Source organism: Hemibagrus wyckioides, linkage group LG01 (assembly GCF_019097595.1).
Source record: "Hemibagrus wyckioides isolate EC202008001 linkage group LG01, SWU_Hwy_1.0, whole genome shotgun sequence".
Lineage (NCBI taxonomy): Eukaryota > Metazoa > Chordata > Actinopteri > Siluriformes > Bagridae > Hemibagrus > Hemibagrus wyckioides.
The window spans coordinates 7930771-8002330 of NC_080710.1; the positions used below are offsets into that span (position 1 = coordinate 7930771).

The following is a 71560-nucleotide window of genomic DNA, read 5'->3' on the forward strand; positions in this document are numbered from 1 at the left end:
TTCTGTGCAAGGTGTAGACATCCTTCCAACCTTGCCCCTCCATGGTGATTGGCATATCTGACTGCCACAACATGCCTGAATGGGCTAGCATGTGATGTGACAAGCTGGTTTATGAGATCTGATCTCACATGTACAGGCACACATTCCCCTGAGGCATGTACCCTGGTGGTCCTGTGCAGATCCATTTTTTTCTGTGGACACCATGACGCCGAGCCCTATATTGTGCTTGAAGAGGACTGACATGTTCTGTATGGCTTGGTCCATAGTGAGGGTGCACAGGATCCAGTCATCCAAATGTCAGTATCCTGATGATTCTGGGTCTGTCGCATGGGATTAATGAGATAACTCTTCCTGTTAAATGCTTGTACAAGGTCAAATGCTAGCATCTGTATTTAGTGATAAGGGCTATGAACAGCATCATCTGGTGAGACCACCAGTAATGCAATTTATCAGTGGTACACATGTGGTTCAAAGTGACCTGGTTGCTGACCAGGAGCAGGTTGGTGACCTGCTCCTGCCCCTACTTGTGGCATAGTCAGTTCCATCATCGCCTGTGTTGTGCATAAAGAGTGTGCTCAGTGCTGTGCCCATCATTTACTGCAACAATTCAGGTTAATGTTAAAGTAAACAGGTTAGTGTAGCTAGCTCAGTAGTGTAGGTGCAGTGAGGGCTAGTAGCACTGAAGCACAGCTAGTTGCATGTTGGGAGCATGGAGGAAAATGTGAAAAATGCAGAGGGAAGGCATTTCCTGGCAGATTAAAGAAGGTACAAATGGTAGGAAATTCTCTGTTAGTGTGTCCATCTAATTTATCAGGCTCAACAGCAAACATCAAACGGTACAGCAAGGGAATGCCATTTTACCACTTTGGCAGGGTTTGTTAGACAGTGCAGATATGTGGAAAGAGCTCTGATACAATTACTTCACACCTGACCTGGGAGAGAGACGAGGGGAAATAGAATCCAACTTACTTAGCGGGCTCAGGGGCAGTGTTTGATATGGTGAGGGAGACCCACTCAACCATGCTAGAAGCACGAACATATGAATGCTTGGAAGAGATAGGGCTGAAGGAATCAGCACCGGTGGACGAAAGAGAAGTTGCTGCTTCTGAGCAAAGCAGATTTGGACTAGAATACCAAGAGTGAGTGAAGCTAACAAGACTAGAAATCTTTTTAAAGCTAGCAGAAGCAACGGCTTAGTGTTAGAAGCTGCAAGACTTTTATGTAAAGGAAAATTCACTGACAATGTTAGAAGATAATTTAGACGTATATATATGCAGCTTGAGGGATCGGTGAAATCCAGCTTAAACCATAATCACAAGATGTTATGCAGAGAGCTTTGCATGTTGGTCTGATGTGTGCATGAGATAAGAAGAAGGAAATGAACGATGGCTGTATGACTGTTATTGTTTGCAAATACTGCATCGTATGTCACTTTGTGTGTTGGTTTGAAGTTGTTGATAGTGCTATTATTCATCCAGGTATCCATGTCATTCTCTCCTGGTGGTTAGAAGTGATGCATAGTCATACCAACAATGTGTCTATGATGTATCTATGATGTATCACGTTTCAGTGATTGCTATGCTTGATTATGTTTCTTTGTCTGGATCAGAAAAGCAGGCAGCACTTGTTAAACAATTCATGTTGAAATACAACCCTTGGATTTTAAAATAGCTTTTAGGATGGCGGAAACTGCGTGTAACTCCCAGGAATTAGCTTTAATAAACAAATTTCCCCCCCAGTACGCTTGTTGCCCCCTTCTGTGGAATGCGTGGAATTTCAGCTCGAAACTGTAGATACCACGTGGAAATCACTAACGGGCTAAAGGATGAAATATGTTTATTATTATTTTTATTATTTCTATCATCATCAGGTCATTTCTATTGTAGAACATTGCCTCTTTAGAAATGCATGCTATCGACGTTCAGGACAAATATCCATGACATTTCATGATCGAGCAATACGTTTGACTTTGCATGAAATTATTTCAATTAATAAAAACCTAATAAATAGGACAAAATGAAAGAAAAAAATTCATAGCTTTTTTTTTAGGGAGAACAAGAAACAAAAATAACGGGATCAATCAAACGCTGGTATGATTGGTCGCGTCTCAATCCCCAAACGGCTTCTTATTGGACGTAGTGCACTACATAGGCGGTACAAGTCGATTGTTTCGTGCTCTACCTAGGGCACAGTTGTAGTGAATTGGGAGTAATTTGGGATGCAGTGCGGGACACGAGACGGATGTGAGTTAATCCGAAAAGTTGCCGAAGGAGCTGCATTGAGGTGTCGAGGAACGCTGATTTGTCGGGATAATTCATCTGTTTCCTCAGCCTGCGGGTCGCGTTCACAGTTCATATTAAGATTTCAGTTATATTCGCTTTTAATAAGGTGTTTACCTTGCAAACTCACTCAAGTGAAGTTAATTAAACGTCGTGCTTCAAGTCTCGAGCCAAAAAAACTTCAGACCTCACGCGGAGTTGAAGACTGCATTAAGTGGTAAGTTTCCCATCGCAAATAAAAATAAAAAACATTTTAGCCTGACTCTATGCATGCTGCATTAACACCACTTTTCTATATATTTACTTCAGAAAACGTGAAAATCTCCCCAAAGGCTAATAAAGATCAACACTAGATTATGTTCAGTAAATTCTAAATGATTATCAAACATAAAAAACTAAAGTTTTTTTCCACGAGATGAAGTTGCGGGGGGGTCACGTGACCAGGCGGCTCCTATTACGTGTACTGGGCTTGTTTTGCACAGCTCTGTTGCTTGCATTTGATAGAAAGGTAAAAATTAATTGTACTAATGATGATAGTACTGTCTATGTTTTTTTTTTCAGAATGGAAAGAAGTGAAACTAAATGGGAATCAAAATGGGGGAAATGAAAAAAAAAATCCTAAAGTTCCTTTTAAAGATGCATTTTTTTCACTTCTTAAAGTAAATTCATTCATTCCTGAACTCTCTGAGAGACAGTGAGAGAAAAAATATTTGCCATCCCCTCATGGCCTTGTGGCCCTGGAGTCACAGCACAAACATTTCAGTTGCGTCTAAAAGCCATGGAGCATGTATCGGTCAGTGCAACCCTCCACCCCTCAGCACACCATCATTTTCAAGGTGCCAGTCTTGAAATAGAGATCACTTGCTTTTCTTAGCCGCATACTGGTGGTGATGTAAATGATCTCGCTAAAACAGGCTGAGTCCAGCTCATGCACACACAAACACGGCTCTGTGGCTGTCCGGCCAACCATAAAGACACCAGAGTTTTCATTTCATACTGTGATGTGCCTCTATCTGCAAGGGCTTTGCACAGAAGTATGAGCTCATACATTTAATATATATTAAAAAAAAATGTATTCATGATTGACCAATCATATTCTTGACGAGAAATATTCTTGATTCAGCTCCTTAGCGTCTTATATGGGCTTTATTTATTTATTTATTTATTTATTTATTTATTTATTTATTTATTAAGCAAAGAGGAAAAACACTACTACAACCATCCAGTACACAACTTCAATCTTTTCCCATCTTTTTTTATAATCTTTACTTTTGATTTTATGGACCAGGGACATGTCACTGAACTTCTGTGTGTATGACGAGGTCATGTATTGTATATTATTTATTATGCATGTCTATTTTGTAATATGTTTTTTTTTGCTTGGGAAGAAGCTGCACACTAATAAATAATTCAGTTCAAATTTTATTTGTATAGCCCTTTTAACAGTGGACATTGTCACAAAGCAGCGTTACAGAAATATGTACAAGTGCTGCACTTGTCCCATGCTTTGGTTTCCCAGAAACTGACCAGGCTAAAAGGTGGTAGCTAATATAATGTAGTTAATTAGTTTAGTTTATTAATACAGACAAAGGGGAAACAACCAAGTATGTGATAAAGTTTTGCTTAACAAAAAATGTAGCACTTCATGTTTTTGCCCTCAGCAGAAAGCCAGCAAGTCACTGGCAAAGAGCCGTAAAACGTGATGTTCTGTTCTGTTGAACATCCCATTCCAGATTTAGTTCTGCTTTTGCTGTTGCATAAAGCTCCACTCTTCTGGAAGACTTTCCACTAGATTTTGGAGTGTGGCTGTGTGGATTTGTGGTCATTCGGCTATAAGAGCTTTAGTGAAATCAGGTACCAATGTTGGGTGAGGAGGTCTGGGGTGCAGTCAGTGTTCCAGTTCATACTAAAGGTGTTGAAAAAAACACACACAAAAAACTTTATAGACCTTGCTTTTTTTGCACAGGGGCATTGTCATGCTGCAACATGTTTGGGCCTCTTGATGATTTCCAGTGAAGGGAAATCATAATGTATAGCCATTCTAGACAGTGACAATAGTTTGATGGAGAAAGACATATGGGTGTGATGGTTAAGTGTCCTCATACTTCTGGCCATGTAGTGCATTTTGCAACACCTTGAAAAACACTGGAAAAGTATAAACATACTCTTAAAGGAGATGGTGGAAAAATTCCTCTAAGATTCTGGTCCATGATGACATGATGCTTGACAAAATTCCTCAAGAGCACTTTCATGCTGTGACGCTCCTGTTCAGTCACATCCCACTGGTGTTGGATTCAGATCCAGTGACTTGAAAGAACCAGTGAAGAACTCCTGCTGGAAGTAGCCATTATAGGATGGTAAATTGTGGCCATAAAGGGCTGCACATGTTCAGCAACAATACTCAAATAGGCAGTAGCATTCAAGCAGTGATTGTGAGCCAAGAAAACGTTCCCCACGCCAATACACCTCCTCCACCAGCCTGGACCAGTTGGGTCTATTGATTCATGCTATTAGCACCAAGTTCTGACCCTGACATCTGAAATCCTTAGCAGATATTGATGCTTATCAGACAAGGCTACGTTTTTCCAGTCTTCAACTGTCCAGTTCTGGTGAACCGGTGCCCACTGCAGCCTCCACTTGTCCATCAATCTTATTATTGTGCATTCTCAAATCCTTTTCAACTCACCACAGCTGTACAGAGTGGTTATGTGAGCTCCTATAGCCTTTTTGTATCAGCTCGAACCAGTCTGGCCATTCTCTATTGCCCTCTGACAACATCATTTTTTTTTTTCCCTCTGCAGAACCCTCGCTCACTGGATGTTTTTTTTTTTTTGGCTTCATTTTAGGTAAACTCTAGAGACTTGCCTGTGAAAATCCCAGGAGTTCAGCAGTTACAGAAATACTCTAAACAACCCCAAATCACTAAGATTACAATTTCCCCTTTTCTGAGGGTTGAAAACAAAAACAAATCTGTGATTTTACTCAGCCCCCCAATTACGCTATTAGAATTACATAATAGCTTTAACTTCTGCACATAATTAATCCAGCGTACGTCTATTTTACTTACTTTACTGGGTAAAATGTCATGCTCAGAAAAACGAAAGTAATGTTTGCATGAACCTGATTTGCATATGAATGTGATGCAGATGATTCAAATGATTTATTTATTTATTTATTTTTTATGTGTTAAGGATGAGGAGATGTTCATATTTCTTGTTTTGGGTTGGCTTTAAGGATCAAGGCTCTTGTACTAGGAAATATACAGTCTCTTTCTCTGTGTGTGTGTGTGTGTGTGTGTGCGCACATGTGCATGTTTGCATGCAAATCGGTTAAATAAACCAGTTAAGTATTTCAGTTCAGTCTTTGTAAAGGCTGATTTTAGTGCAATTAGCGATTTCAGTACTATTTCTGGTTGGATGCATTTAAAGTGTTTATGTAGTAAGTTATTTACTTTTATAGTGCTTTTCCTCTTGTGTGCAATTTATTGAAAACAAAAGACCCCAAGCTTGTTATACTTGCAGTAGTTAAATTTATTAGGGAAATTTGCATGAGTTAAGTTTACTTACTATTTTATGAAAATAAACCTGGGTGCTCTGTACACCTTATTAAAACATGCTTATTTACATTTACTTCAGTTTTATTTGTGTAAATCATTACCATGTTTGTATAAAGTGTTTTTTTTCCATTGTTGAAGGCAGGTGTGATTTGAGACATATAATTATTAAGCTTTCCGCTGCTTTCCTTTTTTTTTTATTTTGGAAAATCATTCCACCTTTTTCCCGGTTTCCCTCCAGGGCAGAATTTCCCCCAATGTATTGTACATTAAATTGAGCAGCAGTATTTAATCTAGTATAAGACTCCAGGTGGGCGTGTTTGTCTCTGACTCTCTCTCTCTCTCTTTCTCTCTCTCACTCTCTCTCACTCTCTCTCTTGTTTTTCAGACGAGATGGAGCTCTCTTTAGTAGCGCTGTTCTGGTTTTCCCATCTAGCTCCAGTTTTGGGTGAGTCGTCTTTATCATGTTTTCTGCGCTGCTGTTCTTTTTCTTACAACTTTGTGTCGAAGCTGGTGCAATGTGTAACTTTTTGGGGCGTTGAAGTGATATTTTGAGGAATATTCCTATCTCATGCGTTTTCACTGATGGATTCCTGACGGTTCTGAGCAGTTCAAGATCAGATTGAAGCATTTTCAAACTTGTTTTCAGCCCAGCGTAACCTGTTTCTCAGCACATAGCTGGAGGGATAATGCAAAGGAGATGCAAAAGACAACATCTGTCTCTTCATCTCCAGCAGTTAGATATATGTTGCATGGAGAAAGCCTGGGGTGATCAACACCATTAATGGTGATGGCTCAGAGAAGTGTCCCTTTAATTTAAAGACTGGGGCTAATCTGTGTTTAGGAAAGACGCCCTAACGGCATTTTCCTTGTGTGTGCGTGTTTGTAGGCTCAGCTTTTGGCAGGGAGATGCCAGGTAAGTGAGTTGAGGCTTAGATGTGTGTGCAAGGAATGTGTTTCTCCAGCTGTTTTTTGGCAACGCTTTGTTTGGCATCTTTAAGCTTCTTGCTGTTTGAAACATGCTCTGCCTCAGGGTACACCAAAATGGCTGCACAATTCATTACTGTCACGCACAAAAAGGTAAACAAATTGCAGTACTGTGCTTCCCTCAAGTAAAAGAAGGAAACTTTTCACAGCTAACTGTTGGCTGTGGGTGTTCTAGACATTGCAAAAGAGTGTAAAATTTGCCTTTCACATAGACTCAAGTTTTCTAAGTGCTAAAGCTTGAAGTTCTTTTCTGGGAACATTGCGAATGGAAGTTTTGGGATCTCTGGTTTTCTTCCACCTCAAAATAAATAAGGAAATAAATGTGTGCGCTTTGGTGACTGGCTTCCCAATCATGCTGTATTCCTGCCTCATGCCTAGTGTTCCTGGGATTGTCTCCATATCCACAGAGACCCTCACCTGGGCAAAGTGCTTACTGAAGATGAATTAATGAATGGAAAAATTTTCACTGCATCATTCAAGACTTCTGTTTTTCACAGTTGACGAGTGACATTTTTCCGTTTATTACAGTTTGAAGCCATGAGTTGTTTAGGATTAGTATTATATTTTAAATGCAATATTTTCCACAGTATTTTTCCCCTAATCTTAAAAAGTCATATTGTCTATTGACCTTTCTCCTTAATGCACCTTAGATTCTTGACCATAAGACTTTTCAATATTATCCATAGACTTAATTCACTCTAACATTAACATTAAAAAATGTTTAAAGATTAATAGAAGAATAATTTCTCACTCAGCATCTTGTTGGAATATTTTAATGTTTTGTTGTTGTTCTGGTTGATGATGGTGACGTTAATGCGGACACCGGTGTTCTGGGAGATTCCTTGAGAACAAGTTGACCTTTGCACCTTTCTCAGATTCTTTTTCTTTTCTTGAACACAAGCAACTATAATTCCACAAATAACCACAAAGAAGCACACAGATGTCAGACACTGCCGCCTTGTTTGGGTTTGGTTGGGATACGTGATGACGGTATTGGTACACTCTTAGTCCTCTTAAAAATGCACCCTATTCATTAGCCTGGGGATAAACAAAAAATAAGGATTCATATTTCCTCTCTGTGCACTGTAGACAGACTTTACCATGGTGTTTATGCCACAGCGTCTGTGTCCTCTCTTTTATTATCCAAATGTTCCCATGGTGATGAGGGGGGGGGGGAAAGACACGTGATGTTTTGGGGACATTTTCTTGGTCCCCATGAGAAAAACTCTTTTGTTGTGCAAACTAATCTTTGCACATAAAAGATTTCCTTTTGTAGGCATGTGTAGCCTTGAGAGTTATACAGTAATGGATGATAGTATCTTGTGTGTGTGAGAAAGAATTTGAGAGAAAGAGAGTGTGTGTGTTTTGTGCATGAGAACGCATCGTGTTATGTAAGCCGAAACACTTTTCTTTTTACTTTCTCTCTCTCTCCATTTTCTTATTATCGTGACTTTTAATTCAACATGTATTACAATTGCCTCCTTGACTAGTTTAGCATCTTTAGCATAATAAAATTTCCATTCGAAGTTTCCAGTGCATTACATTCTTTGATCCTGCTAATTTGCTCTCTGTTCTCTCTCTCCAGCCTCTACGATGGATGATGGTAAGAATGTTCAACATCCACATACATTTCTATCGCATTAATTCAACAGCAGACACGAGTGAGATGACTGAGAATGCTTCCAGGTCAGAGCTAGCTGTGTTTGATATGAAACAGAATGTTTGAGCCACAGCAGGGGAAGGAAAATGTTTGTGAAGGTCCTCGGCTAGCGAGCTGTTATTACAGCCGCGCATTCCAGTAGCGCAAACACTCAGGCGTGTGAGAGAAACTAATCATCTGGAGGTGTCGAGAGCAACAAACTGTTTTAGCAGAAGTGTAAAAGAAATTGTTTCACAGCATAGTCCGCTTTACACCAGAGTAGTGATTATGTTGCAGGGAGCAAAATCTTTGGTTTTTAATAATAATGCAAAGTCACTGTGTCGAGTCGAAGTCTCATGTCTTTTCATTTCTTTCTCCTTCCAGATTATGACAGCCCCTTTCATTATGGTAAGTGAAGTGACTTTTTTTTTAGCTGTTTAGTAAACGATCTGGCAGAAAAAAAACAGAGGAAATTCCAGTATATGATGGACAGTGTGAACAGACAGACAGAGTGCTAAAGGAGATCTACACTACATCACTTCAGCCTCATCACAGCCTTCTCATTCACGCTTTTCTTTTATCTACCACTTTGACGGCATGAATAATGAATTCGGGTGATGCCGATGAAAAAGTGCCTTCCTAATCAGGAAACATCTGGGAAGGTCAGCGGGTATTTGTGTTTTCGCTCTGTTCGCCGAAGTAGACGGAAAAACTTCACCCCAGCGGCCAGGCTTTTGCACAGCCAGGCGGTCAACCTCCTGAATCTTTGCTCTGTTTAATATCTTAAACTAACCAAGTTCAGATCTCCAAGCCAGATTTTTAAAAACATTTCGTTTTTGTCAGTTCAGATATTTCAGCAATGGAATGTTAAAACACATAAGACTGCTGATGGATGGATGGATGGATAATATTAAAAAAAATGACCGTTGGAGAAATGAATGAAAATGAATGCAATTCATGATATAAGTTACACTAGCATGAATAATGCTGAAAAATTTATTAAGAAAGTCTGTGTTTTACAAAGCATGCATTATGTAGTAATCTCCCTTAAATTTGAATCTATTCACTGCCACTGCCCCTGTCGTTTCTTTTTGTCCTCTCTGAAAATGGGATAGTTTTCACACAGATACTACGCTACAGCGCAATGGGAACAATGCCGTGTTTACTGCAGTTAAATGCATGTTTTTGAGTTTTAGATCAGGAAGCACTTGAGTATTTCCCAAACAGTAGTTTAGCTGTCCAGTAATTTTGCTGAGCCAGAAGAGATAATGATGGGTTGGTTAAGCATGTGCTGCGTTATCATCAAGGCTGTTCTCACACTTTCTAACGTCAATGATGTGATCACATTTCTGGACATCCACCAAGCTGCAGGGTTTACTTCCAAAATGTTTTGCCTTCAGATTGTCCTGAAGGTCTCAGGGTGCAGGACGGGTCAGTTGGATTAGGATGTTAGCAGAGATAACTGGCTGCTTCTTGGTGTGTGAACACTGAAGAAGCCACTGAACCACGAGTCTGTGGTGTGGCTGCATTCTTGCATACTTGATAATGACATGAATCAAAGGTTATGTGAAAGAAAAAGAACACCTAGCGTTTTCATAGACCATGAATACACACATCTTATACATTTCTGCATTTTTGCTTATATTTTCTGTTAAACTTGTTTGTATACAATCTTCTTGTGTCTCCTTTCAGACTACGAGTCAGTGAGGATCGGTGGTTTGGTCTTCGCTGCTGTGCTCTTCTTCTTGGGGATCTTTGTTGTTATCAGTAAGTGTGTGTGTGTGTGTGTGTGTGTGTGGCAAACACGGTAAGCCAAAAACTCACTGCTGTGTATTTATACTTGATTAACAGACACATTTCATCTGAGAAAGAGTCTCATATAGACAATTTTAAACAGTGTAAAATACTTATTAGAACTTTATTACTTCTCTCGATGCTTTTTATTCAAAACCAGATTAGAAGAAGTGACACTTCCAGGCCTCAAGCTGTGTAGTTTAACTTTCACAGACTTTTAAAGAACTAGCACATGTTATCTGGCATGTCTTGGTATAATCAAGGCACGAACTCAAATTCGCTTCTAACTCGGACAAACAAGATTATTAAACAGGGCTTTTTTGTAAGCTAGATGCTTAAAGACGCTTAAAGGTTGCACAACACATGCCATTATAATACTGAATACTGTTGCCCCCTGAACTACTCAACTCCTGTAGCAAACAAGTTACACTCCAGGGAAAGAGGCATAATTTGCAGTGCTGGTCAACATTCTTCCTGACCATATAGTTCATGTCATTAAAATAATATCAAATAATATAATAATTTGGACTGTATTCTGCCTTATAGTTATAAGATATGAAATGGTTCTAGTTATAAAACATCTGTCAGTTAAATTTCACTGCTGCTCACAGAACAAAGCCTTCCTGATGATTTGAAGTTTTATTTGTAAAATCCATCTAAAAATATCTAAAATATTGTAAACAAAATGAAAAAACTAAATGAGTGGGGAAAAGGTTTTTAATAAATACTCCTAAAATTCATATTTATATTCAGTTCAATTTAACACAGCGCTTTTAACAACATTAAAAGAAATATTTAACAAACATGTTAATGTTTGTCTCTCTCTCTCTCTCTCTCTCTCTCTCTCTCTCATTTTTTCTTTCTCTCTTGTTTCCTGTAGGCCGAAAATGCCGTTGCAGAGGAAGCCAGGCCTCTTAAAGTGAGTTGAGGAGTAAAAGCAGGTCACATTTTCTTCCTCCTGAACATGTGATACTAGGCAATGTAAAGTGTTTGGATTTTACGCTCAGTATCTGTCTGTTCTTTTCTGCTTTCGGTTGCCTTTCTGTAGAATGTTTAGTGCGAGTTAAATAAAGTTTAGTTAAAACAATGTTTTTATTTATTTATTTATTTATTTATTTTTGCTTTAAGGCTAGGGGGATTTAATCCAGAAGCATCCTGAGGTAAGAAATCCTCGTGTCATCACTGAGTGTAACCTCGTATCAGTTCACGATCATGCTGATTAAATCATGCCGATTGTGGCAGGAATTTGATGATTACTAAAATACATTACGTCTTTTCACACACCAGTAAGATGGGTTGATTGACATCGTGCACCGTTTCATGGATCCGTTGGCAGTGTATGCAAAGTTCAGATTCTATAATGTGGCTGGAAATTAGAAGCTTCACCATGCAGAAAATGGATTAGTGTGTGAACATTTGAGGGAATAAATTAGACGTAATAAATTCTGCATTTTTTTATTTTTTTTACAGTTTTTAAATAGTAATTACACAGATGAACGCTTAGTTTTTGACGAATTAACCAGAACACAAATTAGCCTTTTGTACCAGAGTGGAACGATTCATTCACGTGTTAATAGTACTGAAGTCTTGAATGCTTGAATGTGGCTATAAAGACACTAGGCTTGAGTCAGGAAACCATAACGCCTGTCTAGCTACTTTATTCAGGTTCAATTGCTGCTCCACATTTAAAATTTAATGCACTTCTGCCCATATTTGTTTTATTTTTGCATATCCAAAAAAAAAAGTCAAGCGCACAAATTACGTAGGCGTGGTAGGCGCAGATATTTTTAACAGATAGCGATCCCCCTACAATTATCCTGTGGAGGGCAGTGACGATTTATCTCTCATCCCCAGGCTATCACTAATCAAAACAGTTTAAAGATGTAACTCCATTATAAAGATAAGCCGTGTGTGCAAATCATTCAACACACATTGAAATAATTTATAACTGCATATTTGTATTTTTTTTTTTTTTTTTAAATGCATGAGCTTTTGGACCTGTAATGGTTGTAAACATGTGATCTGATCATAGCTCTGCATGGTCCTGATGAGGTTGAAGCTTACAGATTTGAAAGACTCCACTAATCCAATCTAGCTAACTCAGTAAAATGTATGAAGCACCCTTGAAAGCCTGGAATAAAAAAAAAAATTCATTTAAATGATATTTTTGTATTTACTTTTAGAGAAGCAGTCTGCCTATTTGTATGCTGTTTTATTCCACCGTGTCTTTTTTTTTTTTTTTTTTTCTTTCTTCCCCCCTACAGAGCATGTATTACCCACCAAGAGGAGACAGCAGTGGGATGGCAAAAAGCTTCAAAAGATCCTGTTTTCATGTGTTCACCTTTACGTTTGACTTAAATCATGGTTTTCATCCAACATTTTTCTCCTTCTCAAATATCTAAACCCTAAGTTCTTATTCGACGAGGTCTTTTATCGTGTGTTAGGGATTTGCAGCTGCATTCTTCTTGCTATTTCATTCACTCACTTTTCACCACAAAACCTGTTTTATAAGAACCCTTGACATTTCCTTAGGCTTCTGTAGCTTGTAGTTCTGAAGTGTTAAGGTCCATTTCCCTTCATAATGTAGCATTTTATACATTTTGTAAATTCTTTTAATTGTTTGCAAGACACTGATTTGCTGTTGAGATTATACATTAGGGTTAAATGATCACATGACTGACAGCTTTTCTATCGAATAAACATGATTAAACACAACATGCAGTGTCGTAATCTTTAACAAAACACTGATGTCTGGTTAGATCGGGTTTAACTAACATGCTACCCCATTTAGAGTTCGTTCCTCTTTACTGTTATAAGAAGCTCCACTTTTCTGGGAAGGCTTTCCGCTAGATTTTCACATACTTCCGCACAAATCACATACTTGTGCACTATTCTGCGCTGTTGTGTGGTATAAATAGTGTGAGTGGTGTGTTCACACTGAAAATTCCAAGAAGAAGAAGTGCATATCAGGAACCTTAGAAAGTGAAGTGCTTAGCATCAACTTTCAGACTATTAAATTACACATCTAGCCATAACAAACTGGGCTTTAGCAGAATTTAATATAGAACCCAAGACCTTTTTTTTCCTGTTTACATTATTGGACACAAAGACTTGGGTCAGTTCTGACACATATTTATACATATATGATACATAAAGACCATGATTTAAAAGTGTCAAAGAAAAACTAGGTTCACTATTGAAATGATCTTAGAAATCATACTTCAATTGTTTAAGAGTAGATTCAGCCAAGGCATGTAACCATAACAGTGTTAGATAATACTGTGAAAGCTGCAAGTGAGTCTCCCAAATGCTTCCAAGAGATTGTATTGGGCCCATGAGCCTGGAGAAAATATATAATATTGGCTATAATCAACAGATTGATCACATTGACCTCACTTGCACTCAGTACACAATAGTCACTTTAAATGTAGGTGCTGTGACAAAAACACAGCTTATTAATGCATCGATTAAATACAATTTATGCATTTGTACTCAACTGCTACATCGGATTTGATACACCGATCAGACATAACATTATGACCACTGATATGACGTGAATAACACTGATGATCTCATCATGGCACCTGTTAGTGGGTGGGATATATTAAGCAGCAAGTGAACATTGTGTCCTCAGAGTTGATGTTAGAAGCAGGAAAAATGGGCATGTGTAAGGATTTGAGCGAGTTTGACAAGGGCCAGATTGTGATGGCTAGACGACTGGATCAGAGCATCTCCAAAACTGCAGCTCTTGTGGGGTGTTCCCGGTCTGCAGTGGTCAGTATCTATCAGAAGTGGTCCAAGAAAGGAACAGGGTCATGGGCGTCCAATGCTCATTGATGCTCGTAGGGAGGGAAGGCTGGCCCGTGTGATCCGATCCAACAGATGAGCTACTGTTGCTCAAACTGCTAAAGAAGTTAATGCTGGTTCTGATAGAAAAATGTCAGAATACACAGTGCATGACAGGTCAGGGCTGTTTTGGCAGCAAAAGGGGGAACCAACACAATATTAGGCAGGTGGTCATAATGTTATGCCTGGTCAGTGTATGCTGAAGCCACGTGATCCAAAAAAATGTATTTTACATATGTTCCTCTATTAAAAAGTTAATTCTTCAGCCAATGCATTATATGGAGCTACCATTGTTTTTTTTTTAAAAAAAATAAAGTTAGTTATAAAACTAATTGTAAAACTATCCCCAAACAGAAAAAAGCACACAAACATAGCTAAGCATTTACTTTAATCATTATGTATTTTTATATGGCTCAGTTTAGTAAGTCGTTAACCCACGGTGAACTGACATGAATGATACTAATTAAACCATACATGTTTAGATAAGTGAAGCTGGCAATCATAATATATATATATATATTTAGATTATTTCGTAGTACATCCCTCAGTACATCCTTTAAAATAGCCAGTTTATTCATAGCACGTTAATTGCATCATTTAGCAACTGGAATCTCCCTCAACTTTTTAAACAAGAACGCCTCACCCAAATCCCCGCCCCCTCTGCTAGCTGTGCGCATGCGCAGAAATGCTGATCCTCACTGCCTGGAAAGGTTAATGGGTTTCCAGCTATTAGCAATGAGATCACCACCCACACACAACTGTTATGAACAGAACTTAATGACCCTAATGACCTCATTATGCCTCAATTAGTCTATCATTGACATGTACATTGACATTGTTTAATGACTTTTAGTGATCACATTTATGTTATAGAAACAATATATATGTTCATCATTTGTATGTAAAAAGATATAGATGAAATCAAATAGTGGCAGGTTGTGGATTTACACTTTGGAATGTAAACAACAATACATTGTGCAGTTTGTTTGTTTGTTTGTTTTATAAGTTAAATGCCGTAAATACTACAAAAAGAACTTGGCTCGTTTTAAAACAAGCGTTTAACATTTTATAAATGAAATCTATATTCAACTACAAAGAAAAAAGCTTGTCATATTTTGAAAGATTTGTGTAAGACTTTTTTTTCAGGCAGCATTAAAGCTGTAAATAATGTGACTTACTCTTTGTATTGAATAAAGTATCCCACTGGCAGATTGCCTTGGCCGCCAGAGGGCGCTGCGAAACTGACGGATGGATTCCAAATGGCTTCCTGCACCCTATATACACACACTGTATCTTTTATGTAATCATGGATTCCACACCCTATGTAGTGCACTTCTATATCAAGTATCGAGGGATTTGGGATCGATCCATGGAGTTAACCGGAATATGATGAATAGCTGCACTCCAGCACAGCTTTACATCCTCTCACAGTCTGAAGAGGGAGAAAGTGAGAAACCCAGCCCAGCTCCAGCACTGCAGACATGGCCACTAGCACAGGTGCGTACAGTACATTTAGCATGTTTTTTTTTTACTGTACAGATGTTTAAAGTACATTTAAACTTAAAATCATATAGACTATAGACTTTAGTCTATTCATTGTTGTTTATATAAAGCATTTTATACATTCTCTGCATCACTAGTGTTTGCTTATTTCGTATGAAACATGCATTGTTCTAGACTTCATTGTAAAAATGAACAGCTTCCAAAACAAATTATACATGTATTAAATAATAATAATAATAATAATAATAATAATAATAATTATTATTATTATTATTATTATTATTATTATTATTATTATATAAGTATTTTGTCCCACAGTGCTTCTCCCACTATAATTTCCAAGTAGTGCTTTATTTTCTAGTTTATTTGTTAACTCGTTGATTCTAAGGAGTCATTGAATATTCTAATTAGCATAATTTATATTTTTAACGAGATTAGGCTATTATTAAAGAGAAAAAATATCTCCAGTTAATTGATTTTAGTTGCAATTTCTTCACTTTGAAAATCTAAACATAAACATGTTGCTAGTGTTACAAATGATTTAATTCCAAATCTATATTTAATGTTTAAATATTGCCCTTTATTTAGGTATGATTTGCGTAAAATGTTGTTTAATCTAGTCACACCCTGCTTGAGCGTCTCTTAATAAATCGACGCTCCCGGGAGACAATCTAGCTCCTCATTCAGACTGAAGGCACAGCAGTGCGCATGCGCGTTACTGCCATGCGGACACTGCACACTTGAGGCATCATTTCGCTGAGCTCGCAAACTCCTCCTCCACTGCAGCCGATCAATACACCAAACTGCTCGGGTGGGTAAAATAAAAAGACTGTGGTGTGAAGATTTCTCTTACAGTTCACTTATTCTATTTATTCCACAGAAATTGCTTTTGAATTTTCCATATATTAAAAGGCAAAACAAATAACTGCACATTACCATATAGGAGCACTTGGAATACAGTTACTGATGCAGGATTTGGCTGGGGTCCACAATGAAGAGGATGCTTTTTGGGTGGTGTTTTATTTGTTGGCCAGCACAGTTGCCGCCTCTCAGCTCCATGGCCCATGGCGTGATCCTGATCTCAGTTTATTGTCTCCACTTGTCCTCCCCATGTCAGCATGGGCTTCCACTTGGTTCTCTAGTTTCATCCAACCTACAAAACGTGCCAAAAAGTGCACTGTCTTTGCTAAATTAACCAACCCTATGTGTGAAGACATGCACCAAGGATCTTCTCTGTCCTGGCACACAGCAGGGTGGATTGTGTTTCCACTGGCTGTGCTCAAACAAAGACCTAAAGCCCTACCTCTTCAAAAAAGCTCTGGAATTTTCATTTAGTTAAAAATGCCTCGATATTTCATGCTGTATTAACATTATTCTAACAGGGTTTTTGCTTGATGGCAGCCATCCAATCCTCAAACCCTGCCCTTGCTAGCAGTGCGCATGTGCAGAAATAGTGAATCTTGCAGTCAAAAGTTTAATAACGGTTAATAATGTTAGCAGCGAGATCACGCAACTTTTAGTGGTTTAATACACAACATAATGACCTAATTATTTTTTGCTTTAAACTTTTATCGTTACATTTTTTTAAGGCAAACATAGTAGAGCTTTAATATTACTAACTGTCTATTAGTCTAGTAGTGATCACATATAAATATGCACATTTCTATATAAAGTAATAGTAATCAAGCCCTTACCACAGGATTGGTGAATATAGGTTATCGATATCAGGACAGTTTACTCTAGCCTGTTAAAGACAAGCTTTGTATATAAAAACTAGGTTAACTTATATTTTGCTTTTATATGTGAATGACCTGGCTTGTAGTATTTTATGTTTACATCTTTTGCATATAAAAAGAGGTATTAGGTCACAGTTTGAGACTTTTCTCTATAGCAATCTGCCTGTCTGTGTCCTTTAGCCCTTTATCTGTGTCCAATTTTGAAAACGGACACAGATAAATAAAAACATGGAAATTTTTTGAATGATGGACTATTTTCAACACTGCATCAACACTGATGTGTCTAAAAATCCCAGGATTGCTGCTGCAATCCATTACACACTCATAAACTCTTAGACTCTTCAGCTGTCCCCATGGTGGTGCCCAGTCTATTAGAAAGAGTTCCAAACCGAAGCAACGAACTCCTAATTAAATCCCTTTTTTATGGGGTAACAGCACCATACACATAATACTTGGTGATCATATAATAGTTCCTTTCCACTGGTGGCTGGAGTAGTCGAATAACAGCTGTCAAATTTTAACAGAAGAATGCTACAGTGAGGAAATGTGACCTACAGTCAGTATAACCTAGTAATGGTTGGTGTATCTGATAGAATTCAGTACACAGGATTGTGAGGAACCTATTTCAGTGGACTAAGGTGGGGGAAACCCTGGATGGGCTGGTAGCTCTGATTGAATTGTAAATTGCTATATTAAGTGTATTGAGTAGCAGCTCAGCATACTGTAGGTTTTAAACAATTTATGGGTGTGCGCACAGGTTTTCATACCAATCAAGCAAAAGCCATACCTGATTTCACCTGTTTTAATCAGTTAATCTAGGCTTTCAGTAGCCTCAGGTGTGGCTCCTGCTTGGTTGGGAAACCTGACCCACACCGGCCCTTTCCTGAGAAGACTGGACACTCCCTTTCCTACATGAAATGTGGAATTATATTTAAGGGCTTCAGCACCATCTAGTGAGGAATACAGTAACACTGTCCAAACCTACATATAATACTAGAGTTAGTTTAGACCATTACAGTTATTAAGGGTTTGCCAGTATGCACTGGTACCAATCTTTTTGACTTAGAAATGTTTGAGTGTTAAGTATTAAGCAAACAACTTTTGCTTCGAATTCAGACAGTAATCTGACCCCAGAATTGAACCAAGAACCCTGGAGCTGTGATTTGATGTCACAAAACCCTAATATGCCATGTTACTGTAATGAGGCAGTGCCACTTGTCAAGCTTCTTTGTATTTCATAACTCTTTTCCCAGAGACAATGGTGAATGACCAGAGTGCCTTTGAGTACGGTAAGTATTGAAGTAAGGAAACACTGATTATGGAAATCACTTTATCCAGTGAACTATCTTTGTTTATATAATTATATCAACACTATAATAATAATTTACAGTATCTATAAGTTAATAAAGCACTGAGTCATATTGCTTAGTGTTACATTTGCCTAGCTTCTGTTCATGATACTTTTCATGTCTCGTAGATTATGAGACTTTGCGAACCACCGGCGTCATTCTTGCTGTGGTAATGTTTGTAACTGGAATCCTCATCGCCCTGAGTAAGTTGATCATAGTTAAGTTCTCGTTCATATTTACATTTATTTATTATTCCTGAGCCTTTAACCAAAATAGTGCCAATAGAAAAAGCAAGCCATTTTATACTTTTCTAATTTGTGAGTTTTCAGGTTTAAATGGGTTAAATGGTTTTAATCAGTTTAAATGGGTTATTTGAAATAACCTGATATTTTATGAAATGGGAGATATTTCAGGAAAAAACGATTTTGCACTCTGTGATTTCTCCGTAATATGACAAGCTTACCTTATTAGCTCCAAAAGAGGGAAGTGGGGGAATTACTGTTTATAGCTGATATAATGAAAGTGCTAAGTAATTGTTTCATGGACATTACACAGTGTAAAATGGAACAATAAAAAAGTCATTTCATTCTTTAATAAAATGTCTGTAATTGTTGGCAAATTACTGTGGGATAAGATGAACAAGATATTTTATGTTAACTGCCATGCGCTGAATACCCAGTTCACTCTACCCTTTCTCCTTTCAGTAATTCATCGTTTTATCTACCGACATTTAATCTCTTTTTGTCTCTTATTAGGTAAAAAATTCAAATGTTCAAAGTCATCGAAGTAAGACTTTGCACACGAGTGGAAAGCCTGCTTTATGCATGCGGAATGACTTGGGGGAAAAAAGATGAGGAGTGATAACGAAACAAAGGACCTTCACCTAGAAGACTCTTCACAGACATGCAGCCCCTGGGTTAAAGCCTTGCTGAGAATTTTACTTTGTCTAGAAACACTGTCTATCCATGAACTGAACTAGATTAAAAGTTGCCTTAGAAGAGTCAGGGATAAACAGCGTACCTGGCAACAGTGGAGTAAAATGAATATACGCAAGCTCTGGTGATGAATTCAAGAAAACTCTTCATAGGAACAGTGCTGCACTTTTTCTATAAAGTATTTTTATGATCACTTATGGTGTTAGAGTCATGTTTATCTGGATAGACAGTGTGTACTGTATGTGTTTGTGTAATGCCGATGCATGTCGTTATCTCAGTGCCTGACAAATACCTCTAGCTGATCCTCAGATGAAGTCATATTGACTGAATTATAACTTATAGCAATACACTGAAAAAAGCTTGTTAAACTGATTTCATTAAAACGCGTAGATCGGTTAAAAGTGATTGAATTGAGTAGCATTAACATTAGCATTTTGTCCCTGAATTAAGGAAAAAAAAATAAAAAATCCGATGGTATCGGAGCTGAGATTCGAACCCACAACACTATGTTCAGAAACAAACACATTACTACTACTTGATTGTAACATAAACAAGTAATTTCCCTAAACTTAATATTATAATTATAGGTTGAATTGTTGCCAAATTTCATACGTAATATTAGTTCTTAAATCTGACTGACCACACATTCCTTTTTTTCAGTGTATACAGCGTTACTAAAAGTGGAAATGCAAATAACAGCCTTTTCTAAGCTAATTTGCACTAATCAACAGGTCCTGTGCTGGATTTTGAACGATTCTTCCCTACCACGCATGCTCGCTGACTGAGGTTTTTGATTAAAGTGAACATGAAGTAAAGTGTGCTGTTTGTCTGTGAGAGCGAGGTAACTTCTGCCTCATTTTTCTTCTGCAGCTCAAGTCCTGTGGAACGGCTTCAGCCCAGCACAACAGAAGGTAAGATCACTGTGCGTCGAAAACATGTTGATAATGCTGATAATTTCCTTATTCTATGTTTTTCTCTCTTTTCAGTGCCTTCTCAGTCGGTATAGAGACTGAGAGACTGAGCATCTGTGTTTGAGGATGCTCCTAAGAATGTGAGGAGAGCTGCATGGGATCAGATAACACCTTTTTTTTTTCCACTGGAGTTTAAGGCTTCTTATTTTCTTTTTTTGTCATAATTTGTTCAGTATTATCTATCTATCTATCTATCTATCTGTCTGTCTGTCTGTCTGTCTATCTATCTATCTATCTATCTATTTATATATTTATTCCCAGAATATTACATACCAATATTCATAATTTAATACATAATGTTCATCACAAATTGTTTACTAATACTCCTGCACTAAGATCAATAATGCGCACAAATATAACTGTTAATTATTGGAAATAACGTATGTTGGGCTATGTTTTTATTACAGTTCTAATGCTATGAAATTCACGGTGACATTTAGAGCATTTCAGCTCCCTTGCTCACTCCCTCCTCCTCTTTCATTCTCATGTGCTTCACCTCCTCCACTTTAGCAGCATGACTCTGTCCTACTTCTGTATATCGTAGCAGCGTTTTAAAAGTTCACAACTTTGTCATACTAACAGCATCATTTAAAGGAACTGACCGTAACGTGATGATGCATAAAAATATTTGACTAGGCAGAAACTTACTCCTGGCAACCTTCTACCACAGTGCTTCCTACTATTGAAATGAAATGCTTGGATTCTTAAATTTATTTATGTTTAGCATGCAAAAAAAAAAAGAAGTAAAGTAAAAGAATTTTATTACCTTGACTACATTTGGCTTGTTAACCTTGTGTCAATGCAAAAAAAAAAAAAAAAAAAAAAAATCACAAAATGTTGAGACACGGCTTAATAAAAGATTCTGAATCATCGACCAGCGTCTCGTCCGTGTCCATTAATCATAAACGTGTACCTTATTCAAATAAACAGCGACACACCCAAAGAAACAAAGCACAAGCAAACTGACCAGCAAATCTTTAATGCTGAAGCCTTGAACAATTAATTTAGTCAGTGTATTACATTCAAACAGGAAGTTTGTTTTGATTGCAGTGTTGATGTCTTGTCATTATTAAATCATTATTAAAAGAAAAAAGTACAGGACAGGTAGACAGTGTTTGGGTTATGATTACATGAAACACTCACACAGTTCTGATAAATTAACAATCATTTCACTTGGTCTTAGAAGGAAGTGACAGTACAATGTTTTTCCCCCTTATTTGAATTACAAGGCATTTAAGTCCCAGAAACCCAGTGATTCACACGAGATAATCCCCTGAGCCATTCCTGCACTCTGTCTTTTATATTAAGCAGTGGAGTCACTTCTAATTCATTCTGATGTCCTTATCAAATTCAACAGATAATACATTATATGTTCAAATGATAAACTAGTGATGTAGTTGATGTAAATGACATCATTACCAGTCTGAACCGGAGCGATAATTGCCATGCTGTGAACAACTTGAAACGGCTGACATTTTCACCCCTACAATGATTCATCACAACACACTCACATTCAACCAATAACTGAGACCTGCTTAACCTTCCTCTCTGTGAACACAAAGGTGACCACAAAGGTTACATAGAGAGCTTGCGCATGTAAATAATTTATCCCTGAGTCAAATACTAGTAAAAAAAAATACACAAGTATCACATTTTTAAAAAAAAAGGAATAAATAGATAGATTTTTAGGAAGAAAACATAGCATAGCACTGATGCAGTGTGAACATTCCCAACCAATATGGTTGATTAAAAAAAAAAACAAAAAAAACAAAACACTGGGAAATTCGACGATGATTTCACAGAAATCACATTACCATGAGCAAGAAAGCCCAGCGAAAAAGAATGTGTCAAAAATCCAAAATCACTCTGTAATAACAGCCAGAGTTGAACCTCATAAGAGGATACGCATACAAATAAACCTTCAAGATAAAAAATCAGAAGGCTGAATTCACTCATGGAATAGAAGACCGAATTTGGAGTCACCTTTTCAACACCTTTTCTTAATTCTGCCTAACCAACGTTTTCTTTTGCTGTGGCTACTTTCATTAAATTACACTACTTACAAAAAGTTAAGGATATTTGGCTTTTGGGTTAAATTTATGGAAAATGTAAAAAGTTCACGCTACAATGATATTATATCATGAAAGTAGGGCATTTAAGTAGAAGCATGCAATGCTTCTGAAGATGCAATGAAGATGAAATTAGGCCTGTGTTGTTCATGCAGGGGCACAATGACTGGATTAATGATGTTATTCAGGAAGTATTGGCTTGTCACTGTACCATTCACAAGATGTAGGGCAGTTCTGTATTGAGTAGACACACCTGCCCAGACTGTAACACCACCACAACAGTGGCTGATGCATAGCGCTCTCCTTGACATCTCTAACATCGTTGGCGGCCATCATTTCTGCTCAACGTGAATCGACTTTTATCAGAGAACAGCACTGAGACCTACTGGTCCCTCGTCCAACACGCTGATGTAAATGGTTTTGAATGGTCTGACGTGACACTTGGGTGCCTCTCACCTCCCTTAAATGTGCCTGGAGTTGAGTGGCATTCATCATCCGGTTCCGCAGGGGACTGTTCACAATGAAGCGGTCATCAATGTGGGATGTGGCCAAAGGACGTCCACTTCTATGCCTTTCTGTGATTCTTCCAGTCTCTCTGTATCTCTGTCGCAACCTGCTGATGACACTCTGTGACACTCTAAGCTCAGTGGCCACTTCCCTCTGAGAACATCCTGTTTGAAGCCTCGCAATGGCAAGGTACTGTTGATCAATTGTTAGGTGTGGTCTTGGTATCATGATGTCAAAATGTGAACAGCATGATGAAGAGGACTGTTTAAATACCAATTCTAATTAAACCAGAAAATTTATTGGTCGATTCATGGATCAAACACCAGTTGTGAATTTTGCCATTAAGCACCTTGTTAGAGAACAGCAAGTTATGCAAAAACTACTGAAACACTGAACAGTTGGACATGTGCATTCAAAAGTGTAGAGAAGGTCAAATTAAGGTCACCTGTAAAGGTTATAGTGCATTTTAAGTGCATCCTGAAATTTCACCTGAAAGCCGAATATCCTTAACTTTTTGTGAGTAGTGTATATGTTTTTTCTGCCCTTATTTTCCTTGAGTGAATTCAGGCCTATTGAGAAGTCCCTATAAGAAGTAAAGGGAGACATGTTGGGACTGGAAAGCAGTCCTGGTCACTCTTGGTCCTGTAAGGATGTGATACGCCGTCTAGAGGCATTTCTCTTCTTCAAGATGAGCTTGAGCTGAGTGTTTAAAAATGAAAGAGCTCTGTCAGTAGGCTGACTAGCAAAATATTTCTCATCACAATTTGAACCATGCTGAATAACAAAAGGACACATTATAGATTAAAAGTTGCACAGACTCAAAATAGCCAGTGACACACACTGTATTAGAAAAATACACAGACATGTGACAAATTAAAGGAAGAACCAACATAAAGATCTTAGTAAGTTGTTGGGCCACTACAAACCAACTTCAAAGTACTACCAAGTTACTGACATCATTTTCAATGTCATTGGAACATGGAAAGAGCTCTCATGGCAGATAGATGGGATCAGATCGCTCCCATCAGGATGGAAAGCAGATCTGAAATCTAAGTTGTCAAGTAGACCCAACCCATGACAACATAATCCATCCATCCATTTTCTGTAGCAAATTCCTACACAGGGTCTCAGGGAATCTATCACAGGGCACTCGGTTGGGGACGCCCTGCATGGGGTGGCGAATCACACGACCAGATGCACTACAGATTATTTAGGGACACCAATCACATGATTTTGGAGGAGGGGGGACCCAGAGTACATGGAGGAAACTCCAAGCACGGGGAGAACGTGTAAACTTCACAGATGCAGGGCAGAGGCAAGAAGCAAACCCCCAACCCCAGAGATGTGAGTAACCACTAAGCCATCACGCCAGTGACAGCATTTTACTTTAATTCGTCACCTGTCTGTAGATGGATAACAATGTCAAAGCCTTTTAAGGTTTCAAATTAGAGTAATGTTATTTTTAAAGCCCCCGTCAACTGCTAAATTTACTGCTTTGAAAATGAAACTACTTTTTTTGAGTGAAGAGAATCCTGTATTTCATATTTTTTCTGCCTGATTCATGTTGGGTAGCTGTGGTGAGTCACATAGACAAAAATAACGAAATTAACGATTGAACCCAACCACAGAAACGGAACTGACTTCTTTCCTGCTTGCACGGTGTGTGCAAAACTGCATCTCATTGAGTTTATTTAAGGAAATGAGAATTAGCAAAAAGATTACACTGCTATTGAAATAATCACAATAGTTACTACTGTGTATCTAATTTACACATTTTTTTTAACACTCATTAACTACACATAGCAGAAGAAGAGAGAGAGAAAGCAAGAGAGAGAGAGAGTGTGTGTGTGTGTGAGAGAGAGAGAGAGAGAGCGAGAGAGAGAGAGAATATGCTTTCTTTCCCACTCAAGGCCAACATTGCTCTCTTGGACTCAGAGCCACAGATAGTTGGGGTTTGAACTCATCGTCTCTGTATGAAAGGGTGGAATGCTTTTCTGTTTGAAATCATGTTGGTGGGGGTTTTAAAGAAAAAATAATACTCAAAATATGGGAGAATTATATTTGTAGATTGTGAACCCTTCTCACTTCAAGATGCAAGATCATATCATCATCATAGCTACAGAAGCAAGCTAGTGGAGTCTGTACTCACCTTCTCTCCTTGATCTCCACTTTGCAGCAGATGCACGGGCTGGTCATTCTCCAGATTGCGGATACTCGGGTCGGCTCCTTTGCTAAGCAGCAGTCTGATCAGCTCCTCCTGATAGGGGCTTCCATGTAACCCTGCGGCCATGTGCAAAGCTGTGTGTCCGTGGGCCTGAGAAACCATGAATAAACATGAGAAATGAAAACGTCACAAGATGCTCTATTCACATATAATTTAACAGTGTACTATTTGCTAATGATCAATAGATATCCCGTACTATAACAAGCCAAACCGACCAAAGACAAAAATTATTTTCACCAATAACATCATGTGAGAGATTGATCAAAGTTGTTACACTGCCCTGTATATAGAGAGATGCATGTGTTACCTTCATGTTGATAAAGGCCTGTATGTCCGGCAGCCGGCATTTCAGGAAAAAATTCACCAGCTGAATATTTCCCTCCTTCACAGCCAAATGGAGGGCAGTCTTATTACTTTTAATTTCCTGAGAAAGAAGATGATTTAACACTGTGAAATTGAAGTGAGTGCATGACCTCACTCATACCGAAACTTCCAGCAGAGGTCTTTCACTTTCAGTCTTACGTCACTAGGAATGTGAAAATGATACGTAGCTAAAGGATTTTCTGCATTTCCTGCGCATGAGCTGAACCATGAATTACATGCACACATTGTTATGTGATCCAATCAAGGCAGCTACAGCAGAAAACGTCTTACTCAGCCAGGATGAGATCATTTTGGATGTGTAACAGTTTCAGATCACACAGTGGTCATTTGTGTTTCCAGGTTGACCAGCAAAGCGAAAGAATATTGTGGTTGATGCAGAATTTTACCTGGCTGATTAGGGAAGCACCTGCTTCCAGTAGAAGCTGCAGGCAAATTAGTTTATTGTCAGCTTGAGATTGCAGATTGACATCATGAAGCCAGGCAGCAGATGAAGAGGAGGTGGAAGAAAGAGCTTTAATTGTGGCATTGTGGGAGATCACTGCACAGTGCAGTGGGGTTAAACCTGAGTGGGGGAAAGACAAGGACAATCGTATTATATCCTTTCAAATATTTAGCTATTTTTGTATCCTTGTTGTTTAACTACAATATACATTATCCATTGAAATATGTTACCTTCAAAATTGCGAGCCTCCAGGTCCACTCTGTGCTCCATATTGAGGATAACCTGTGAAATGTGACATTCAGACATCAATATCAATGCATTTTTGGTGTGTTGTTAAAATGTGGAGCGATTCCATGATGAGCAAAAGCCTGAGTGCTGTGTGAGTTTGAGCAGAGGAGGAATGGAAGAGTAAAAAATCGTAAAGATCTGTAGATGGGATAAATTACCTATTTTGTACGTTTAATTATGGATAACTGTGAACTAATCTATCTATCTATCTATCTATCTATCTATCTATCTATCTATCTATCTATCTATATTATCTGGATGATGGATGTTGGATGTTGAATTTTGGATGCTGCCTATAGTTTCTAATAATCAAAGCTAGACACTACTTCATATACAACATGTCCTGTTATTAGGACTTGAGCTCACCCTCATGACCTGTGGAAAGCCATAAGTGGCTGCCAGATGCAGTGCGGTTTGACCTTTGATGTCACAGATGCTGATATCAGCGCCGATAGAGAGCAGGTCCTGGACGATCTCTGGCTGATTGGCCGTCACGGCTACCATCAAAGCAGTCTGGGATACAACAGCACATTGAATTAATACACTGAGGAATACAAGCAGCAAGAATAATCAACATGCACTAAAGATGTGTGGAGCAAATGGAGTTAAAAAAGATAAAATCTCAAGCTGGACAAATTGTTTGTAAGAGCATTTACATGGGAAATTTGGTATTTGGTCAGAAAAGTTTTCGAGTGTGTTTAAATTTACACAAGAAGATGAAACTGTAAAAAAGATGTTGTTTCATATAAATGTCATTAAAGAAATATTAAATATTAGACTATCAAGACAAGCCAAGACAAGACACATTTTAAGGCAATGTAAGATGTATAAAATGGCTGGTCTAAGCACAGGGCAGCCATAAGCTAGGCTGGTTCAAATGGCAGAAGTGATATCACTGGAACAGTTAGTACATATTTTGGTCTTTTCAGGTGCTGCAGCTCTGCTAGTTATGCTGCTAAATAAAATGATTTTATTCTGGTAGACGTGAGTACAAAAGTACACCCATGCTTATATTTTGTTCTGGCATATAGTAGTAATTCCGCTCTGTTTAAGGAGTTTTGCGGGCAACATTGAATAAGATCAGCTGCGCTGTGCCAGGTCATTTACAGGCAATTGCCATTTAACATCATACACAGGACTGATAAATGAGGGTCGATGTTTGTGACTTACTTTTCCCCGGTGCTCCTTTGCATCCAAAGTGCCAAGCTCCTTCAGTTTCTCCGCTGCAGCAAAGGCATACTCCCTTTGGCCCTTAGCAGTGTATATGTGCAGAATTCTAAATGAGGCACAAAACAATGCTCTTATTGTTTCTGCGGCCAAATAAAGTGTCTCTTTGATTGTGTGAGAGGCAGAACTCATGCTACAAGCCAATAGCACTAAGGCATTGCTTTTGATATTGAAATAAAACAATGACAAATTTTTCTGTGCAAAAAAGATGACTGATGAAGGTATGTTGGCAAAATTTATGCATCAATATATAAAATATTAATAATTAGATTATGCTCCAGAAGAGCTTACAGTGGACAACATATCTAACTGTATGTGTAATCTGGGCTTGGGTCCAGCACTGAGACTCTTCAGTGGCTGGGTTAGCACCCTGCCCGGGAATCGACCCTAGGCCGTGGCAATGAGCGTGCAGGATCCTCAGAATGCTCTACAGCTATTATGTATATGTAAGGTAAAAGAAACGGTAACAGAATCCCTCCGCTCTGTTGCCCTCACTCACGTGTCTCCATCATCGTCCTTCCACATGGTCCTGTTGTAATCCATGGTCTGCAGTAAGATCCGTGCTTCGTCCAGCTTAACCATGTCCATGTCCAGGCAGGGGCCTGTGGATGCCTGAGCTCTGGGCCCAGAAGTCCACAGGAAGCCAGAGCCTATTCCCTGAGTCCTGAGGTCAGTGCTGGCACTGGGCATGCCTGAGGTAACAGGACACTCTGTACTGGGCTGCTGCTGTGAAAACAATACTTTAATTGTAGTATATATTATAATATTTAAGACTTTAAGTACAAGATACTATTTTAGTATACTTTAAGGAATATTAGGAATATTTGTACCACATAACCTATACCACAAGTCAAATGCACTCACTGTCCACTTTATTAGGTACACCTGTTCACCTGCTTTATTTATGCCGTTTTCCAATCAGTCAGTCGTGTAGCAGCAGCACAATGCACAGAATCATGCAGATTCAGGTCAAGAGCTTCAGTTAATGTCCACATTAAACATCAGAATGAAGAAAAAGTGTGGTCTCTGTGACTTTATCCAAGGCATGGTTGTTGGTGCCATAAGGGCTGGTTTGAATATTTTAGAAATACTCAATTTTTCATGCACAAAATGGTACAAAAAACAAAGAGAGAGATCAGAGGGGTATCTCAATATCTCAGTACTCAGTACACCAACAGTCATGCAGCCATGCTACCACATGATTGGCTGATTGGAAAACTGCATAACTGGTCAAGTGTTCCTATTAAAGTGGACAGTGAGTGTAAATACTGTACAAATCTAAGCTATAAACTACTTGAGTGTTGGAGACTCTTACAAAATGCTGTGGCATCTGCACACTCTGACAGTCCTGCATCTGAAGAGTAGTATAGCTGGAAAGCTGAGGCTCTGCTGAGGTTAAGCAGTGGCTATAAACCGAAGCAGCTGGGAAGCTGAGAGCACCTGGTTCTGTTATGTAATTCTGTGACACCATTGGCGAGAAGGAGCCGCACTCTGCAAGAGCAGAGGAGTGTGGCTGATGGGTTAGATCCCACCGTTCATACCTCATCGCTGCCATGTCTGAAAAGCTGCTGTTTGTACCTGTAGGGAAAAGAGACGATTAACAGCCTTGAGCAGCAGGAATCAATTACGCGAGTGTCTGATTACTGATTTTATTGGGAATTTTATTGCAATTCCCTGTTGTGTGCACGAAGAGGGGGTCACTTACTGGCAGAGGGATCTGATGTTGACACCTAATAGGGAAAAGATCACATCATTATTATTGACTTGCATTACTCAGGCATTACTTAGTTGCACTGAAATGAACAAAACCTCATAGTGGAATATTAATGCTTTTTTTCTGAGCAGGTGTACTCACTGGGATTGGCACTGGGACAGCAGCACCAGTGTTATTTGTCGCAGAGGCACAGGACGGAGGAGCTGAAGACGTCTCTCGCTTTCTCTTCTGCTCCAGGAGCTTCTTCACTGTGGGCAGTGTGTAACACGGCTTCTCCTTTGGCGCTGCAGACCGACACAAGTGTATGAGCTTTCTCTACTAGCTCAATAATAACACTAGAATTTTATTAACAAATAAATAAATAAAAATGCGTGTGTTTTTAAACATTACTTAACCTATGGAAGACTAAGTAAGTCATTAATGAATGTTTACATGTAATACAAATCAGATTATCAAGGTTAGCGAAAGCTGTACCATCTAAAAAGAGTCACAGCAACAAGGAAGAAGAACCATGAGGCTTAGATCTCTGTATAAAAGTCAAACTCTACAATCACACTTATTGATACCATCTATAACTAAACCATAGTTGTCACCTCGGATTAGTAATTCAACATATCTAGACATCGAAAGAGTAAAGTCTTCCATGTGACATCTTGTTTTTGTTTTTAAAGAGCAGTATCTCTGAGCTTTGTGCTTCCCCTATTGAAATCTTTTACACTGAAGTTATGTTTGCTTGCTATGAAAAAAAGTCATTTCCCTTGATTACTCACCGACGGAAAAAAAAGCAAAAGAAAAGAAACAAAGGACTAATGCAAATATCTGAGGGTTTCCAGTGGTCATCAGCGACAGACAGGGAGGAACATTTCTTTAAAATTTCAACCCCAAAAACGTGAGATAAGTCTGAAATTTCCATCAGAGGAGTTTCGCTCTCGTCACACAAACCATGAGGAAAGTATTCCATTAGGAAAAGAGGTGGTGAGGTCATGTCGAACATGTTCTCCTCAACAGAAAGCCGTGGCGAATGTCGCAAAGCATTTTTCTGTTTCCTTTGCTCCGTTACGCTTCATGGCCAACCACATCTTCCTGCCTTAGTGACGCAAGGGGGCCTCAATAGGTTTTGTAGCAACACTCACACTTTGTACCATGTTGCCAGCGCTTGACTTGTTACTGCCAACATACACATGGATTTTAAGAAGCAGGTTCTGTACTAAAAAGCTCGTTTTTGGCATCAGATGTATTCACAGAATGAATAAGTGCTCTGTGTCCTTAAACAGAGACTTTCTTTATTTAAAAAAAAAGGATCCTGTCACAACTACTTCAGGAGTTCAAGTTACATAATTGTATTTTTAGTGCATTACTTTCAGTGATGTCACTTCCCTACCTGTCACTGGGACAGAACTATGCAAGTAACGAGCTGGGCTGAGATGAATTGCTTTTCGCTTTCCATATCATAGGGGAAAAACAGAAGTTTCTCTAAAAACCACTGAAGTGAGCAACTTTCATGACAGAGGATTCAAAAGAGGAAGAAGAGGCAAGCTGAAGAAGTGTGGAAACTCCACTGTGCCTGGCTGTGCTTGGAGAATTCCCTTTCCTATCAGCCATTTTTTTTTATTTGTTCTCCTCTCACTTTAGTTTCACTTTACTCCTACAAGCCCAAATCTTCAAACACCTCACCAACACAATCTCACCAAGCACCCTCACACACTCTTAGGTTTACTCTCCTCTGCCCAAACCTAAGAGTATAGGAAAAGAAGAGTAGTATTCTAGTATTCTAAATTTAGAACGTGACACACAGACTTTCCCATGCTTTTAACTGAATTGTCATAATCATATTCATCTATAAGCTGCTGTTTATACCCTGTATGAAACACCCTGGTTGGTAAACAAGTGGGTGCATTAAGGGATTTACCAAAACATTAAGGACATCCCTGTTCAGTAAGCATACAGTCACATGTAAATGAGGCTATTCTTGTTCATGAGGTTGTGCTATGAGAGCCAACCATACATACATTTGTATTCGGTACCAAATGAACTGCGAGCCGATGTTGATTTGAACTGATGCAGGAACATCTGGCTCATGTAACCATCAGACATCAGAGATATCATCCTGCACCTGTCAGCGTTTTCTTCAGAAGAAATCTCTTTAACCTAATCTCTAGTGACTTTAAATGAGATCATCCGCCACGGTGACATTAAACATGATCTTTAATCGTCGCAGCTTGACCCCTGAAGTGTGACATGGTGGGTGTGTGCGGCAGGGATGCCCTAAGTATTCAAACGACGGAAATCCCTGACCAGTGAGTCACGCGCGTGGGTGGGGCGGGGATTCCGCCGCTCGTGTCCCCTCAACACCCGCAAGCGGTAACGCACTGTCTTTCTGTCTCAGACGCGTGTTTCTGTCTAACACCACAATCTGCCGAATTTCCTATCATCTCACACACTAAAACACACCGAGTCAGTCGATTACCAAGTCCGGCAAATTAGAACCAGTTGTAACAAACTATTCTCACTTACTTCACCTTTACCTCCCACGCGCATCTTCCTGAAAGGGTACACACACACACACTCTCTCTCTCTCTCTCTCTCTCTCTCTCTCTCGATAACGGTAGGTTAACCATGTGTAACAAAACAGACAAACTTTACTCATAGCTCCCACACCTATTTTTAACGAGAAGTGAGAACTAAAATCGGAAGGGAGGAGAGGAGTTTCTCTGTTTCTGCTTTAACACAACATTAATCTTTATAGCCAGCTCTACCTGCCTGGGATATTCCTTGCACATGAACTTCTACATCTCTATTACTCATTAATGTCAGGCAATGACACACTCACATGCTGCCCATAACAAGACGGAAGACAGCTCGTCACTTTATAATAATAATAATAATAATAATAATAATAATAATAATAATAATAATAATAATAATAACTCGGTTACTCACATAATAATAATATTAATAATAATAATAATAATAATAAACATTGACTGGGGAATTATTTACCTGAGACACTCTTGAGATGATTGAAAAAAATAATGAATAGTATTAGGACAGAAATAATACTCACATTTCTGTAAGTGCATGTCAAAACTCCTTTTTACAGCAGTCTGTAGTTTTCAGCTCGCCACACCAAGTGAAACGGGTTTATTTAGTCGTTTAATGCAGTTCTCTTCGCGTCTGGACCCGGGTACTACTGCCTCTCGCTCAGGTGTCGGGACTTTTCACTGTGTACACACGAGCAAGCCGCTGTACAACATAGGGGGCGGGGCTTGGGTGAGAAAGGCGGGGTTTTTTCGCCTTCACCAAGCATCTCTTTCCCTTAACATCCAACCTTACATTATTTGTGAATTTAGAAAGCAGCATTTAGGGTTGTTATGTTATGGTGAAAGTAATAAATATACAAAAATAAATATAATAATCATATGAGGCTGTTCTTAACTGCCATAATAGAAATATTTTTTTTTCTGGCTATATCTGTTCCTATGCTTATTGATTAATTCAGCTTTATTTGCTTACTTGTTTGTTTGTTTGTTGATCTGTGTAGCCAGCCAAAATTTAAAAAAAAAATTCATTTTGTTATCAGGCAAATAAACATTATACACTAAAGCATTTAAACAAAGTCCCCCCCATTTTTTTAAACAAAAATATTAGGTAATAATAATAATAATAATATAAAAATTAATTGTAATAATAGTACTAATAAAAGTTAACTGTTTTGTAGGCAGAAATATCTATCTATAAAGCATTGTATTTTACTACTTTTTGCTTATTGATTATTCATTACATTTATAAAAAGATGCTGACAAAAAAAGAAATAAATTATATTCATAGCAAATTAGAAGATTAAAAAAAAACATGGGATATATCAGAGATGCTCAGCTTCATAAATGGTAAATGTGTTTATCTTCTTTTTTTCAGATCAGTGTCTATAAAATTCTCCAAAATCTTTTGCTTAATATGTATAAAGTATATATTATTTTCCCTTCCTTTTCTGTAAGTGAAGTGAAGTGTATCTAGTGTGTATGCAATCATGGCCTTTTGTTGTCTTTCTGTTGCATTTTATGTTGCTAAATGAAATCCTACGATACACAACTTATGATTCTATCTATCTATCTATCTATCTATCTATCTATCTATCTATCTATCTATCTATCTATCTATCTATCTATCTATCTATCTATCTATCTATCTATCTATCTATCTATATTATCTGGATGATGGATGTTGGATCTATCTATCTACAGCTGTAAAACCTGACGTGTTTGGTACCTGATTCAGTTAAGGAAACTGGTTGCCTTAAACCATTTATGTTTAAGAATTAATGCCTTGAGTACACATAACATGTTAAATATACTTTAATACCAGTTTACCACAACGTATTCTATTCTTACACATACTTAAATCCACAAAATGAAGTTTAAAGAAATAATTAAGTCAGTAACTGATTCATCTGGTGTATTGTTTATAGAGTCTATTACGGGTATGATGGGTGTGAAGCATAAATGCAGTTTGTTTGGGACACCACTCCATCACAGAACACCACGAACAGACACATCCACTCACACCAATGGGCAATTTGTCATAAACACATCTGTTAGCATGATTTTGAGAGGTGGGAGGAAATACGGGGGAAACCCAGATAGACAGAACATGCAAAACTCTTCACAAAGGCAGAAGCCCAATACAAGGATTACACATAGGATCCTGGAGTTGCTTGCCTGAAACACTGCCACTAATCATTAAAGTATTAAAAGTTAACTGTTGTCACCATTCAGTAATAAATGTTAACTAACTGAACTAAACTAACGGAACTGTGAGTCAGTGAAAGAACACTTCATGCAAAAAAAAGGATCTTTAGGAGATGTTGAGTAAAAAAGTTTAAACTAATGAATCGTTATGCAAATGCAGGTTGCAATTCTGATGTGTAAATATTCCATTGAAACACATCAGAGAAATGATTACCTGTTTCATTTAGTCATTTACATTTTACAGTGCATCTATCTATTAATTATATAAACTCTGATATGATATAAATAGTAGTAAAAAATTAGTAGTAGTAGTAATAATAATGTTTTAATAATATTAAAATATATGAGGGTAAGGTAGATTATTGTCATTGTATACAATACAACGAAATTTAGTTGGCAACTTTGTGACTGCAACAAGGGCATCTAAACCTAAAAAATTATTATTTTTAAATTAAATTATCACTATCATTCACTGATTATATTATTATAGTATGACTTGTTATGAACAAGTTACTGACTAAGTGCACTAAGATTAACAATTCAAACATTATAACAATACACCAATTTAAATATAATGGTTTATTAAAAAGATCATCACACTCTTTCTAACAGGTCTTAACTATACTTTAGGGAAAATGGAAAAATCTTTCACTAGAAAGACAAAATGCCATACAGAGAAAGAACAATAGTGAGACTATTAGTTGATAGATAATAGATAAATATATAGAGATAATAATAGGATACTTAGTTGGATATGGAAGTACAAGTTCCATTTCTGCTCTCTCCTGCTCCTCCAGGATTCAGGACAGGTTTTATTTTCCCAACCTGCATCTATTCTTCCTATATTTCTTTAATCACCTCTGAACTCAATTCCTCTTCAAAGCTAAACAAACTAGTGGCCGACAGATCAATCAGCCTGGGCAGTTAATTAGCCTTATGTTAACCCTTTTTCCCAGTATGCTGGCTTCCTGTTTTGCCGCCAACTTATCAGACATTTTCAGTCAGTATTAACAAATGATAATTTGTCGCAAGACTGAAATAAATCCAGTCAGAACGCCATTGGCTGACATTGTGAGACTCTGTTTGAATAAACTTATATAGAATTTTAGCGGCACATAAAATATTATTGCAGCTCAGACAGCAGAAATGGGTTTGATATCACCATTTATTTTAAAGATATTACAATGTGTGTGGGAAAAAATGGACTTTGCTATAAATAGGATTGTCTTAAAGCAGTTTTACAGAAATATAAAAAAATAGAATAAAATTTACAAAAATGAAAATTAATTTATATTTATCCCTAATAGGCAAGTCTGAGGCAACAGCGGTGAGGAAAAACTCCCTAAGACTCCCTGATATGAGGAAGAAACCATGAGAGAAACCAGACTCAAAAAGAAAACCCGGTCCTCATCTGAGGGACACCAGAGAGTGTGATTATAAACAATGCTTATAGTCAAGTGATGGAGTCCTGAGAGCAAAACTGACTGCCAGTTCAAAGTCGGTGCCATAGTCTCCAAGTGGTTCTATCCACAGCTGTTCCATGGGTCTCCAGGCTGTCCACACGAAACCATCCCCAACAGCAGTGAGCACCACCAAGCTTCAAGACTCCAACCAGATGTAGGACTTTAGGATGGATCAGGCAGGTCCAGAGAAAAGAGACGGTCACACTGGGGACTCAGAACACTGGGAACTCAGGTGTAGCACGACAAAGAGAGAGGGAGAGAGAGAGAGAGAGAGAGAGAGAGAGAGAGAATTAGGTATGCTTGTGATCATGTAATGGTTAAAGACAATGTACATTATGTGCAAAGTGCAGGCAGAAACTCCAGCAGGACTAGCTATGACGCATTAAAATAAGTGAGAGCCAGAAGAAGTGACACAGACATGAAGACTTCCTGTGAAAGCACATAACATGTGCTTGTGACATAAAGCACCCACTCCACAGTCAGCAAACCTGAGTGACGTGCGGAAAGTGACATTATCCAAACATCCCAGTTCCCTAAACACTCTATGCCCATGAACTTTCCAGATCCACTCCTTTATCTAAGAAAAACTATACATAAAATGATTGACTAAATTAATTTGTTTTCAGCCTGGACTTAAACACTGAGACCGTGTCTGAGTCCTGAACACTAACTGAAAGGCTGTTCCATACCTTCTCACACTATGGACAATATAGAGATGCACACACAGTTGGAAATCGAACCCCCAACCCCGGAGATGTGAGACAAACACACAGTAAAACAATAACACATATTATAGTCTCACTAGAGATTAGGGCTGAACTGTATCAGCTGCCCTACAACATCATCATGAATGTTCTGCCTCTGCAATCCAATAATAATACAGTAATATGCTCTGCTAAAATATATTTTCTGTTTCATAGGAAACCAAATTTATAAGCCATTACAAACTTATCTCAAAGAGAATATAATTAGTCTATGTAATAAAACTACAAAATACAAATTAAACACAGACATTGAACTGAATTTAGTCTAAACTATTGTTACTGGTTTCTTAATAGTCAACCATATTAAATTTATCATTTAAATTGTGCCGATGGCATCTGTTTAAGTCTCGCTGGTGCAGCAGAAATGGTTTCCAGTGCAAAGGAAATGTTCAAAATTTAAGCAAATGTATGGTATTTTCATTTCTAATTATGGTATCTGGTGGGGAAAAGTCAGCATCACGTCCATATTTCGCAAAGGAGGCTGACAAAACTCATAACTACCACCTTGTGTCTTTACCTCCTTGCCTTCATCACATTTGACTTCCATCACCTGTGTTTCTTCTCCAAGCTGCTTAGATGTGACACGTCTACACATACCAGTGTCAGGATGTGTTACTTCCACAGCATTTAAGCGTTAATGAATAAATTTTCACTTTTCAATTTTCAGAATTTCTTTGAAAAAGTGACTTCATACAGTATACTTGTGTTGTATTTATAATCTTATGTTTCCTGAAAACGTTATTTGCACCATCTAGTGGCATTTAATGCTTACACTCTAAACACTGATCAGCTGGTGATATCCAAGAAGGCTGACAAAAATTCAGCATTAAAATTCAAACCAATTTACTTTAATTCCCACGGTGCTTTTAACAGTAGAAACTGTCACCTGTACAGAAATCTGGACTTAGGTTTTAATCATTAATAAGCAAATTCTTCAGATGACATTAGGAAGAAACCTTGAGAGGAAGCGGCTTAAAAAGGAAGTCTTCTGGGTGACTCTGTAGAGTACAATTATAACATCATCAAAAAATACAAATTTTGCTTGGCAATAGTTTGAGCATAATAGTCTTCATGCTATATATAATTTTATTGAGGGCAGAGGCACCGTTATGGGGGATGCAGAGAATGCTGGGCATATGGGCCCAGGACGCTAGGGGGCCCATATAATTTAATTTTATTTATATACAAGAACACGTTAAATAATAATATTGTAGTAAAATAAAAAATAAAAATTAAAATGACAGGAAGTGAGAAGTGAATGTGCGCACGCTCTCGTCAATTCAAAATACAACATGACGTTAACTGCACAAAAAAAAATAACATGATGGATGGAAACACCTGTCAGAAGCACAATTCAGCACCTTCAGAGACACATGCACTGTCTAATGAAATACAGACTATGGAATTTATGACTTGTTATTTGGAACGACATGCTGACTGCACAGCCATGCAATCTGCCGACATGTCGCTGGATAAAGCTGTTTTGTCAACTTGAAGCCCAGTACAGATAGGGCTGCAAAATTCTGGGAATTTTCAAGGCTAGAAACTTTCCATGGGAATTAATGGGAATAAACCGGGAATTTGCAAAATTGCAGGTTATCCTATAACAAGGAACTTAAATGTAGTTAAAAATATATCTGGCAGCATATTCTTGGTTAAAACAACCAGATTTAATGCAATTTTTACCCTGTATATTCCTCAATCACATGCACACAGCAGTGCAGAGGCCACACCTCCACATGCACTGTGCATTCCTCCATAACATGCACTGATCATTTCTTGAATCCTGCACACAAAATCATTTCAAAACATGACCATCTTGGTGAGTAGTCATGCAAATGACACAAATATTACATACATTTATATTTAAAACCTTCTTGTGCTGTGTGTAAGCTATTGTGCAACAACATTTTACCATAGTTAAACAAATACACTGACTGAGCAAACATTTAGGAGAGATAACCATCCCACACACACAATCCTGCTCAGTCACAACATTCCCCCCAATTCTCCAGGCTCTGACCATCACAAGAATATTGAAGCCACAGTTCTTCATTCGAACCCGAAGATTTACAATTTTGAATGGGACTTTGGAAGGGAAAGGGTGGAGGGATGCTTTTGTTTTACAGTAAACATAGGGAAATAGCTTTTGTTTTGTTTTTTACATTCAACATTTATGTTTTTGTGTTGTTCATTGAAAGAATTCATTCAAGTTCTACTATCAGCCAAAGTCAAAAATCTCATTTATGCATTAGTCTGCTTGCATGTCAGCTTATGACCAAACAAAATGTTTACATTTATGTTTGTATATACAGTTTATATAAATTTCCCCAAATTTCTAAATAATTTAAATAAATTCCCATAAATTCCCAAAATTTCCCATAAATTCCCAAAGATTCCCATAAATTCCTGTTAAGTTTCCAACTTGGAATATTTCCAAAATTCCCAAGATGAAGTTCCCATGGAAATTTTCCGCCCCTTTGCAACCCTAAGTACAGAGATTTTAAAAAGGCTGTCGAACGACGTAATTCAAGAAGTCTGTACTGCAAGCGGCCTTCTATGTGCATGCAAAAACCGCAATTGAAAAACTTCATTCTTCAGAGAAACCTTGAATCATTATTCCCAAATTTGGGAGAGTGTTCCTTACCATGCCTGTCGCAGTGGCCTCTGCAGAGAGGTCATTCAGTAAACTAAACCTTATAAAAAAAAATGATCATATCAATAGAGAGCACAGTTGCATGATCCACACACTTTGATGAAATGTTAGAAAAGTGGGCAAGATTGAAAACAAGACGTGTTCAAATTTAATTGTGTTTTACCTTTATGTCTGAAAAGTTTAGGACAAGAAACTCTTCATTTTGCTGGCTACCGGTACTTTTTTTAATGTATAATAAGACTGCAGAGTTAACACTTCTGTTCCGCTATTCAGTTGCTCGTTGCGGTGATTAGCTGCTTTTAAGGGTTTTTATATTTCTTTATTGTTAGTGCCTAGATTGTAATATCTTACTGAGAATAGAAAGGGAAACTGTTACAAATAATTTAAATAACTGCTAAAAAATTATTTTTATAATAATTTAAGAAATAAATAAGGGTTGTATGGAAGTTAAAACTGCAATGATAGATTGTTATGCACAGTTGCACAGTTATGCAAGTATATTTATGTATTAAAGTAAACTAGAACTGAAACTAAAATTAAAACCTTAAAAGCACAAAGCAAAAATGGTTCAGGAATGGTTTGATGAGCGCAACAACCAGTTTGAGGTGTTGACTTTGCCTTCAAATTCCCCAGATCTCAATCCAATCCAGCATGTGGGATATGCTGGACAAACATGTCCGATCCATGGAGGCTCCACTTCGCAACTTACAGAACTTAAAGGATCTGCTGCTAACATCTTGGTGCCAGATACCACAGCACACTTTCAGGGATCTAGTGAAGTCAATCAGCTCAGGGCTATTTTGGCAGCAAAAGAGGGACCAACACAATATTAGGCAGGTGGTCATAATGTTATTGCTGATTGGTGTATATTAATGCCTAAGGTAACACCATATTGAAAGTTTTGCCACTCTTCTTGGTAATGTACTGAAGCTCATCCAGATACGGTAGCTTCATTTCCAGCTGTGTAATAAATGTTGGGATTGGAACAGCTATTATAAACTAGTGGGCGTGAGGGCCTAATACTCTTCATTGTATTGCTATGATAATTTTTTACAGTCACTTGTTTGTAATGTTCAGAACCCTAGAAATTGAACAATGTTGCTACAAATACTCTAATAGTTCCTCATCTATTTCATGCTTGTTAAACCCACTCAAAATGAAGGAACTGGGCTTCTCAACTCCCTCTGACTGCATGAAATCCAAAAGGAGGGGGAAAAAAAAATCTTTTTTCAATGTTTCAATGTCAATTGGCAAGATAACTGGTATTCAATTTTGAATACTTGTAAATATTTCAAAAACCAAAACAAACAAACAAACAAACAAACACACACACACAAACCTGCACATGAAATAGGCTTTTCACACTGAGCTTACCCCGGGTAAAGGAAAGTGGTGTTAGCATATGTATGGTTTTTACCCAGTGTTATCAAAACCCTGCTTTGGAGCAGAGTTAGCACCACATTTGTGTTGTTAACCCCGCATTGTGGTGCTAAGTTTGTTCAGTGTGAAATGGAACAGTGTTTGCTTGTTGCTGCTGGAGGCTTGCAGCACCATTACAGCTGTTATGTATCAGTTATTTAGTGGGATAAAGATCATTCTACTATTCTACTAAATTTTGCAGATTGTAATGTTTATTTATTCATGGTCTCCTGCTGGTCCAGCAGCAGCATCCCACGCTCTCATTGCCGCGGCCTGGGTTTGATTCCCAGACAGGGTGCCACTGAAGAGTTAATTCCAGTGCCGGTCCCAAGCCCGGATAAAAATGGGAGGGTTGTAGGAAGGGCATCTGGGGTAAAACCTGTGCCACATCATGCAGATCGAATGATCTGCTACAAAAAGCGGACCCTGCCATTGCGCGGGACTAATGCTAGGATAAAAAAATAAATAAATAAAAAAATAAGTTTATTTATTCATCTGGTGGCCGGTGCAACAGACGGACAACCTGAAAGAGAAGTCAGATACACAGTGTGTGTTCAGAATGATTGTGCAGCTATTCATTTTTTATATATCACAATAATTGTCAAACTGTTAAACTGTTTGTATAACCATTGCAATTGATTTTTATTTTATTTTTGCATTACATTTCTTGTATTACAAGGAGAGCTGTGACTTCTGATGTGGCTGGACCCTCTGCATGAATCTGTGAGGTCTTGGGTGTGGCTCAGTTGGACAACTGCTTCTTGTAGACTGTTCAGTCTGGGTGAAGGAAGCCTTGTGCTGCTTATAGTTGTTAGCCAGTGTCACATACAATGTCTTCCTGCCCATCATCCTTCCATTCATCTCTTTGATTGCTTTTCCTGCTTCATTTGGAGAGGAGTAAGTCACAAATCCAAATCCCTGGGAGCGGCCATTTGACACAGTCACCTGTAGGGGTCAGCAAGGAAATACATAAAGCACAAAAATTAGTGCTACTCACACCTACTCTATGTGGCTAATCTTGAGGAAAAACTAGCACTGTCAATACATCAAAACATAAAGAAAACAGCTATATTATGTTAGTATCAGGGTTCTGGTATTGCACATTCAATATGAAGCTCTTCAGTGTTAATAGTAATTTGAGGTAGCAACCATTTGGAAACAAACACTACACACCAAATACACACTCATCTCCTTGTGCTGCAAGTGCACACTGGTTTTGACATAATAGAGCTGGTACGGAGAAGTAAAAAAAATAAAATAAAATTAGGGATTAGTAGTTTTAGGTGACCTTTGCACTGATGACTGTTCCAAATGGCAGGAATGCTTCATGCAGGCGCCTGTCGTCCACACTGTAGTCCAGATTTTTTACAAACACGTTACTCTTCTATAGAACAGAGAACAAAATCAACATCCAGCGTTTGATTTAATATTTTTATAGTAATCCATCACTCAGTATTTAGACAATCATTAAGCTAAAAATGTCTGACCAAAACATGGGCAAAATCATTAGTCCTGTAATACAATCAGAAAAATACCTGTGCATCCTGGGACTGCAGTGTGGTTTGCACTCTGCATATTTTCCTGTCCTGTTGGCTGTTTCTCCTCAATTCTGGAGATGCATCTATAGCCGCAACCAAACATCTCACTTTATCATCCAATCAGTATTCTGATAGGGACCTATTGAGACCTAAACAATGATGTACACTTAACACAAAATGAGAAGTGTGGCTGAATGTTCTTTTGAGCCTGGTGTGGATTTGGACAGGGTTCTTTCGGGCTACTCTCTGTCCTCTCTTTGTGCCTTCCTCCATGTTCCTCCTTGCTCTGAAATGCACTTACATACACTGGCCTGCTTCCCAATACCCTGCTGTTCATCTTCATGATGGCATTTCTGGCTTTGTCAGGAGATGCAAAAATGACAAAGCCAGTGCCTTTGGTGCCATCACATGCACTATATGGTAACAATATAATAGATTTAAATAGTTAAATAGTTAGCAATAAAAAAACACTGCTACACACTCATCTTCTTGTGCAAGCTGGTATTGACATAAAAGAGTGAGTATGGGGAACTGAAGGCAGTAATTGAAATTGACCTCTGCACAGAAGACAGTTCCAAAAGGACGGAATTCCTCAAGGTGTCTGTCATCCACATTGCAGTCAAGGTTCCTCAACAGTAGTTCCACTGTCTGCTAAACAGGAAAGAGTCAACATCCAGTTTGTTAATTAAGCCAAATAGTTTATTAAATACAAACAAACAAAAAAAACAGAATAGCACAGCTGAACAATAACTGATACAAATGCTATATGCTAAATAGAGACACACAAACATGTCCTTATATGGAAATAAAGCTGGAAATAAAGCATGTCCTCTCAGGCCTTGATCTGCAGACAGACTTTACTGCAGTACCTTGTTATTCTTACTGAGGTGTTCATTAGGGAGCTTTTTGCTTTTTTCTGCTGGACTCTGGCCTGCTTCTCTGCCTTCTGCTCCTCTGCCTTTTGTTCCTCTATGTTCTTCTCTACTTTCTGCTCCTCTACCTTCTGCTCCTCTACATGGTTGATGTTATCCATGCTCCAGGGATTCTGGTTTAAACAGAAAAAAAGAGAGAGAATTAGAGGATGAAAGACACAACATCCTTATGTTATGTATGCCCAACATATTCACAAGCTTATTAGCTTACATAGAAGCAGAAAGGCTCTACATTCTCCATCTCTTTGTCCTCAGCATCCATGATTTCACCCCATATAAGTTTTGCTGGAGCTGGAGATGTACAATGTGGTAGTTCAGACATGTTCCATGCTCCATAGTAGGCAGCAAGTTGGAAGTTGCCTCTGATTGGAACTGAATAAAGAAAAAACATTAGCTTTAATGGCACTCAGCTCTCAAGGCACTCGAAGCTAATTTACGTAATCAACAAAACTACTAATTAACATAGCATAGCATATTTGATTACAAATTACCATTGTACCAAGTTTGAAAAATAAAAACAAAGAAACTGCTTAAAAAAAGAAAGAAAGAAAGAAACCCTCAATAGCACAGCTAAACAAAAACTGATACAAATGCTATATGCTATATAGAGACACAAACTTGTCCTTATAAGGAAATAAAGCATGTCCTCTTAAACCCTGACCCCATCCCACCATCTGTACACACATGACCCGTGACCTGACCTGCAGGATTTGTTTTAAGATGCAGAACAAAAGAAAGACAGTTTCATATTGAGATACCTGCTCTGCCTCAGTAACATCATCTTTGTGAAAACATAGAGGTGAGCGCGTCCTATGATCATCATAATGGTGCTTTTCTTTAATATGAATCTAATGTTAGCTTGCAGCAATGAAGGATTTTCTTGTGTGTGTGTGTTAATAAACCTGTCATTATCTTAATGATGTCATATATGGCTAGTTCCGCTTTAGTTATCTAAATAAGCTAACGTAATCAGTAACTCTCGAGCAGCAGTCTATATTAACCTTACTGATGTTATACAGCAACCCAATAACTTTTATTGTTGATATTTGACCAAGTCCTGCTGTTTTACAGCCCCCATGTTCCCTTGTGCTCCTTGATTTAGAATAATGTTAGTTGACATCTGAATCATTATCATTTCTCAGACCTTGTATTAACAGGCATGTGTGAGTAGAGTAACAGATTCTTCTCACATAAAATGAAGAGTTCATTACAATAAATGACAACATTAGAGCTAGGATAAATAGTGACCTTCACTTCTGTACTGTGTTTAGTACAGAACCCAGACTGAAATTAATCAAACAGATTATTGTCACCAAGTTGAGCATGAACCTGTGTGGCAACTGCGTTTTTCAGAATTATAGAAATAAAAGGGATATTTGATATTGGACGGAAATTATTGGGGTCGGCACCTGTTTTTTTAAGAACTGGATTTATTGCAGGTGTTTTTAGAGAAGATGGAACAAGGCCAGTACTGAATAATGTGAGTTATATATGCAGGCAGGCAGCCTTTCACCAGGTGAGTTGGTAAAAATGGAAAATTTTAGATTTCAGATTCAGTGGAAAGCTTAAAGTAAGAGACAGGCACACTGTGGAGGAGGAGTGGGATCATTTTTGAAGCCTACAGTATATGAGTTTGTGTCATTGTAAAATAATGAGGTGACATCATGAGTAGTTTTGAACACAGTTTCTGTTATTGGGCTAATGAAGTAAGGTTTTAACAAGACAAGAAGGGTGCATTGTTTAAGTGTGTCTGTTAAGCATGAATAGTCGTTGTGTAGCTAATGAATTAACAGTAACATCTTTAGTATTGCGAGTCTTATCAGAAACAGACGGAGTCTGCATAGCAGCATCTGTTGGAACTCCTCTAAAGGTAAAGATAGATTCAAGGTCAGAGTAGTGTTAGTTTCATGGGACACCTGCAGCTGAAGTCTGGGACAATCTGTGCACACTGATAAAGGTTTGGAGAAAATCAAGTTCACCCCAGGTCAATTTTTCTTCACTAGAACTAAAGGGCCCAAACATTCTCCAGCATGACAATGCTTCACTTTTGGGCTGAAATGCTGACTGCACCCCAGACCTGACATTAGTGCTTGATCTCGGGAATGCTGTTGTATCTTGAATAGGCAGAAATACCAATAGCCATACTCCTAAATCAAGTGGAATCGTAGTAGATTATGAAGTTATATTTTCTATTACTTTTGTCTGGTATATTTGATTCTTTAAATCTCAGATGACCTTTTTCTAAACACAATTATAATAATAGATCTAGAGGTTTATGTTTGAGTCCATATAACAATATCAGAACCATTTAAATAAACCACCCATGGTGGTGGTAAAAATAATTTATTTTATATTCATATTTGTACAGTGCTTTTAACAACAGACATTGTCACACAGAAGCTTTATGGCAATATATAAATTCAGTTTATAAATGATTCAGTTTTACATTTTAAAAGTATCAGCATTACAATCCAGGTTTACTTCAAAGTTCTGTGTGTAACATCGTCTCATCACTGATCAACAATTAAACCTTCTCATAGATGCGCTGTGCTTCAACATCACCAAATTTCAGTGTCTGTAAAATACAATAAAAAAATATATTACCACATGCTTTTGTGTAAAAGTCTCTAACTTAACAAGTGCCAATTAAATCCACTCACCATAATCATGTTATTCCCTTTAACCTCACGGATAATCGTGCTTTCATTTCTACCCCATTTCCGCACTTGTACCAGTTGATTTCCATTAAGGTTTATGGTACTCTGGAGAAAAAATAATGCATGCTTATGTAGATGAACAAACAAACAGATTAAAATTTACATGCTAAGACTATACTCTCATACTGTGAGAAACTTCAGCAGAGTTTGTGAAAAGAATAATGTGCATAAATTGCAACGTGCATAATCTGTAACAGAATAATTTGGAAAGGTTTTCTAGGCTCTTACGAAGCATTGTCTGCCCTGTAGGGTACCATCATAGAACACTTTATCCAATATGAAATTCATATCTCTGGCATGGTGGCTGTTCATTATTTTCCAGACCACATAGTCCCCCTCTTTGGAAACGGTCTCAGTGAGTTTAACATCATTGCTCACTTCATCTATACCTGTGAAAGTATACCACAAAAAAGCCTACCAATGTCATGAATTCCAAGAGTTTTTGATATTTAAAAAATGCCAAAACATTTACATTAAGACACTTAAAAAATGTCATTGCAGTATTATAAAATATTACCGATTGCTTTCAAGTACTCATCAAGGTTCACTTTTTTGATGATTTTCCATGTTCCAATGAAGGCGTCCATGTTTCCAGTGTCAGTATCAGGCCTCTGTTTACTTGGAAATCACAAAAATGATGCTCTTCCACAAGCTGATCTAATTTCTGAAGAGCTGTCTGAGATTATTTATACAAGCTCTTCTGGGTGGAGACAGCAATGTTCTGGAGTTTGCAAATGTCTGATTTGTTTAGAGCTAATTTGCTTGTGATTAAAATGGATATAAGAAAATAGGAAAAAGAAACCTGTGAAGCTGGTTAGGTCCATAGGGCTCACTAAATGTTTTGATGAGTTTGCTGAGTCAGCTGTTCAGAACACAACATCTTTTTCTATTTTTTTGTCATGTTGCAATGTCAAATTGAGGTTTATTAGACTGGGTCTGGTTTAAAAATATAAAATTATAAACAAAACTATTTCTATCTATCTATCTATGTATTATTTTTACGCACTCTTTTCCTGCTCTACTAACTAGAAATAGGGTACTTTTTTTTTTAGAGAGCACTAAAAACATTTTGTTTAAGCTGTCAATGTATTATATGTCAAGATGTCTCCAAGATAAATGTCTCCTTGACATTTTGAAGCTTATTATGTTTTTAATTCAACTATATTAGTTGTGCTTGTTCATGGAAAGCTGAAAGGCTGTGTATTGATTAAAAATAAATAAATAAACCTAATACATTAATCAATGAATGACATGAGAAAGTTGTTGGCCCTCAGTACTTTGTTGAGTGAATTTATTAATTCAATTCATTTTTATTTGTATTGCACTTTTAACAATGGACAATGTCGCAAAGAAGCTTTACAGCAACATATAAATTCATGTTATAAATTATTCAGTTCAAAATTTCTGTATTGTAGTCCAAGTTTACTTCAAAGTTCTGTGTGTAACATCGTCTCATCACTGATCAACAATTAAACCTTCTCATAGATGCACTGTGCTTCAACATCACCAAATTTCAGTGTCTGTAAAATACAATAAAAAAATATATTACCACATGCTTTTGTGTAACAGTCTCTAGCTTAACAAGTGCCAATTAAATCCGCTCACCATAATCATGTTATTCCCTTTAACCTCACGGTTAATCGTGCTTTCATTTCTACCCCATTTCCGCACTTGTACCAGATGATTTCCTTTAAGGTTTATGGTACTCTGGAGAAAAAATAATGCATGCTTATGTAGATAGATGAAGATATATAAAGGTACTACTATTTTACCAATTGGACTGGAACAAACAAACAAACAGATCACAATTTTCTTCATGCTAAGACTTTGTGATAAGAATAATTTGCATAATGTGCATGCATAATCTGTAACAGAATAATTTGGAAAGGATTTCTAGGCTTTTACGAAGCATTGTCTGCCCTGTAGGGTACCATCATGGAACACTTTATCCAGTCTGAAATTCATATCTCTGGCATGGTGGCTGTTTGTTATTTTCCAGACCACATGGTCCCCCTCTTTGGAAACAGTCTCAGTTAGTATATCATAATCGTTCTCTTCCTGTATACCTGCGAAAGTGGGAAAAGAAAATAAGAAAAACTGACTCAGGCAATGACAATGACTCTCCCACGGCATAACATTTTAAACTATTCAATCAATCTGCATATTAAAGAATGTACTTGTATGGATGACTTTTATTACTCTAGACACATAAAAAAAAAACTTCCTGCCATTTGATAAAGCCAACTAACTAAAACTACATCATGGATGCATGACTGAGACAATCCCTCTAACATTAAGGTAAAATGTAAATATACACCCATCTGGCATAACATTATGACCACTGAGAGGTGCCATGAATAACACTGATTATCTCCTTATCATGGCACCTGTTAGTGTATGGGATATATTAGGTGGTGAACCGGTGACAGGGTCATGGGCGGCCAAGGCTCATTGATGCACGTGGGGAGTGAAGGCTGGCCTGTGTGATCCGATCCAACAGACGAGCTACTGTTGTTCAAACTGCTGAAGAAGTTAATGCTGGTTCTGATAGAAAGGTGTCAGAATACACATTTCATCACAGTTTATTGTATAAGGGGCTGCATAGCCACACACCAGTCAGGGTTGCCCATGCTGACCTCTGTGCACCGCCAAAAGCACCAACTCTGGGCACGTGAGCGTCAGAACTGGACCACGGAGCAATGGAAGAAGGTGGCCTGGTCTGATGAATCATGTTTTCTTTTACATCAGGTGGATGGCCGGGAGCATGTGCGTCTCTTACCTGGAGAACACATGGCACCAGGATGCACTATATGAAGAAGGCAAGCCGGTGGGTGCAGTGCCATGGGCAATGTTCTGCTGGGAAACCTTGGGTTCTGCCATCCATGTGGATGTTACTTGACACATATTACCTACCTAAGCATTGTTGCAAACCATATATGACTTACAAGATCTGCTGCAAAACATCTTGGTGCCAGATACCACAGCACACCTTCAGGGATCTAATGGAGATCCATGCCTCGATGGGTCAGGGCTGTTTTGGCTGCAAAAGTGGGACCAACCCAAAATTAGGCCAATAATTGGTTCTAATGTTATGCCTGATGTGTATTTACTCGTCTTTTGTCCTATGTCTTTTGCTGTCATGGTAATAATCATTTTAATGTTAATATCTCTTTAAAAAAAAATGATTTAAAGATATGTGTATTCACTTAATTTTTTATATTTGTTTACTTTGAAATATGAAAAATGTCTGGAATACATTATTGTTTGTTGACATTTTTTAAGGCTTCAAATGTTTCAAGCGTTTTTTAAAAATTATTTAAATATGATTTTTTTTGTCATAATCATAATCCATTTTTCCAAATAAACAAGTTTCATAACTTTTAGTGACTGGATTTGAATAGTTAATTGCTGTTGGGCAAAAAGCCTGTAATTACACAAACACTTTAATCACAGTAATCTCTAGAAAACATCACATGTAGATGAAATCACAGAGAATAAACTGGCCTAAGTTAATTATCTATTATTTAATTTGATTAAACATTTTAATGTCCTTTCTTCCTATTTGTTTTGTTTGTGGCTTTCCAGCAGCATGTAAATACATGATAAGTGAGCACCATGGCTTTTGCAAATGTTTAATACTCAAATGTATTCCAAACTAAGCTTTTTAGGCTTATCAGATTGTAACAATCACATCTGATTATGTTTTTTGCCAAAAGTGTAGCTGGAGATGTCTAATCTCTCCTGTCCAATCAGATCATGCGTTATGTTACATCCTTTGGAGAATATCCAAGGACTGCTATTGGTGCGGTCAGTCTTGTGCTCCATCCAACATTTCATGGCTTTGGCAGAAAGGAATTTATGTTAATTATACAATAAATTCAGAAACAAACCTGGTTAAACAACTCCACTTGACCATATACAACTGTAGAAAGAACATTATTTATGATCACACTCACCCAGATGAGGACGGCTTCCCTTTTGAGTCCTCATATCATCTCGTCTCTGTCTCCTGTGGCTTGCTCATTAAGGAAAGTTTGTAATTTTTATTAAAATTTTTTATACCTTTATAAAAGCTGTTTTTAGACAATGTCCATTGTTAAAAGTGTTGAAGTGAACTGAATTATGTTACCGACACTGTTCCCTTCCACAGGGAGCAGAGTGCACGAGATTGACTGAGTAGTACATTAGAAATTCATTGTATACACATAAAAATGATTCACTGCTCATAAAAAGCTGCACTTTATTACAAATAATACACTAAATACATTTTAAATATTGACACTGTCGCTTCTACAAGCTCTTTTAAGAGGCTCTCTATAAACTTCTGTCCTCATCAAATGTTTAAGATTTGATGTTTATATTTGGGCTGTTTAGCACATCCTGTTATCCAGAGTGACTTGGGGAAGTGATTTGAGGTCTTTATTAAAAACACATCCTTATGCTGGTTCAATACGTCAAGGGGTGTAAAAACCCAGAGGGCAGAGTGTAAAAACCCAATTGGGGAAGGTAGTAAAATATTAAAAATAAAACAAGATTAGGCATTTTAATAGACAAACAAAGTGCAGGTTTAAGTGCTTTAGTGAAGATTATTAGTCCTTATTTGAAGACATCCAGTGACCCAGCTGGGTTTTATTTGTACCCTGAGAGATGATGGGTTTAGTTGATCCACACTTGAGGTGCAAAGAGACCAAAGTGCAGAGTGAGGTTATTTATAAGGGCTTTAAGGTAAGCAGGCACTGTTTTTTGTGTGTTTTGGCTTCTTAAGTCAGTATCTGTGTTTTTTAAATCTGATGTGGACAGCTGCAGGAAGCCACTGGAGGGAGTGTGGGAGAAGACAGGGAGGTTAAAAACAGGTCATGCAGCTGATGCTGGATTAGTTGAAGTGGTCAGATGGAGCAGTCTGGAAAGGGATGCAGTGGTCTCTTTGAAAAGCACCTAAAAGGCTTCTGTGGAGAGAAATGACTGGATCCTCTTAATAGTTGAAAGGAGAAACGTGTTTCAGTCAGTTTAGCGATGTGAGACGAGAAGAATAGATGGATAAATCCAGTGTTCAATAAATAATTACATTTATTATTACTAATATTCTGAGGGCAGCATGGTGACTTAGTGGTTAGCACTGTTGCCTGTCCTGGGTTCAAACAGGCAGGGGCCTTTCTGTGTGGAGTTTGCATGTTCTCCCCGTGTCTGCGTGGGTTTACTCCGGTTTCCTCCCACAGTCCAAAAACATGTACATTAGGTTGATTGGTAATTCTAAATTGCCCAAAGGAGTGAGTGTGTCTACAATGTCTGGTCTTGGGGTTGTGTGTCCACAGAAGGACACCACTGTATTTATTGATATTTGGTGAGAGAATTAAATTATATGTCAACTATGTTCAACACATAAGAATACAACATTTTTTTCTTTTGTTTATGAAACAATGAAATGAAGGTTACAACAGAACAGCACTGCAATGTTGTGTACAAGTAAAGAAGTTACACCTGAAATAGTGGAGAACCTGGGACAAAATCCGGGTCCCATTTTAAGTACAATTATATATACCAACACTAATAGTAGTGAGATTATTTGCAGCTGGTTCATGAATAGAGTTTGTTCCATTTAAAGCGTAGTATCTGAAACCAACCTGAGATGAGAAACAGCCAGTGAGAGTCTGTCATGTGCAGCAGATCCCTGAATCTGGTTAAACATTCATCTATTTGTGTGGGAGAGCAAGGGCATAATGTGTTCACTAGGCATTAGAGGAATAGTTTCATTGAATTAAAACCGGGCACAAAACACAAAAAATAAAATAATACAAAATAATAAAATAACAAAGTATTATGTGGTCACAAGTGCATGTGACCACATAATATAATGCATTATAAGTGCATTTTATAATAGTTTCAAACCTGATTCAACAAATCAGATTTTGGAAGTGAACAGTTTTATAAAATGAATTTATTATTCATTTTTATTTCATTTTATGAATGTTCTTCCAATGTGTGTGTACTCTGGTACGCGTAGAAATACTTTAAAAAAATATACACAAAGGTAAGAATCGCTTAGTAGTTTTTATTTTTGTAAAACGCAGATGTCAGCTGAAATTTCACCACTTTTTGTAATCTGTTTTATTCTTATTTTTATTTTAAGACAAAGCAGGGTTTTTTTTCGAATGCACTGAAACAAAGTACATATATACTTTTTTTTATGAACAGGAGATAGAATGAGGCACCCAGAAGTTTTATCTAAAAATATATTTATATCAGCCATTGATTAATATGAGTTGTAATATTCAATTCCACCAGAAGATCAGAATATTTAAGACCAGGGCATCTTGAATCTAGATTTCAGGAGCAGAACTTGCTCACAAATCATTGATGTTATTTTTTGGATCTGATGTAAGGGTCAGAGACATCTATCCATTTCTGTACTACTTGTTCTAAACATGGTCAAGGGGATCCTGGAGTCTATCATATTGGATTTGGGGCACAAAGCAGAGGACATCCTGGATAGGGTGCAAACCCATTTCAGGGCACAATCACATAACACACTACAGACAGATTCAGAGATACTAATCAACCAAAATTGCACGTCTTTGTACTGGAGAGGAAACATGGAACAAATGAAAATGTTCTAACCATTAATCCAGTGTGAAGATATTGAAATAATTCACACAGAATCCAACTAGGTTTCATGCATGTTTGTGACATAAAATAAATCACTGGACAAATGGTTGTGATTGCAACTAAAAACAAAGAACTGCTTCTATTATTTCATTCACCAGGGTCCCAAATATTTAACTTCTTTTGGTATTCATGCATAATTTGTATACAAACACTATTAAATAGTTAGTTCAGAGTTGCACTGCTAGTTTCACTTGGATTCCTGACAGACATTTTTCTAAATCACTTCTATATGATTTGTTTCGTATAAAATGTTTAATCTTAGGATTATCACTTACGGTTTAGTGTCAATTCAACAAGTCCAACAAAGACAAGATAGTTTACTATGTGGAGGTTTTCTTTTGTGTAGCAATATTTCATCAAAATCCTTCAAACAGGTGAGTATACTGTAGTGACTAGTTCTTAGACTAAAACAGATACGTTGCATCATCAAGTGATCCGTGGACTCATAAATCACATTAATATTGCGTTTTGTTTCGTATAGAAATGCACAGATACACTTTTTTAAAGTACAATTGCATGCACACTGATATCTTACTAATGATTAATTTATTCAGATTCTTTAAAAATGTTTGTTTTCTTAAAATGAATGTGAACATTTTAGTTGCTTACAGCCAAAGACTTAAACGCACGTCCAACGCAATTACATCTCAATAGTCAGAGCAAAAAGTGTTCATTATTGTCTCATAATGCTATTATGTTGTTGGACACACTTAAAATGCATTCAATTGCGTATGCTAAACAACTTTCAGCGACAAATAGTACAAAAATAGGATAAGCTCAGAATGTCTTAAATTTCACCCTATACTGTATATGTTCTTGTGATAAAGCTGAATAGCTGGAACTTCTTTCTGGAAGCACGAGCCAATTCTTGCAAAATCTGGAGTCTTTTCTCTCGCTCTTCTCAAAACCTGCTAGCTTTTCCTTTTCGGTGAATACTTCTTTTAAATGATTTATTCATTTATTAGAGATACATTATTAATAGCTACAAGAACCTACTGTAATGACTTATTTCTTTCAATATTTTAATTACAAATGAGACTGGAGGAGGACAGGGCAAGGCAGGACAGGACAAGAGAGAGAGAGCAAAAAATGAAAGACAGACTAAGGGAGAGAATGACAAAAATGTTATTTGGAGGTCTGGTCTAATGAATAGGAATGAATAGAAACTATTATAGAAACTGGGTTTTGGCCAGAATCAAGGAGTAACAATGAGGTGCTACAGCAAGTTACTAAGATGTTAGCAAAGGAGTGCCATTGGGGTTTGAAATTACCAGTAGAGTAGGAACATAACCTGAGACAGCCTGTGGACCAGGAGCACTGAAACATGGCTGAAGACCCACCATGGGCCATGAGCACAGCTGGAGCATGAACATGGCCTGAGACACTCTATGTACCAAGAGACATAGGGACATAACAGATAGGGACTATCTTTGGGGAATGAACATGCCCATGGACCTGGAGCACAGCATGAGAAAAGCAATGAGACTGTGAAGTTCAAATGAAAAATGTAATTCTTAACACATGTGCATGTGCAGTATTATTCAACCATCAGCTTTAGTACTTTGTGGAGCATCCTTTAGTTTTTATAACTTCTAACAAATGTTTTAGGTAAGTGCTGACAAGCTTCTCACATCGAAGCCTCTAACTTTGTGATGTTTGATGCTGCAAATGCCTTCTTTAAATCCCACAATTTTCAAGATTTAATCTGGTGACTGAAAAGGCCACTCCGAGACGTTCCAGGATCTTTTTCTCAGTCAAGCTTTGGTTGACTTGGAGGTGTGCGTAAGATCATTGTCTTGCTGGAAAGTCCAATGATCACCAAAGATCTGTTAACGGAAGGTATCACATTCCTCTTTAAAATGGCCGGGTATTTCTGGGAATCCATGACACCAGGTACACAATCAAGATTGGCAGTTCCTGGCACAGAAAAACAGCTCCAAATCATCAATGACCCACATCATGCTTGATTGTGGGAATGGTATTCTTCTGGTCAATAAGCCTGGCCTTTCGCACACCAGACATACTGCAGGTCCATATGTCCAAACAGTTCCAGTTTGTTTTCATCGGTCCACAAAACTGTCTACCAAAACTATGTAGTCTTATCCAAATTGCTCCTGGCATATTCTAGTTGACTTTTGATGTCCCTTGTGGTCAAGAGTGGAGTGCATCATGAAGTTCTTTATTCAGTGCACGTCTCATTGTTGCCACTGAAGCACTTGTACCAGCCTTCACCAGGTCATCCTGCAGGTGTCTTGCAGTCACACTGTTGTTTTTCTTAGTTGTCCTGACTAAGTTGGTGCGGGCCCTTGATAAATTTTGGGCTTTCTTTCACAGCCAGGCAGGCTTGCAGCTGTTCCATAACTTTAAAACAGCCCTATAATGCACCCAATGATGTCTCTTGGAATGTTAATTTTTTTTGGAAATCTTTTTATACCCAAGGCCCTTCAGGTGTGATGAAATAATCTCCTCTCTCAGTTGTGTGGAAGCTCCTTTGTCTTTCCCATGATTGCAATTCACCTTGAATACCTTCAAGGAGGAATGGTAAATATGCATCACAGCTGAAGGATCCCAAACACTTAATTATGTCTCAACTCCACTTTAGGCCATAAAAACTGTCAGAAAGCTTTAAAAACAACAATATTATATATATTGTGTATATATATATATAAAATTGTGGCATGGCTGTCTTAACAAATACTACATCATGCATTTTCTGCTTTAATTCATAAATCCCTAAAGCCTTTGGGGGGTTGATATCTCCGACTGCTACTGTAAATATTACTTTACCATATTTGTGCTTTACATTATTGAAAGTGAATGTTTGTACTTTCCTATAAAGAAAACATACACTTTACTCCCTACATTACTCGCTAATACTTTATTTAAACCTCCAAAGTCTCTTCTTCTCTCATCCATCCAATGACATTACACTATAGTATACCAACCGGTGCATTAATGTAGTAAAAAAAAAGTGCCAGTTCGTTACTACCTGTAAACCTTCTCATGCTACAAATTCTAATGAATGCTATTGTTAACTGTGTGCCTTTGAACAAGTTTAACCCACAAGCCTGCAGTGTCGAAACTGATGAATAGCACCCCTGGCACCTATGGTGTCATCTTTCTCTCCCTAGAAGCCATGATTTCCATCTAATTTGAAAACGCATGTTCATTTGAGAAAAAAAAACTAGCTAATTTATTTGGCTTAGTAGCAAGTCAAATTCGTAGCTGATGGCAGATATTTTGAACGTAGGTAATGATATAATGATGCTTTCAGGCAAAATGGTGTAGGTGCTTTAAAAGAAAAACGATCTACCAGTTTTAGATTAGTAATAAAAAAAATACTGTTCACATGAAACATGAATAACATTAATTATTTAATAACATTTTCACATAATAACATTAACATTTAACATTTTTCATGTAATTGCATCGGTTAAAAACATTTACTTTTTACATTTTAATGTGAAAGTATCAAGGTTTTTTTTTTTGGATCTATATTTTTCAACACTTTGTCCCCATTACGGTGAATTTTTAGGAGAGTCTATAAAAGTAAGCGTAGTTTAAAACTGAGCTCATCTCAGTGCAGGATAAAAACACTAGAATTTGTATGACAGTGACTTTGGATGACGTCACTCCTCTAGAGCTTTCTCTTGCGCATCACTGCAGGTTGTGCTGCCATCTAGAGGCCTTGTTGCCAAATATTCAGCCAGTTTCTTCATGTGTCCTGGTACAGTTTTTAACCTGCATGCACTAAATAAATTAATTTAGTGTTTAATTAGAATATGTATTTTAATCTGTTTTGCTATTATAAGTTTCTGGTAAAGTCCATTATATCAGTATCACTAAGGTAAAGAGAAAAGCCTCTGGACCTGTTACCATTTCAGCAGTCATTTGGTTATTCAAAAAATGTTTACCCGCATGTATTTGTGTGTGACTCTGACCCTAGTGAAACAAACTGGTGACAAACAAATGGTTATGGTTAGCTTTACATTTATTTTAAGTAGAAATGCCATAGCAAAAGTGTCAGGGGAGCTACATAAATGGGATAAATCTGAGTTGCTCTGGATAAGGGCGTCTGCCAAATGCCATAAATATATTACATGCTGAAATACAAACACCTCGTGCTTTATATTTATCTCTTAGTAGTGTCTGATTACAAGCTTCTCAATTCACATTTGATGAATAGCTCATTTGCCGTACATATAATTACAGTCTTCAAGAGAAATGTTTAAGGTAAAAGCAGTAAACTGTGTAGCGGTTAAATTGCAGGGGGGAAGAGAATTTACTCTAAAGCATGGTGCACTCCAAATCTCTAAACACACATCACATTTTAATGCCACACATTCAAGCAACCACATATAGCACCATATTCCTCTTAGCTTAATAGGAATGGGCCTTGGGTTTGTTTAGTTATAGGATCTCTCCTATAACATTACTTTGACTACACTTATGGCTATGAATGTTACTTAAAACCCCTATGTCTGTGTTATGTGTTTTAATATAGCCACCACAACAACTCTGAGTTCCAAATCCCTTTTAATTTGTAAAGAAAATAAAATACTTTTAGGTTTCCACACATTCCGAATGAAATATCTAGGCACTTTTTAACATCACTAACTACAACAAACAAAACCTTTGTTGTGAAAAAAAAAAAAAAAAAACATTAACAGAAGAAAGAAAATCGTAGCAGGCCTGAGTCCTGGCTAGGGTGCTATGTGGTGTTAGCCAATTTTGTTTATTTATTTATTTATTTAAAGATAGAGGAATACAAAATCACACACAAATACACAAGTCTATAAAACAGTACAACTGAAAATTCTAAAACAGTACAACTGAAAAGTTTCAGTGGAAAACAGTGTACTATTTGGTATAGTTAATATAAATATTGCTTTGTGTATGTAATATTTCCCAAATGAAACAAGAATTTTAAATAATTATATTGTCCGTGGTGTTAGCTAATGCTGTTCGGCTAATTATCCAAGTTTAAGTTTTGGTCGTTTCTGATTGTGGAAATCTGACAATCGATGACCTTAGGCAGAATTTACCGCGTTGCCAGATGTACCAAAAAGTGTTCCCTGTAGCTCTGAGTGCTAAACTGGTTGCTGCTATTCCACTACTTGTTTGCTGAGCGCAGTGCTAATACAATATTTCCTATAGTTTCGCTAAGCTAGCATTAGGCACACCCGCTCTCTCTCTCGATCCCTCTCATTTGGATAAGGATGAAACCATTAACTGTGAAGCTAAAATGAAAATTATTCTTTATTTTTTTTTTACACCTGCCCTTATCCAAACCATTCCACTGATCCTGACTTTTCACTCCAGGTCACAATTTAAATGAACACTTTCTAAATAAATTATTATATATTATTATTATTATTATTATTATTATTATTATTATTATTATACATTTAGACTTTTTTTTCTTTTTAACACATTATAAAACTATGTACATACATCATGGAATAAATGAAAACTGAAATGAAAAAGAAATAAAATAGATGAAATGTATTTTTGCTCTGGGCTACACACATAACCTTTGACAATCTGAGAATCTCTCTAGGACTTGGGGTTTGTTTATTTGCAAGTTTCCCCAAATTAGATCTAAATCATTTATGTTCTGAAACTAACTGCAAAACAAACAGCAGCACAGGCAGACTTCCTTGCCATGCTGCCTCGCTGAGGCTTAAGGGATGCTTCTGTTATTCTATATACGCTTATGAGCAATGGATGAAATTAGTTTAATATACAGATGGTGGAAAACTGCTGCCCTTTGAGCATTTGTTTATCCGCTTTCAGTAACTGTTTTATTCTTGTCAGTGTTACTTCGGATCCAGAGCCGAACCCTTGCACACTTGGCATGAGGCAGGAATACACCAATCCATCACAGAGCACCACTCACATATGCATGCAGACCTAGGGGCAATGTATCGTAGCCAATCCACCTACTGGAATGTTTTTGAAAGGTGGGCGGAAACTATAGAGAATTCAAATGCAACCCAAATGGACACAGGAAGCGCAAGAACAGAATCTTCCACGCAGACAGTAAACTGAGCTGAGGATCAAACATGGAGCCTTGGAGCTGAAAAGCAGCAATATCACCCACTGTGCCGCACCCTTAGAGTATTCAAACATTGTTAGACGTATTTGCATTTACAGAAGTAGGCAAATGTCATTTACAGTGTTTATACATGCTCTTCACTATGACATCTAGTAAGGATTAATGATCACGACTGTGCAGAGTGCCTGTGCTGGTTTGTACTGTCAGTGAGTCGATAAAACACACCCTGTCACGCAGCACCTGTCTACATTGTCCAAAGTAAATCTGCAATTTCATTTCTGTCAGTAAAACATTCAATAAAAGAGCATGATAGTTTTTGATATATACATACGCTCAGATTGTTTTACTCGTTGAATCCAGGAGTGATGTGTTGTTCTCGAAGGAGTTCATGTTGTGCCATTACTTATTTACGCTCTTGCTCTTTGAGAAACAAATCTTAATACTAGTTCTGAATGTAATTTTGGTTTAGATAACCACCCATGCTGAGGCACAACAAGTGACATGTTACAGTTATTTTAATTAGTACAACTTTCACACAGCCATCTTTACCTGGAAGTAGGGGAGTAGTTCTTCACTGTGGAGGCAACCCCCAAGTAATCAGAAATAGTTATTACAACCCTTCCAATATTTATACCATTACTATCTGCAGAAGTAATTTAATTTGGAACATAATAAATCCGATAAAATACTAAACATCTCCCCATAAAAGTCGCCATCGTCCAACTATTGCCTCGCAGCACAGAGCTCGATAACTGTTCTGCGCCTGAGAGTAGCTTTAAAGACAAAGACAAACACTCTATTTTGCATCGCTGGTCATAAAGGGACAATAAAAAAATATTATATAATGTATTCAGAAGAATGTAGGATAAATCTGGCTAAGAACATTCCACATTTATTGTAGCTAGCTAGCTACTTCCTTTCAATTTAGTCATAACTATCATTATAACAAGTTAGCGAAAAACTTGTCTAGCTTTGTGTTATGTTAGCTAAAATTAATTTTAATAGTTTACAGATTGTTTTTGTATTACTCTTGTGTCGGGTATCTGAACAGTCTTAGGTGAGGTGAAGCTTTGACAGAATCAGCACATCGAGTGTGAACATTGAACTCAAACTGACACTAGCCCACACTTTCATTCTTTTTACATAGTTTCCACTTTCCCATTTACAGACTATATTATATGCTGGCAAAAAGTTTTCACATCTTCTGCACTCCAGATATAACAACCATCCATTTTTTTTTTATTTTAATAAAAACATATATCGGGAAGTATACCCATTCATACTTAAAACCCCTTCATGTTCAAATTAAATCTATATCCATGTCTGGAACCTTATCTCGAACCTTATACCTGACGGAACTTTGGCGGTTATCTGAAATTAGAACTGTCTGGAAGGGTGTAATAGTGATGATCTCCATGCTCACTCCACTGGGAGACAGATAATAGATGGACAGATCATGTTATTCGTCCCAGAGGGAAATTCACAAGCTGCTTTAATCTCCACCATCTTGGAACTACCATGGTAAAAGTTCTGAATGTCCGTGATGGCCACTACACCCCTGCTGTGTCAACACATGGACTAATCCGAACCAGACAGCTCATCATAAAATGATCAAAGCTGAGGCTTAGCTGCTGCCTGTTTTCAGCTTCCAGGGGATTCAGACACTGACTGCACGAGTGTGTCTTGCAAAATGGCTCACTTAATCACTTGTAATTAAGGGAGATCCTCAGGTTTTTTTTTTTTTTTTACCAAGAGGCAATGATAAAAATGTAGTCACCGTGGCAGAAGAGGAGAGAGAATTTTTTTTCCAGCCTTGATGGACAGGTTCCCTGTAACTCTGACCATATAGCCACAAGCTGTTAAGTAGAGAGAAGCATTTGGTGTACATGTGGTCTGACGTGTACGAGGAGAGAAGAAAGAAGGGAATTTATTGCAAATATTACAGCATGGGTTACACTGGGATTTTTCCAGGTATTTATTACCCCCCCTGGTGGTTAGAAAGCGAGAAGTGGAAGTGGATGTCACACCAGCTAGATGTCAAATGAGAACTTGCTCTGTATAATCACACACACACACACACACACACACACACACATACACACACACACTTATCAGATTGTGTTTCTGACATGTTCATCCTGTTTGTTTTGAAATAAACCTCCAGATCATAAAGCCTTAAACTTCATACCTCAAACATAATAGCTTACATACTTACAGCATTAAACTAGTATCATACACCAAAAGGAAGTGCATCATCATTATACTATTATTTTTATTAATTCTCCTTGAATCCTGAAAACCTTGAGATGTTATTGAGTTTAATGGACACCTCAGCAGTATAATGCAGATTTTAATCAGCGAGAAAAATGTTGGTTCATGAAATGTTTTATATTTCTTTAAGTAAGAGTCTGGATAGATGCCGTGAGTCAAGGTCTCACAGTTTGCTGTGCCTGATTAGATTTTCAGAAGACAGCATTAATTACAGCTAGAAAACCTCAGACCCTCTGTACCACAAGCCCACTCCTATTCAGTCTCATTACTAACAACTAGTTTTACAAAGATCTCTCCATTTGGTCCTGAAGTTTATGGATGTTCACTAGATTTTTGGCCTTAACCAGTGACTACAAGCAGCTGGTGTTCTGCTGCAGCCACATCTACCAGATACTCAACACCCCAACAGAAATATAGGACTATAACTACGTATAGTTTTGAAATGTTGCTCTTGCTTGTCCTCATTTCTGGAATGAGGCATAAATCATTCAAAATATAAGAAGTTTTATTCTGATACCCATTTATACCCATTATTAGATACTATATGATATATTACATTTTTATTTGAGATTTCAGGTCGTGTTGTTTCTCAATACAGTGTTATGAGTATGTCCTGGTCTCAGGTGGCTCTATATTTGGCACTAGCCAAACAAGAAAGAGTTGTGGAATTCAGCTGAACAAGGAAGCAAAATCTAGATCAGCTCGCTATTATTCAGTCTTCGGTACAGCTTGAATGCTTAAGCTTCAGCTGCCAAGAGACAAACATAATAGATAAGGCTTAGGAATTTCAGATTTCTTCCCACTTGCAAACTGCAAATCCTTGTACGGTTCTGAATAATAAAATCATCTTTATAAAAGTGAGTACAGGGCAAGCCTTGTTAACTAATATGACTAATATGATTGTAGGCTATTATTTCACAATACGAAACCATTTTGAAGATCCAACCCTCAAATATTTGTTTTGATTGTACCAGAGCACTCAGACTCTATTCTAAACATCTCCTAAAGGTTTTCTCTAAAATAAAATACGGGCACAAAATAAAATCCGAACATTTACAGTATCTCACAAAAGTGAGTACACCCCTCACATTTTTGTAAATATTTTATTATATCTTTTCATTTGACAACACTGAAGAAATGACACTCTGCTCCAATGTAAAGTAGTGAGTGTACAGCCTGTATAACAGTGTAAATTTGCTGTCCCCTCAAAATAACTCAACACACAGCCATTAATGTTTAAACCGCTGGCAACAAAAGTGAGTACACCCCTAAGTGGAAATGTCCAAATTGGGCCCAATTAGCCATTTACCCTCCCCAGTGTCATGTGACTCGTTAGTGTTACAAGGTCTCAGGTGTGAATGGGGAGCAGGTGTGTTAAATTTGGTGTTATTGCTCTCACACGCTCTCATACTGGTCACTGGAAGTTCAACATGGCACCTCATGGCAAAGAACTCTCTGAGGATCTGAAAAAAAGGATTATTGTTGCTCTACATAAAGATGGCCTAGGCTATAAGAAGATTGCCAAGACCCTGAAACTGAGCTGCAGCACGGTGGGCAAGACCATACAGCGGTTTTACAGGATAGGTTCCACTCAGAACAGGCCTCGCCATGGTCCACCAAAGAAGTTGAGTGCACATGCTCAGCGTCATATCTGGAGATTGTCTTTGGGAAATAGACGTATGAGTGCTGCCAGCATTGCTGCAGAGGTTGAAGGGGTGGGGGGTCAGCCTGTCAGTGCTCAGACCATACGCCGCACACTGCATCAAATTGGTCTGCATGGCATTTGTCCCAGAAGGAGTCCTCTACTAAAGATGATGCACAAGAAAGTCTGCATACAGTTTGCTGAAGACAAGCAGACTGGATTACTGGAACCATGTCCTGTGGTCTGATAAGACCAAGATACACTTATTTGGTTCAGATGGTGTCAAGCGTGTGTGGCAGCAACCAGGTGAGGAGTACAAAGACAAGTGTGTCTTGCCTACAGTCAAGCATGGTGGTGGGAGTGTCATGGTCTGGGCCTGCATGAGTGCTGCTGGCACTGGGGAGCTACAGCATATTGAGGGAACCATGAATGCCAACATGTACTGTGACATACTGAAGCAGAGCTTGAGCCCCTCCCTTCAGAGACTGGGCCGCAGGGCAGTATTCCAATATGATAATGACCCCAAACACACCTCCAAGACGACCACTGCCTTGCTAAAGAAGCTGAGGGTAAAGGTGATGAACTGGCCAAGCATGTCTCCAGACCTAAACCCTAAGGTGGGGGAGCGCAAGGTCTCTAACATCCACCAGCTCTGTGATTTCATCATGGAGGAGTGGAAGAGGACTCCAGTGGCAACCTGTGAAGCTCTGGTGAACTCCATGCCCAAGAAGGTTAAGGCAGTGCTGGAAAATAATGGTGGCCACACAAAATATTGACACTTTGGGCCCAATTTGGACATTTCCACTGAGGGGTGTACTCACTTTTGTTGCCAATTGTTTAGACATTAATGGCTGTGTGTTGAGTTATTTTGAGGGGACAGCAAATTTACCCTGTTATACAGGCTGTACACTCACTACTTTATATTGTAGCAGAGTGTCATTTCTTCAGTGTTGTCAAATGAAAAGATATAATAAAATATTTACAAAAATGTGAGGGGTGTACTCACTTTTGTGAGATACTGTATGCAAGAATGTGTCATATGAATATACAGATACTATCAAGAAAAGTTGCTAAATGAGGATCTAATATTTCCTCAAACAGTATTTGTCATGTTTTTCTGGAATTGCTATTGAAAGGAAAAGGATGTGAAAGTTGAACAGAGTGTCAGGAAAACCAGAGTCAGATAAAATATTAGCAAAACACATTAACTAGGAATGGATTAGGACCAGGATGTGTTTCTGTTCTTTCTTAATCACTTTTATGAGATATCTGTGGCCTGAGAATGGCTAGATCAATCTGTTTGCATTGTGAATGCAGAGGAAGGGTTGAGACGCACAGAGGCAACATTAACAGACAGTAAAAATGAAAAATGGATCAATTTTTACCTGTAAAATGCATTCATTCATTCATTCATCCATCCATTCATCTTCAGTACAAAGTGGGAATACATGTTGGTCATACATTCAATCATCACACACTCTTCCACACATATTCTACGTTCACACATACAGCGACTCACAACATCACAGTGACCGGAAATCATTTTTTTCAATAAGAGCTGGTGACTTCCAGTGACATGAGTGACAGACACCGTTAGCGACTACAAGCTTTGTCTACAAGTGTGTCCAGAGATGCAACAAAGTTGAGAGAAGATTAATTTTATGCAAATATGGAGTGATTTGGTGCAATGATTACAAATGTGTAATGAGGACAGTACAGCACATGTGATTCATGGCAAAGAGCACACACTGCTTCTACTTCATCTTGTATGATATGATGCATTTATTGTATATAATCTTATATACAAACACCAAATCATCCTCCAGACTGTTCACTTCTGAACCACTATATGATTTGTTGTTTTTTTATAGAATTTTATGTGAATATGTTAAAAACAAATAATTTGATATGTATTGATATTTTTGATATCTATCTATCTATCTATCTATCTATCTATCTATCTATCTATCTATCTATCTATCTATCTATCTATCTATATTTTTTTATCATTTCTGGATCAGAGGAAAGGAAAGAATTCTATGATCAAGCACGGCATAACAGATGATCATGAGGTTCAGTGAATCATAAATTTTAAAGCTGACCTTTGACCATGAGCTGATCTCTGGAGATGAATCATAGTGGATAAACTGCTAGAAATGAAGGCAGAACATCTGTTACACACTGTGTGTGTGTGTGTGTGTGTTTGAGGGGCATGTTTTTGTATCTTGGTTTTATACCAACAAGTAAACAAATATGTGTATACTGCTTTTTCATTTGAAGCTTTTCATTTCCAAGCTGTGTTTTCGTTTAGATTTAGGTGTAGCATAGCTGTAAGAGACTTAAGACAACTCTTTCTCTCTCTGTCTATCCCTCTCTGTCTGTCTCTCTCTCTCTCTCTCTCTCTCTTTTTCTGTCTCTCTCTCTCTGTGTGTGTGCTCTTAAATTGAGATTCTCAATGTTTGCTTTGTTCCTGCTTACACCATAAACTCTAGGTGTAGCATAGCTGTAAGGTCCTTAAGACATCTCTCTCTCTCTCTCTCTCTCTCTCTCTCTCTCTCTCTCTCTGTGTGTGTGTGTGTCTATTGCATAAACTCTAGGCAATATAACTCATCATATATAGTCTATAGTCTGGGTCACATGTTCCAGTGTTTCATACCAGCGTTTATTAATCTTAGAGATAATGATCTCTGTGTGTGTGTTTGTGTGTGTGTGTGCGTGCGTGTGTGTGTGTGTGTGTGTGTGTGTGTGTGTGTAAACACAGCACTGTTATATAAGCCACTTTCCACGCTTGGAATGCTATACAACTTCAGCGTGTTCTTAAACGCTTAACCGAGCACAAGCACAGCATGAAAAAAAGAAGAAGAAAGAAAGAAAGATAAAAAAAACACATCAGCGTTGAATTAACACCAACAGTGTTGAAGGGGATCTTGCAAGTGTTCACTGATGCACCAGCAAGTCATGACAAACAGCAGCCGACGCGCATTAAGAGCTTTTCTTTCTGCCTTTGTGCAGTTTCACTTTGCCAGACTGGCACGTTTAGACTTGCTGTTTTCAAAAGTCTCATGCAGAGATCACTTCAGATGCCCTACTTCACTGTTTTTTTCTTCCCTCCGATGCAAAAGCACCGTTTCCCATGCAGACTCTTCGCCTATAAAAGATTAAACCCCAGCTAAATAAAAATGTATGATCTATAAATATTAATACAAAACCCTTTGTCACAAGCGGAATCCAACCTTTCAATAATTAACCGTGTTTTTTTGTTCAAGTTCGGTGTGAAGAACTACTAGACTAGGAAGTTTATTTTTTTAGCAATCAATTTTAAAGTTAAGTTTCTATGATAACTCCATTCTTTTATTGAAGCACGCAAGGTGCAACCTGAGCCAGGGCTTATCTCCATGGAGACAGGTGACGCAGCCGGGACCAGCGCGCGTGCACTCTGAACAAAATTAGCGCTCGAGCTGCACTGTTTTAGGGAAATTAGGCTATTAGAAAGCCAATTATGCACCTTGCTTGGTTTTCTGATAATCAAATAGCAAGAAATAAAAATGCAGCGTGGAATATAACCCAAGTTTACCATCGCAGGTAGGCTGTAATGCCGATTGAATAACACGCAAAACATGTCGAGGCTCCGCCCCCCAGCCGTGATAAATAGCCAGAGCAAACTTTCGCTTTAGAAGTTTATTTTCAAACTCTAAAGGAGGAAGAAGTGAGCATCAGAGAGAGAGAGAGAGAAAATATGAAGATCTCCGTTGTGTTCACCGCCGTGATCCTGGCAATCCTGCGGGACAGCACGGGTAAATATCTTAAACCTATAATCATAACATCCTGACTCTCTTCATTTCTGTTTACTTATTTTATCGCTGTGGATTTTCTAGTATGTTCTTATTCAAATCTGCCATGACATAGCCTCCTGACCTTCCTGATGAACGTTTAGAGGTTAAGAAATATTAATAGTAATAATAAACAATGCAAAAAATAGCGCGTGCGTATAAGGAAGGTGCGAAAATACGCAAAAAAAGAAGTAAACTATACTCACTAAATATCTAAAACATCTGAAACTCTAAAAACTGCACAAATCCTGGTTAATCTGCGTCATTTTATTGAATTAAGGAACACTATCACGAGTTCTGTTCGTGAAGAACAAAATACCAACAAAGCTTATGTACCTAGAATCTAAAATGGGAAGAGAAAGTTGAAATGTCACCGAGTCATATGAAGGAAGTGTGTGTGTGTGTGTGTGTGTTTACAGTCTTCTGCACAATCTCATGTCAATAACAAAGAAGCCAGAAAGCACCTGGATTTCCCCCACAGCCTATCAAACTGCGCCATAACCTCGCGCATTCTTCTGTTTCCTGTTTCTGTCTATGCAGCTGAACAGGATTGTTCACTTTTATTTCCTTAAATGAATCTCTTCCTTTCAGAGAGAAGCTCTGAGGATGAACGTCATCTACTGTAAATAAAAAGCAGAACAGTAAACTTTGGGGCAATAAATCAATGGGATTTTCATTGCTCTTGTAACTCAGAAGTGGCTATTCATTTAAATTCTATGGGATGCTGTAAATTAGTGGTTATTAAGTTTACATCACACCTCCGGAGTTGGCGGTTCAATTCAAAGCATCTGTGTGTGTGTGTTTAGAGATTCCTTTGCTGTGGAGGGTTTCTGTCATGTTCTCTGGTTTCTTTAGCCAGTCCAAAGACGTGCGCTGTAGGCTGATTGTTGTTGTTGTTGTTGTTTTGGCTGCTCCCTGTTTGGGGCGTGGTAGGCTGATTAGCATGTCAAAATAGTCTGTAGTGCACGGAGTGTGTTTGTTGAGTGAGTCTTGTGATAGGTTGGCATCCCGTCCAGGATGTCCCCTGCCTTGTGCCTTGAGTCTCCTGGGATAGACTTCAGGTTCTAGATTTATACACGCACACATGCCCACACACACACACACACACACACACACAGAGTAGAGTAGACAGTTGGCCTATTTTGTCTTCTGAACATCAGCACTTCACTCTTCCTACAGTCTACAAGTCCACCATCTTGTATATCTACTTACACACGTGACTGTGTTTTTATACTGCAAATGCCACTGGCACCACAAGAGCATGACTGGCACAAAATTCAGGAAGTTCCCTTGATTGTTCAGCTTAACAGCATGGAAGGAACCGAGGCAGCTCTATCTCACCAGCCAAAAACGTTCACAATAACATGGCATTTATATTCTAGTAATAATCCGTGTCCATTAGTATGTACATTACTGGTCCAAAAGATAAGAAAATAAAAACAAGAAAGTATTTTGCTGTTAAGTCAGTAAACAATAAACAAAGTGTAATTGTTGTGAAACTTACTTCCTCTGTTAAAACTTTTTATGGTTTGTAACTTAGTAATGTAACCTGTGGAGCAACGAGGCTGTATAGATTGTGCATAACTCCTTTCTGGGCCAGAAAAGAATCTGAAAGTATCCAGAATTCACATCTAATATTTCATATCAATATTGTGAATTTAAGATATCTATTTAAGGTCATTCTTTGAAATGACATGCTTGGAAACAGTTGCGGTTTAAATAAGTAACTTATTACTTTGCAGGAATGTAGTGTATAATATTACATTACAGCAACACAATGGAGTAGTTTAATATTTTAATATATGATTTATCAAATGTCCTTTGTGTTGATTAATCGAGGTCTCTTGTGAAGGTGAAAGATGTTTAAATTGAAATGAATACACTAGCATATTAGTCATTTTAAATTATTTATTTATTAATTATATATATATATATATATATATATATATATATATATATATATATATATATATATATAAAAGCAGAAATAAAGCAGGAATCATTTATTAATAGACTATTCTTGAGATAATAGACATAATATCTAACTCATTGGTTCTGTGCTAACAAATTTATCACTGTCTGTTAACTGTTGAAATAACAACATATTATATGTTTAATTTTTAATTTGTGTGTGTGTGTGTGTGTGTTTTGCAGCTTCTCTGTTCGTGCAAGGTCCTACTGAAAGTGTCATGGAGGGAGACAGAGTGACTCTGGAATGTCTTGACTCAGAATCTGAGATGAACATGACCTCAGTGCACTTTGAGAAGATGTCACGGGTGAGAATTATACATTAGTGAGAAAAAATGTCTCCATTATAATATACATTTAGCTTTAAATACCAGGAAGCATGAAGCAAACTAAATGATTATTAAGCTGCTTTCCTTTTATGAATCTGAATAGCTGATTTGATTAGATATTTTTGTGCCAGTTCGAGACGGTTCACTCGGGTGAGTCATTACAGTGGTGATCAGGCCTGAGTGTAAACCTAACTGAGCAAAAGGACAAAAAGCAGCAGATTTGGGTTTAGTTATTTAGGATAGCGGTTCAAAAGAATAGCCTGAGCAAATGCCAGGGAGCGGTGTGTGTTTTAGGATGCCACAGAGAACATTTATCACTTTGCTTAATTAACACATCAGAGCAATTGGCCTTGGGAGGATTCATAGCATCTGCCACAGCACAGAAACTGTGTTCAGTGGCATTGAAACGCAATGTTCATTAATTCTACAGACCTGTGCTCTGTAAAGCTGTCGAACAAATGAAAAGATTCTGTCGTATGAAATCTGTGTGGCAAATGAATGGTGTAGTCCAGATGTAGTCAAATTTTTATTACGTAGGTTTCACATGAATGTCTTTCTCTTTTCCATCCAGCACATGGACATGTGGCACCGGCTGGATGGCTATGGCTATGGCAATGGCTACGGCTATGGCTATGCCTTCCGCCGCTGTTTCTGGTATGATGCGGACGTGATGAGAGAAGATGGCCGTCTGCTTCTTACAATAACAAGAGTCCAGTCCTGGTCTGCTGGAATGTACCGCTGCATGTCTGACAACATCACTGACCTGGACAATTCATCACTGCCTTTTAAGCTAACAGTGCACTGTGAGTTCTTTTAGCTTATTAGACAACTCTGGGTTATTGTAAACTCCTAGGGTTAAAAAGCTGCTCTATCCCACTTCTATATTACACATGTGAAACCTTCCTCTTAAAGCAGGGATTAGAAGAATGATAATCCGGGGTTAAGTGCAGTGTGAACAGCCCTATTTGTTAGCACTGCATGCCTCATTGACAACATGTCTTATGGTTGTATCTCTTCAGCTTAATTATTATCAATATAAGCAATATTTATGGACACCAAACGGCAGGCGAACAGATGCGACTGCAAGGTGGAAGTCATGTGACCACGATTAAACCAGCAGTTTAGACCTTGTGTCTAAACACGGGTCACACGTTAAAGTTTGAACGCTCGTTCGTCGACATGAACTTGTGACCTGCGTAATTAAAAGTTTTGATGTAAGTTTAATTCAATTTATCTTATTTTTTAAAACTATTTAATGTTTATGGCAACTGGCAGACATACATATCCATAGCGACTTCCAGAAGAGCTTTGAAGTCTCTCTGTAATTATCAGTATTCTTCAAATTCTTCAAGAAAATGATTACGATCATTTTACCCACAACCCAAATCAGGTTTGTCAAGTGTCTGGAGTTTAACATGTAATTACAAAACACAAGCTGAGCGCAGGCCCTGATGTAAGATGCCTTGTGTGGCAAGTGCATCTCCTGTGACTACAGTTGAAACGATATTGCTCTTGAGAGCCGAGGCGGAGGGAAAATTATTGTACTTTCAACATAACAGAACTGGGCTTGATATTGAGTGGGGGTTCTGCTGTGTCTCCGAACAAGTCGATAATGGTGGCTTATCAGAAAATCGCAGCAGGGTAGATGGACGGATTAAAGGAACGGGTCAATACACACATATATGAAGAAAATACCCATTTCATGTATTATTCCGGTGAGCCAAGACTTCTTAAACCATAATTATTATTTCTATTGATCCATCTCTGTAAGAGCGCTGTAAGACCGGATTTTTTCTACAGTAGTTCTCGGAAGAAACTCCCATAGTGCTTCAATGTAGCATGATCTCATTATGTGAACATCCCACATGGTTCTTGTGTAATTATCAGTTTAATATGTAGGATCTCTGACTGCTAAATTTACACTTTTTTCCCTAGTTCCCGCTATATCAGTCTTGTCTGGTACATGACATGCAGCAGTCTTTTACAAAAAAAAGGTTAATATGTTGTTCCTGCAGAACACCGTGACATTTTGACTGACCGCTCATGCAGTCTTTTAAGCCGGCTTCACAGCAGATGAATTTCAGCCCGATTTAGCTGGATCACACGTCGACTTCTTTGGTGGAGATTTCAAAAAGCATGCTCACTGGCAACCCATTTAGTCCCATTTTGACCAAAGACATCTGATAACAAAGTTCTTGCATTGTGTCAGAAATTTTTGATTTATATCTCAACACACGAGTGTTGCTTTGAGGTCTATCTAAAATCCACCAATAAGAAGATGGTATAGGATTCCCTAAACCTAAAACAAAGCATGCTAATAGAAATAAATATACCTTTATTTCCTCAAGCTCGGGGGAAGTATCTTGACTGATTTTCCGTAATCACGTTTAATATTGTTAGAGGATCTTAATCATATAATCTGAGAACTGAGAACATGTTAAAACACGATCTGTTGATGTGTGAATTTGCAGAGTGTAAAAACAAGCTTTAGAGGGACTTCCCAGTGCTTTCTATGTAACGTTACAAATTATTTATTTATTTGTTTAACATTTGAGTAAACATGCAGATATTACGCTTCACCATGTTTATCATAACTCGCCATTTTTTGGCTTTATATTAACCCTCCATCCGTTGTTTCGTCTTCTAACCTCCTTAGATTTGCGAGAGGTGACTGTGAACCGAGCCAGCTCCAACATGTTCTATCGCTACCTCGCCCCAGAGGATGAGCTGCGTGTGCCACAAGGGGACGACGTGGAGCTGGACTGCTCTACCACTGCGTCTGAGACTCCTACCTACTCCTGGCTTAAAGAGGTACTAAACATATAGAGATGATGAATACGTTTACTCTGATCACTGTAGAGGGAGTTGGTGTTTATATGGGATTTATTTGCCTCCTGGTAATGAATAAGATTTGTAATTTGAAACCCAAGATACTCTGAAACACATGAGCAGCATGGGAATTGTAATGAAATACACCCCAAAGCCATGAGAACCTACACTCCTCCAATGGAATTGTGATCCCCAGCATAAAAGATTGCACCCTGCTTTTCTTAACGGCCTTGTCATCTACAGAGTAAATAATAATAGCGTGTAAATGGGACCCTGTGGTGCTCCTTTA

The 71560-nt window shown here is 37.9% G+C and overlaps 5 protein-coding genes across 8 annotated transcripts in view; 3 read left to right on the top strand and 2 right to left on the bottom strand.

The window, feature by feature from the left end:
* Nucleotides 1-2220: 2220 nt before the first annotated feature.
* fxyd6l (FXYD domain containing ion transport regulator 6 like) lies at nucleotides 2221-12967 on the top strand. Its single transcript, XM_058392665.1, has 9 exons — nucleotides 2221-2496; nucleotides 6221-6280; nucleotides 6722-6748; nucleotides 8405-8422; nucleotides 8843-8866; nucleotides 10151-10225; nucleotides 11133-11171; nucleotides 11381-11412; nucleotides 12517-12967. The coding sequence occupies exons 2-7, from the start codon at nucleotides 6226-6228 to the stop codon at nucleotides 11168-11170; spliced, it is 237 nt and encodes a 78-aa protein (XP_058248648.1). The 5' UTR covers nucleotides 2221-2496; nucleotides 6221-6225; the 3' UTR covers nucleotide 11171; nucleotides 11381-11412; nucleotides 12517-12967.
* A 1641-nt stretch (nucleotides 12968-14608) lies between these two features.
* On the top strand, nucleotides 14609-21443 carry fxyd7 (FXYD domain containing ion transport regulator 7). 2 transcript variants are annotated; one of them, XM_058392643.1, is made up of 6 exons: nucleotides 14609-15595; nucleotides 18591-18626; nucleotides 18815-18889; nucleotides 19391-19441; nucleotides 20492-20532; nucleotides 20608-21443. In XM_058392643.1, exons 1-6 carry the CDS (start codon nucleotides 15580-15582, stop codon nucleotides 20632-20634), a joined length of 246 nt encoding a protein of 81 aa, XP_058248626.1. In that variant the 5' UTR covers nucleotides 14609-15579; the 3' UTR covers nucleotides 20635-21443. The 2 variants fall into 2 exon arrangements, with proteins under 2 accessions (XP_058248626.1, XP_058248635.1); XM_058392652.1 differs by lacking the exon at nucleotides 19391-19441 and adding an exon at nucleotides 19442-19472 and having other exon boundaries at nucleotides 20608-21440.
* A 114-nt stretch (nucleotides 21444-21557) lies between these two features.
* On the bottom strand, nucleotides 21558-32652 carry LOC131354679 (NF-kappa-B inhibitor delta). 3 transcript variants are annotated; one of them, XM_058392635.1, is made up of 12 exons: nucleotides 32512-32652; nucleotides 29589-29731; nucleotides 29439-29463; nucleotides 29049-29311; nucleotides 28233-28459; nucleotides 27677-27782; nucleotides 26873-27019; nucleotides 26449-26500; nucleotides 26163-26338; nucleotides 25700-25816; nucleotides 25318-25482; nucleotides 21558-23867 (listed from the first exon to the last, which is right to left on the bottom strand). In XM_058392635.1, exons 1-12 carry the CDS (start codon nucleotides 32525-32527, stop codon nucleotides 23799-23801), a joined length of 1506 nt encoding a protein of 501 aa, XP_058248618.1. In that variant the 5' UTR covers nucleotides 32528-32652; the 3' UTR covers nucleotides 21558-23798. The 3 variants fall into 3 exon arrangements, with proteins under 3 accessions (XP_058248618.1, XP_058248610.1, XP_058248602.1); XM_058392627.1 differs by lacking the exon at nucleotides 32512-32652 and adding an exon at nucleotides 30218-30539 and having other exon boundaries at nucleotides 28233-28456; XM_058392619.1 differs by lacking the exon at nucleotides 32512-32652 and adding an exon at nucleotides 30218-30536.
* Nucleotides 32653-45297: 12645 nt separating this feature from the next.
* On the bottom strand, nucleotides 45298-46330 carry LOC131359990 (fatty acid-binding protein, brain-like). The gene is made up of 4 exons (XM_058400127.1): nucleotides 46199-46330; nucleotides 45910-46070; nucleotides 45625-45726; nucleotides 45298-45539 (listed from the first exon to the last, which is right to left on the bottom strand). Exons 1-4 carry the CDS (start codon nucleotides 46266-46268, stop codon nucleotides 45489-45491), a joined length of 384 nt encoding a protein of 127 aa, XP_058256110.1. The 5' UTR covers nucleotides 46269-46330; the 3' UTR covers nucleotides 45298-45488.
* Nucleotides 46331-65948: 19618 nt separating this feature from the next.
* The window catches only part of si:ch211-79k12.1 (uncharacterized protein LOC568891 homolog), a 9096-nt gene continuing 3484 nt past the window's right edge, over nucleotides 65949-71560 (top strand). Inside the window, exons 1-4 of the mRNA XM_058399513.1 lie at nucleotides 65949-66109; nucleotides 68300-68421; nucleotides 69014-69245; nucleotides 71099-71253. Of these exons, the coding sequence (XP_058255496.1) occupies nucleotides 66052-66109; nucleotides 68300-68421; nucleotides 69014-69245; nucleotides 71099-71253 (567 nt within the window). The 5' untranslated portion in view covers nucleotides 65949-66051. The remainder of the gene's footprint in view (nucleotides 66110-68299; nucleotides 68422-69013; nucleotides 69246-71098; nucleotides 71254-71560) is intronic.

What these genes read in the sequence shown, in the direction of transcription:
- fxyd7 (XM_058392643.1), top strand. An exon ending in TGGAATCCTCATCGCCCTGA is followed by an intron (nt 18,890 to 19,390) that starts GTAAGTTGATCA and finishes TTCTCCTTTCAG; the next exon opens with TAATTCATCGTTTTATCTAC. An exon ending in CTCTTTTTGTCTCTTATTAG is followed by an intron (nt 19,442 to 20,491) that starts GTAAAAAATTCA and finishes TTTCTTCTGCAG; the next exon opens with CTCAAGTCCTGTGGAACGGC.
- LOC131359990 (XM_058400127.1), bottom strand. Translation starts at nt 46,268, where the DNA reads ATGGACGCCTTCATTGGAACATGGAAAATCATCAAAAAAGTGAACCTT. An exon ending in TACAGGGCAGACAATGCTTC is followed by an intron (nt 45,727 to 45,909) that starts GTAAGAGCCTAG and finishes TTTTTTCTCCAG; the next exon opens with AGTACCATAAACCTTAATGG. An exon ending in AAGGGAATAACATGATTATG is followed by an intron (nt 45,540 to 45,624) that starts GTGAGTGGATTT and finishes TGTATTTTACAG; the next exon opens with ACACTGAAATTTGGTGATGT.
- LOC131354679 (XM_058392619.1), bottom strand. Translation starts at nt 30,287, where the DNA reads ATGACCACTGGAAACCCTCAGATATTTGCATTAGTCCTTTGTTTCTTT. An exon ending in AAGGACGATGATGGAGACAC is followed by an intron (nt 27,783 to 28,232) that starts GTGAGTGAGGGC and finishes TGCCTCATTTAG; the next exon opens with AATTCTGCACATATACACTG. An exon ending in CAAAGGAGCACCGGGGAAAA is followed by an intron (nt 27,020 to 27,676) that starts GTAAGTCACAAA and finishes GTTGTATCCCAG; the next exon opens with ACTGCTTTGATGGTAGCCGT.
- fxyd6l (XM_058392665.1), top strand. Translation starts at nt 6,226, where the DNA reads ATGGAGCTCTCTTTAGTAGCGCTGTTCTGGTTTTCCCATCTAGCTCCA. An exon ending in CCATCTAGCTCCAGTTTTGG is followed by an intron (nt 6,281 to 6,721) that starts GTGAGTCGTCTT and finishes GCGTGTTTGTAG; the next exon opens with GCTCAGCTTTTGGCAGGGAG. An exon ending in TGACAGCCCCTTTCATTATG is followed by an intron (nt 8,867 to 10,150) that starts GTAAGTGAAGTG and finishes GTCTCCTTTCAG; the next exon opens with ACTACGAGTCAGTGAGGATC.